The 72,089-nt window shown below is 37.3% G+C and overlaps 1 protein-coding gene and 4 long non-coding RNA genes across 7 annotated transcripts; 4 read left to right on the top strand and 1 right to left on the bottom strand.

Moving 5' to 3' along the window:
• Positions 1-264: 264 nt before the first annotated feature.
• On the bottom strand, positions 265-4,588 carry LOC147522567 (transcription regulator/ zinc ion binding protein). The gene is made up of 4 exons (XM_086594197.1): positions 4,218-4,588; positions 2,217-2,861; positions 1,384-1,482; positions 265-855 (listed from the first exon to the last, which is right to left on the bottom strand). Exons 1-4 carry the CDS (start codon positions 4,371-4,373, stop codon positions 508-510), a joined length of 1,248 nt encoding a protein of 415 aa, XP_086450323.1. The 5' UTR covers positions 4,374-4,588; the 3' UTR covers positions 265-507.
• Positions 4,589-35,085: 30,497 nt separating this feature from the next.
• LOC147522566 (uncharacterized) lies at positions 35,086-36,213 on the top strand. Its single transcript, XR_015195414.1, has 3 exons — positions 35,086-35,463; positions 35,544-35,661; positions 35,833-36,213. It is a non-coding gene; the product is annotated as an uncharacterized LOC147522566 (long non-coding RNA).
• A 56-nt stretch (positions 36,214-36,269) lies between these two features.
• LOC147522565 (uncharacterized) lies at positions 36,270-38,007 on the top strand. Its single transcript, XR_015195402.1, has 3 exons — positions 36,270-36,307; positions 36,615-36,751; positions 37,214-38,007. It is a non-coding gene; the product is annotated as an uncharacterized LOC147522565 (long non-coding RNA).
• Positions 38,008-41,899: 3,892 nt separating this feature from the next.
• On the top strand, positions 41,900-42,947 carry LOC147522564 (uncharacterized). The gene is made up of 2 exons (XR_015195400.1): positions 41,900-42,742; positions 42,817-42,947. It is a non-coding gene; the product is annotated as an uncharacterized LOC147522564 (long non-coding RNA).
• An 8,169-nt stretch (positions 42,948-51,116) lies between these two features.
• Positions 51,117-52,872, top strand: LOC147522563 (uncharacterized). Of its 3 annotated transcripts, none has more exons than XR_015195389.1 (5): positions 51,137-51,196; positions 51,539-51,567; positions 51,648-51,713; positions 51,800-51,838; positions 52,585-52,872. It is a non-coding gene; the product is annotated as an uncharacterized LOC147522563 (long non-coding RNA). The 3 variants fall into 3 exon arrangements; XR_015195390.1 differs by having other exon boundaries at positions 51,150-51,196; positions 51,539-51,551; XR_015195395.1 differs by lacking the exon at positions 51,539-51,567 and having other exon boundaries at positions 51,117-51,196.
• Positions 52,873-72,089: the final 19,217 nt, after the last annotated feature.

The following is a 72,089-nucleotide window of genomic DNA, read 5'->3' as shown; positions in this document are numbered from 1 at the left end:
GCTGTCACACCCTCTAAATTCAAACTTCTTATGGTTTGAATATATAACAAGTCTCTCATGGTTCCAATAAGAATAAGATAGCACTGGTTTGGAAAGCATAATCACGGTTTATCACAACAAAACCCAGTAAATGACGACATTGTATGGCAAATTATGAAGGATTTTTTTTTGCCTAGGGGTCTTAATTCTGTCCTGGAAAAAGGCTCTGGTGCGTAACTTTCTATCATTCAATGTAACTTTCTATCATTCAATTGACTGAAACAGTTTAGCAATCAGTGTTTAAAAAATATGATATTATGCAAAAATCTTTCTAGTATGCTTATTCAACTAATTTTGTGCTTTGCCTGCACTCAGTGATTTTGACACCAAGCCAACCAAATTGCATAAAATTTGAGTTGACACAAGCAGACTAGATACACTTATCTACATTAAATAAGTATATATGCTCGCTCTGACATTTCCAGGCACCAACTATTGTAACTTCCTTTTAGAACTGAGTGGTGTACTTCAATTGTAATCTAGGGAGCATTCATAATCGTCTTTTACATGCAAACCATCTTTTACAGTTGGTCGCTGCCAAGGATGCCCATCAGAATCAGTACTCTGCAAACCTACTGCCATTGACTGTTGTAGTTCACTGCCATCACGCTGCACCCTTCCAGTGATCTCCAAGCACAAACCATTCGTTGGTCTCTTGCTTTGTGATCTCTCCCTACCACGGCCAACATCCACATAAACTGGTTGTACATTGAGTGTTGGATTTGGCTTAATCCGGTTCACTTCTTTTACATCCAGAGGCCTCAGTATTCTACTTTCTGACCCTATTTCAGAAGCTTCATCCTCATTCAGCATCACCTGTAAAAATATCCGCGACCCCCGTGAATTTGTTAACAATTTTACACTGAAGACTTTTAGTAGTTCAATAGAGCAGAAGAGAGGTAATGTTATCATGGCAAGAGAAAATGGGAAATTAAAAACCAAACTGCTATCAAATTTTGTAACTGAATAATTTCTCCATGTCAGTCTTACTGAAAACAAAAGCCACAATATCAGAAATCAAAATTAAGGTGGAACAAACACATGGGGTTCTCTTAACAGTTCATCTTGTTGTAAATGTCTAAAATCCTAGTTTTGTTGCTCTCTTGTATATGATCAACCTACTGGAAAGCAAAATTTCCATTCGACCATCCACCCCACCAAAAAAGAAAAGAGCAAGAGAGATTAACTTTCAGAAGCATCGGGTAACGAAACAAAGAGCGCCTATAAGAACTTTAATGGGGATTACTTGGTTATAGGAATATACATCCTGGATGCATCATGTAATGCATATAGAGAAATAGTACACATTTGCAAATAAAGAAATAAAGGGTTATGTAATACAACCTTACGGCCAAGCAAATCAAACGTCACAACCACTTTACTGCGCCGAGCTTGGTCAGCTTCTTCAATCTCCTTTTGTTTCTTCTTCAAAAGATCTTTTTCCTGAGGAAGAGACAAATATGGCAAATTAAATAAGAGTTGCATCCCTACTAAAAAAAGGGCTCATGTCATGATTTAACATTATCTGCACAAATGGATTTGGTGAAAAAGGTTGAGCTATTCAGCAAATTCATAAATTCTCCATTGATACAATGACATCTTTCATAAAAGGTAATGATGGAGAATGGTTTGGCATTACAGCAAAAGAAATTCCTGCTATCTCCATTATCATTTTGATATTTAACTGTTGAAAGGCAAAAACATGGTGTAAGCATACTAGGTGGCAATGAGACGCTAGCCAACAAAATAACTCCACAACAGAAAGGTGAAGTCTGATGATCCATTGAAAATATCATCAGTACTAAATAATAAATTAAGAGTGACAGCTGAAAATAACTAGCACTTGTAGTCAGGTTTCCCAAGGGCGATAAACCTTCAGAAGATGATTTCAACATATTGTAATGAAAAATGTTAAATAACAAACTATATAAGTGGGGGTTTAAAAATCAGAAGCTCCTCATATATTCTCTTGTTATTAGGTAACCAGCTTCAAGTTTAACATGTTTCATAGTTGCATGATGCGGAGAAAACATGTTTCTAGAAGCTGGCAGCTTGAACACGATACTAATACATCTCATTAGCTTTTAGACTTTTAGTAAAACATGATAGTTCATATTGTTGTAATTACAAGCATAAATTTCTAAAATGCAATTATATGGATGCAATATATGAGATACCCCTGCTGAAAGCCACTTATTCCCGTCCAGTTCATAGTAGTCACTTTGATCATCAATGACTGTAGTACGGGCTGCTGAGTTGCGGTCATACTCCACGAGCCTCTTGGCAAATGCTTCAGCTGCTACCTCAGTTTGAGATAGGGGGAGAGCAGTTTCATCTAGACCAGCATATGTGCTTCCTTCCCTTAGCACTAGGGCCCCACAAAAACTGCATGGTCCCTCACCTTCTTGTTCACAGACTATCTTACCGCAAGATAAACAATTGCTGACCAATCTGTGCCGACGGGCTTGGCATGAACAGGGTTCGCCCTGCTTGTACACAACTGTTCCTTTAGCAGCCTCTGCAAGTGAAACAACTTTCCCACTTTTCTTCTTCTTGGAACTAGCTGTGTTTCCTCTTTGGCTGTTTCTAGACTCTGCAGCCTCTGATGGAATTTTGTTGGCCTGGCTATTGGAACCACTCGGCTCTCTTGGTATTTTAGGCTGTTTTTTCGGAGCAGTAGTGAATCCATAATCCTGGTGTGGCTTAATGTAGGCTTGCATATTGGAAGTTGGCGCATTTGCATTGTTGCTAATAGCTGTGACACCCCTCCTTCGCATATATTCTTCAATTACACTTTGACCTGCTTCCTGGCCAACGATATTCTGCAGAAAAATGGAAAAATTGAAACACTTGATTACCACCAAATAACAGGGGTGCCAACTACAACAAATTGTTTCCAAAAGATTATGGAATGGATGATGGTTCATCACAAAGAAATATACTTTCAAAAGATTTGGGATGATACATTCGACTACAATAAATAACTTATCACGACAGGAGTCTCCAACTTTTTTTTTTTTTTTTTTTTTGTGGGGGGGTGGGGTCCTTATGTATTTCCTATCTATCTAACAAGGATTCTACATTTCAAAATCAGCCCCTGCATGGGAGTTCATTACGGGGTTACAAAGAGTCAATGTGTCTTGAAAAGCGCCCTATTATGACGAGGAAGAGAAATTTCATTGATGTTTCAATCACAAAATAAGCTCCAAATATTGAAAAGGGGGTGGTGGGGGGCAACTGCATATGTTAAGCTTTTCTGTACAGCAGCTTGAACATACAAAACTTTTTCATTCATTTTTCCTTCATGAGCTACAGTAGTTTTAATGTAATCCACATCCAACTTACTCTTGTTTAATCTTAACCATTCACCTGAGGGTTCTCCTTCTTTCTTTCGTATTTCCACCCTACCTTTATGCAATCTAAATTTCTAAGATATCAGTCTATTACAAATCGTAACTTCTACTTATTAGAAGTCTCAAAATCCGCTATCACCACATCTGTCACTTCCTCTCCAAGACACCTCAACTTACATATTCCCTTTAACTAGACTTGTAAATAATCAAAATGCACATCGAAAAACCATCTTAGTTGGCCTTTTATAAATTCGCAAAAATCAAACCACTTTCCATAAATTCTATTATAAGCATCTAACTTTCATCATCCTTTCGCTAATATTACCAAATATACATCTCCATATTTTCATCTTTAAAAGCAGTTGAATGGTGCAATAATTACCAAACACTAGTTTCAACAAATTGCACAGTACATCGTTGCTCTCCTTAATATAATTTGCAAGCAAGTACATCTGAGTGTCACTTAGTTCATCAGTAACTTGCAGACAAAAATATGGAAGAGAATGTAATATGAACCAATAACAGAACCAACAAAATTGAAAACTGCACTGACTCAATCACTTTCTTAGTGTTATGAGACAATGGCATTACAAACTAGGAACACTCTTATGGAGTATAAAGAAACATTCTTTTTTCTTCTTCAATGTTTTTTAAATTATGAAAAAGCCCATCATAGAAATCATGAACAAACACCAATATTCCATAATCTTATCAATAAAGTATTCTTTTTTATACCTTAAACTAGAAACTAAACAACACCCAGTTATCAAAACAGTTAGAAAGCTATATGAACAGATTGAATATGTAAAGAGAGTGATTGATTACATTGAGATATTCTTGGGCATCTTCAGGTGGAGCAAGTTCACAGTAAGAAACGAGACCAGAGATAATATCTGCATCTAATTGAATACCCGTTTGTTTATTTTTGCAGAGATTTAACAATGCTTTTTCTAGCCATTGTCCTGACTTTTCGGGATTCATTCTCTATTTTGCTATGAAAAAATTACAGAAGAAAAAACTCGGGAAGTATTTCAAGGAACTGGCAATAGGTTCTAATAATTTGTATGGCTTTGGTTGGTTGATTTATGGTTCGTCACTTCGCAATCAAGAGTTCTATGTCTAAATTGAGGAGCGATTTTTCTCCTAGTGCTCCAATAAGAAGCAACACATGTAAACCAAGAGGCCCAAAATTCGGTGAATATTTCGGTGTATCCAAAAACCGATATATATCGGATATATCAGAAATATTGGAGATATCTCTTTTTTTAGTTGACCAGTCAAAATTCCATTTTGTATGTCGATATATTAGAAATATCGTCGATTATATCAGAAATATCGTCAATATATTGGTCAAAGTCAACAATAGTTAGTCAAAGTCAACAATTTATATCGTATATATCGGTCGATATATATTATTATATCGGAAATTCCGATATATATCGGGAAAAAAATGGTTAAATATTCGGTGGATATATATCGGATATATCGGTGTCGGTGTACCAAAAAAAGATATATATCGGATATATCGGCGATATTTTGGGCCTTGATGTAAACTATGGGAGATCCAGCTAGCAACATATTTCTTTAGATTTGCACTTCGGATTTTACTCTTAGAATATTGGTCAACAATTTCTTCTCTAGATTCTCTTTTTTATTTAATCAAAAAATTCAATAATTATCATTTTTGAACCCCAATAAAAAAGATATTTTTGGGGATGGGAATCACTCTATTCATGAATCGACATATAAAATGAAAAAAAAGCACATTTTAAAGATCATTTCCTGTTTTTTTTAACAAATATTTAAAAAATTTCTCTTTAAATTTTGACGAGGGCAAATTGGTAAGTCTAATAAAAGGACAGTTATTGGCAGTTGGATTTCAAAATATTATGCACCTGTTAGCTTATTGATTGGGCTTGGGGCCCTTGGAGGAAATATCGCTGGGAGCAAAAAATCACTCTAAATTGAAAGCCTGTTTGTTAAAATTTTAACTAATGGAAAGGAAAGGACAGGAAAAAAATAGAATGGTCCACTACGGAAAAAAAATGGAATGGAAACAGTTTCAAAATTGTGGAAAAGAAAGTCTGTTTGGTAACCTGTGGAAAGGAAACTAAAACTGCGGAAAGGAATAATCCTGTTTGTTATAAAAAAAAAATTGTGGAAAGGAAAAGAAAATTGGAAACAGACATCATATTACCTAACAATTTTCTTTAAACTCATAGTTCCTGGGAATTTTTTTTTGGCATAACCTATCCTATTTTGCCGATATATGACATACATGACACCTGTAAAAAGAAATTCAGCATATAGAATAATAATAAAAAAAAAAACATGAACTACTTTGTTTTATCAACACTCGTAGAGTATAAACAATTGTATACACATGCAAACAACACACATGCATAATATTATCCATAGAAATACCACAAACATGTACCCCATAGTGCATTTACAAAACAACAACAAAAAACTAGGTTTAAATCCTCAAAACACCGCAACACTTAAAATATACATCAAAAAGTGCATCTAAAACCCCAAGAGAAGACTTAAGAACCCATAAAATCAATTTTCAGCAAGCTTCTTCAATAACCAAGTAGCACGCATGTCGGTATCCATCTTGAGAAAAAACATCTCCAGGTTTTCAGCACCATCCGTTGAAAACAACTCCATAGCCGCAATCTTTTGGGGAACATCCAACCCATCAATTTCATAAATGGCAGAACAAATCTGGTCCCAAATGAGGGTTAGAGCATTGTTCTTGCTAACCTCAACTGCAGTCCTCTCATGCAAAGAATCTGCCACATTCTACATAACAAGCTTCATGCCTTCAATAACATCATTCTCCCCATCTTCTGTGCTCTTATGCTTCTTCTTATGATGTAATTTGGCTGGACGGGATGGCTGATTTGATGTTTGGGAAGTAGTAATGTGAGAGCCTCCTCCCTCGTCATTAGTTGTCGGAAAGCTATATATCCACATCGATATGCATGCCTTCATTGAGCAAAGTATCAGTATAAAACTGTGATGACATATCCATTTCATTTGTTGTTGTAGCGTCCTCATCCACTGTAAGACCAGTTTTTTGTATGTTACCGCAAGTAATATTGTCTCCAAGCATTTCGACCCACTCCAACAACCTAGGTACTTACCTTTATAGGTCTTCCTTTTCGAGTTTGCCTGCCGACATAAAAAAAAATATACATAACATATTAGTCATATTCACAAAAGCAAAAGATACTTTGTAATACATTTTGATAACTACAATAACTAATAAAACTTGTTCGTATAAATATATATACCTTGATTATATCTGCCCAAACTGAAGCAACACTTTCTATTATCATTGTATCTGGATTCCAACTGAAACCACTAGCAGAGAATGATCTCAAATATTTGAATGATTTAACTGCAGTCCTCTTTGTCTTGATTTTGTTTACAACGTTATCAATATTGATAATAAAACCTAGTTTATCTTTCATTGCCTCCGTAACAGAGAAGAATGTGATTTCTTTCTTCCAACCACCAGTTCCTCTTAAACCTTTAGCAAGATGTTCCAAGAAAACATCTAACATGACATCATCCATAGCTTGAGTCTAAACTGCTCTCCCTTTCTGATCGCGTACTGGTGCTTGAGGTGTTTCTTGTGTTGCCATCCCTATTACCATTATTATATGATCATAACACATCCATTTCTACAATACAAGTTATTAAAAATATATATATATACTGCATAGAAATTGAATTGAAAAGATTCATAAATCAAACCATAGCAATTCACAGTTGCATAAATGTCAGATACATAAAATACTAAAATAATATAATAGACAAATACATGTCGATCACTCTCTTTGCCTACGAAACATATGACGCTCGGTCCACATCCTCTCTGTAAGGTTGGTCTTGAGCAACTTCCATTCATCAGTTGCCCTTAGTGCACTATAATCATGACCTTGGTTGTCCATATCTCTAGGTTCATCCACATCATCTGGTTTATCCCATCCACCAACATCACCAGGATCAGCCATTCATATGAAATTATGTAGTATACAACAAGCTATGATCAAATCAACTTGTATATCCACATTGTAAAAAGGGGTTATCCTCAAATAAGCAAACCACTGCTTCAAAAGTCCAAAAGTGTGCTCTACTACATTACGCAGTGAAGAATGTCTAAAGTTAAATAACTCTTTCTCGTTCTGTGCCACCATTTCTCCAATTTTAGATAAATGATACCTTGTTGCCTGGTACGAAACTAAGAAACCTGGGGCAAGTGATTAGCTCCCAAATGTGTGTTTTATTACCTTTACATTATTGCATTACAACCTTTCTTACGCATAATGAAAAGACAACTCATAGCTTTTATTGTATTTTTCATGTTACAGAGTAATTCAGACCACTTATCATAAAAACTGCGTCTTAGCACTAAAAGGAGCCTTATTTATGCTTATTATGAAGACTCGAAGCTGCTATGAAAAAGTGCTGAAAAAGTCAAAGTCAAAGGTCAAAGGTCAAGGACTAAGAACCAAAGAACTAAAATTAAGTCACGTCCTTAACTCAGAATACTAAAGATGGGTGTCCTTGATACAAAAGAAGGTTTTATCTAAACCTAGCTTGATCAAGAAGAAATGAAAAAGCAAAAGGAAAAACATAAAGCAACCTTGGTAAGGTGTCTTGATTGTAGAGGGAGAAGACAAATCAGTCTTTTGTAAAAGTAGGGGTATAAGAACTCAAAAGTAGGATGAGAGAATACGCCGTACCTAGACTTATTCTAGTGTCATGTAGGAGTAGTGTAGGATTTATTTTTCAAGTTATTTACATTCAAGTTGTTTTACTTTTTGTTCTTTAATTCAATCATTTTATTTCAAGTTTAATTTATGTTTCAATCAAAGTTATTTATTTCAAGTTTATGTTTCTATCTTTCAAACAACAAGTTCATTTTAGGTTTTCTTTCATCAATCAATTAGTTTCCTTTGAGTTTTCTTTCAATACAAACTTTGTTAACAAAAACAAGTTCTAAAAGCTAAGAAACCTACCTTTCCTCCCTCAAAACTCCCATTCATTCTAGCTCTAAACAATCTATAGTGAACCTCACTCAAATATCTTTTGAAACTCCCACTACTAGAACTTCAAATGGTGCCACCGTCATGGATTGAAGGAGCATGGATGCTTGGTTGAGCACCTAAGGAGGGAAGCATCACTCTCACTATTTCATTTATTGTTTTTATAATTTGTATTGATATATTTTGTTATTTTTCAATACTGATCTGTTTTATTTCAAATCCAAGTTCGGCATTCAACTGCTAGAGAGGAGCTGAAGCTGCTGCCAAAAGATGGAGAAACTTGGCCGAAATTGACCGGGCAACCACTTTACTGGTGGCGCGCGACCGCCCAGCCACCTCAGCACAGTGGTGTCTCATTTGTTTTATAGTTTGTTCAGCTTTGATTTGTGGTTGTAACTAAGGACTCGGATTTTGTAATAGAGTAGTATAAATCAGTGGACTTTGTTGTAATAGATAGAGAGAAAAAGAGAGAGAGAAAAAAAAGAGAAAAACGAAAAACAAAGAAAAAATGAGTTTTTGATTGATTATGTGGATGAATATGAGTTGAGCACTTGGTTGAAGTTGTGAAACTTACCAAGAGTTAGAGTTTTTATTGCCTTGGGAAGTTCAAGTGTGCGAGGCGAGTCATGAATCATACACTCGTGCACTTTGAATCAACTTGGTAATCAACACTTTAATTGCAATTAACTCTAGTTAATCTAGATAATCTATCTAAACTAGTTAATCTATTAGTCTTTGTAGTAGTGTTAGTTTACTTCTATATTTTGGGCCCTTGAAGGAAAAGTTGTTTAATTATTAAAAACCCGGATTGTGGGCTTTTCAAGTGGACCTTTTTTGTAACCTAAAACAGGGAAACACTCGAACGATTGGGCCTGATTCTCAAATCACGCGCCAACCAACGTCGCCTTCTCCTAAAGCAGCGTGTAAGCACAGCTTGAGAGGTAAATTCTAAACCTCCTCGAAGCCCATATAAGAGGATACCTTGTGTGTTCAACCATGCTTACGTGATTGTTTAAATTTTAATTTCCACACTGCAATTTAAATTCATGCATAAGGTTGAACCCGAGCCACATAACAACCATTGGGAAGTCATTCCCTAATGTAGATAAATCGGATGTTACTTGATTCTTGAAGCACTGGACTAAACAAACAAATTAAAATCAATCAACTAGAGCCTAAAGTAGTCACACTCCTCCAGAAAAGAACAAAAATATAGCCATGAGGATTTAGAGTAATTAGTTACCAGATTTCGGTGGACCAACTATCTTCCTCACTCTCTTCCCCCAGATTCATCGTGAGTGAGATTATTGGTAGCAGACCACTTGGTGAAGTGATTGCTTACTCTTCTGAGACATGTAGTAGATCCATCCTAGTTTTGAGCCTGATAACTATAAAATGAGTAGTCTACCTACGAAATGAACTATGAATTCACAACGTAAGTAAACTAGAACTATTCTTTTACTCTCAATTATCAAAGCTTCTACTCTCAATGCGAATTGCACTAAATGGAGTACGAAGTTCGTTCCACTCCTAGTTCCCTAGCATGGATTGTTTTCTAAGTCTAACTAGTCGCTCTTAAGTCAATGAGAGCTTTCTGAAGGGGTGTTATACTACGATGAAACTAAAATGAGTCTACGTTGAATTTAACTACGAATACTATGGAAATATGCTTGTTTTTGAATCTAGATAAAGGATTAGAGGGGAATTGAATCCACCTCGAATCCAACTTAATAACCTAGTATAGATTCTTGTATCTCGATTCTCACGTTCTTACGGCAAGAAATTCGAAGTTCTAATCCCTAGTGTTCATGGCATTTCTACCGAAAGTACTAACTAGCATGTGAAGTCGCCCACCCATTCTCATGGCTAAACACGACCTTCTAGAGTGGAATAGAATCTACAAACAATTCTACACTAACAACTAAGTTTTCATCAAGGCTTCATCAACCCTCTAATGGAGGTTTTAGCCTTGATTCATTAAACTAACATTTCCCATTGAATCTAAACTAAACATAATATAAAGATTCTAACTTTATGAAATTTAACTAATCTAAATTAAACAATAACAAAAATCTAATTAACAACTAAGCATTGAATAACAAGTAGTAAATGAAATTAGATCTAACAATTGTAATTGACAAATCGAAATTGAATCAAGAACAACTATTTTATTATCTAATTCAAGGGAGAACAATCATTCAATACTAAATTTAAAACAAGAATAAAACTAATTACTTTAATATAAAAACTAGATCTGGAACTAAGGTTTAATGGAGGCTAACTAATCTAATTATTTTCTAACTTAACTATCTACCATTAACAAAGAATTAAGCTTTTGTTTTTATACATTCAGATCCAAAAATCGTGCATGGTCTTGGAGCCATGTTTTGGGCCAGAGAATCAGGCCCAAAACCCAATTCTTTCAGTCCAAAAAGGCCTCTTCAGCTGCAGTTGACTTCAGCAGACTTTTCGTCCACTTTTACTCCTCTGATTGGGTCAAGGCTTGGACCATTGCAAAGCTCTTTCCGAGCCGGTCGTTTTGACATAAGGTAGGCCCAATTCCGAGGTCTGAGTCCAAAGATATGGCATTCGAAGTTCTCACGACTTTTGCTCCTTTATCTCGCTAAAAGTGGCACATTTTTCGCACATAATGGACTTTGAAGCCTGAAATGCATAAAAACACGTAATCAGTATTAACTCTTACTTATTATTCACATAATTGGTCTAACAGTATGATTATTAAGGGGTTAAAACTACAGTTTTGGGCTCTTATCAGAGCCCAATTGTTTGTTTGAACAGGGCATAGTAATCTATAGACCAAACAAATATTTTCAAAAATCTAAAAAAATGAATTTCTACTGTTTGTGCATCATTATTAATTGAGCATTCATGTCTTATCAATATGCATAGCAATCGTTATGGAATTACAATGCAAACCCAGAACCTTGTTCTTTTTGCGGTAGTCCTTATCACTTGTTATCTCATTGTCCATCATATACCGAATTCGAGTATATTACGGGAATTCCTTACGATTACGAACCTCAATTTTTAAACTTCCCGAGTACCCAATACACTCAAGAGTTTTCTAGTCATGCCGACAATTCATGGAGTTCCACCACAAATAGTCAACCACCATTCATGTATCCATATGGTCAGTCAGAGTGCGGTTTCACCCAAAGCCCATTACCATTCACATCACCATCCATTTCAAATTCATATTCCACTCCACCATCCATTACAGACCAACTCTACCAGGAAATGGCCAAGCAATTCAAACAATACTAACTCAGCAAATAGCAACTACCTTATGTTTTCTCCAATCCAATTCAAAAGATGCCACATTTGAGACTAATATCCTTCTCACCAGTCCAGAACCCAACCGAAAAGAGAAACAAGGTGTTACTATAACAAAGCCAATTGCTAATGCCCATCCTGATACTTCTGACCAATTAAATCCCCATCAACATATCCCTGACTATCGTGAGAATTCCAAATCTTATGATGATGACTATATGCTCGAAGTCACATTTTCTTTCACATGCCTTAATGCATCATCACCCATAAATGAGAAAACTCCGGCAGAAGAAGCTCAAGAACCTGTATTGGAGATTAACTCGACATACTTGGAAGGTATTGAGAAAATTTATGAAGATCTAGGTAGAGAGGACAAAGAAAATGAAGTGCTTGGAAAAGAGGGAATAAAATCTATGGTGGAAAATGGATTTCAATTTAATTTGGTCGTTAAAGACTTATCGATGGAACAAATTTGTAACATCCTTACTACTGCAGATATGAACCACAATCTTGTGAAAATGTAAAAACTAGATGAAAAATTCTCTGAGTCCTCGAGATCATGTGAAGAACCACCACCCAACCATCACCATCCCAAATTAACACCTCTTGAAATCCAACCTCCATTCATAAAAAATCCAACAATTTTTTAGGATTGCACCACGAAACCATTTCAAAGAAACCTCAAATTCGCACTTAAGCCAATTGCCTTTGAGATCATTCATAATTTTCTAAATCTTCCTAGTAAAGAGACTTTGCCCAATATACAAACTCAAGAGTCCATCAATTCAGTAGTTGAGAACCCTGGTATGTCCTATTCTCCATCATTTGAGCCTCATGAAGGACATCTACCACCAACCTCTCACTCTTTTGGACAATTCAAATATGATGGGTTATTGCATAAGTTCCATGATGAGTTATACAAACATCTTCTTATTATTCTACATCTTACATTCCAAATACATCATTTCATTCTGTTTGGAGGTGTATGCTTTCATATGTTTTTCTATAAAGATCCCCAACTATTTAGACTATTAGTATATAGTTAACAACATATCATCCATATTATGCATAGTCTTGGGGAATCTGACTTAAAATGACCCCATATATAGTCTTGAATATCTTACTATAAAAAATTCATGTTATGTTTTCTTGATGTATTCCATGGGAGTGCATCATTAAGGTAACCGTGCCCTCCATTTGGAGTGTGTGGTTGTAAGTGCCGAAACCTTAGTCCACGTATATCTCGCATATTCTTTATAAAATACTTTTTACTTATCGTTTGAGTAAGTGTAATCATATAGAGTGCATATACAATTTTTTTTTTTTTTTTTTTTTTACATTTCTTTTTCAAAATAGTTGTTTTTCTCCGTTCTCATTATGAAAGATTCTCGATACATCAATAGTTATGCGATTTTTCCAAAAACAAAACGGGCAATAGATTCTACATAGACCAACCCTTTGAAGTACACAATCTCTATTCTTTTAAAGGCGGTTTGAGGATTAGTTATGTGTTACTAAGGGTCGCTCATATCACCATGCACTTTCTATCTCAGCTTAAACCACATAGATACCAATTGTCCCTTACTCATCAATATATCATGACTTAAACCAGAAGAAGTTTGTGCTTTCAATGCACCATGGATCGGAAGCAACACCCAAATTTTACATGGAGTACTAATCCACAAACCCAACCACCTCCAGGGTTCGTTCACCAATCACGTCAAACCACCAAATACATTCAGACAAGGACAATGTATCTACAAAAATCAGAACAAAGCATTAGATCCATCCTATTTTAACTAGAACTACCAAAATCGACCAATCAACAACCAAAGAGACCTAATTCCGATTCCACCACCCACTAGTGTCCAATCATTTAAACTCTTCCATTATGTCTTGCGCAGTAAATCCTCTAATACATATAACTGAAGCCACAATCTGACTGGATTGGGTTCAATAAAGAGCCGACACGAAAGTTGCCTAAGATCACCTGTTATGGTTTGTTTTAAAAAAATTAGCATTTAGAATCACGATTTTTGAGTACAAGTATCTTTATAACATCTCTACATATTTTTCAAAACCTGGGGATAAAAAAATAAAAATTATACACCCCGGAGTAACCAAAATGATACTGGATCAACGTATAATTTTATCTTCTTGTCAAACCATCTATATGGTTAGAGATACATTTTGATTGAGAAAAACAATTACTTTGAAACACACACACACACACACACACACACACACACACACATTTCATATGTGTCCGTTTAGATAGTTATTTACGTACTTTACATTTCGCACTTTTTATTTCTTCACTTGTTAGTGTAATCATAGTCATGTATGCATGTTAGATCTTCTGCATTACATATGTTTTCAAAAATACAAAAACCCAAAAAGTTCATAGTAGAATAATTATCTCTTGTATAATAAACATGTATTTCTCATTCTACATCAAATAACCCACGCCCCAAACTTATTTGGGGGTGGCGTATTTTCATTATGAAGAACATAATAGAGGTGTATCGCCGTTTTAGCTCATATTTATATGGTAATCTCTTTCCTTATATATATCTTCATACTTTAAGGACAAAACATATTTCTATTTAGGGGTGGTATAATAACATTTTGTAAAAACTAGATAATTTTCTATAGTAGTATATTTCTTCCTTTCTCATAATTTTTTTTTGAAAAAAACCAAAAATATTTTTCTATTTAGCATTAAAAGTCTTGTTTTCTTTTTCTATGATGAATAAAAAGTTTAGAAGTATCATTATAGCAATAAAGTAAGGATTCGTTCTTCGAACTTAGACTAATATATATACAATAGTTTCTACATCTTTTCATGAATGACATGTATCAGCATTTGATTGTATATAGCAGTGAGTTTCCGAGACCATAGTTAGAACAATTAATAAGTTCTATATCTTGTGAGAATATAGCCAAAACCTCATCTGAATGATTATTAAGTGTTGACACAAAGTATGTCCGAATAGAAAAACCACACGTCCACTTGCTTGATCACCAAGCCATATCCTAGGAGAGAATTTAGGCCATTTTTAGATCGATATAGCCAAATAAACGTTAAAACCCCAAAAAGATATAATTTTCCTCTAGTTACCCTTTTTGAGCCTTCACCAATTTCTAAAAGCCTTTTTATTCTTCACCATAAATCCCTAACCAGTTACAACACACAATAAAAAGCTTACCCAGCTGACGAGTTGAGAATTTGATGGATATCAGAAAAAAGAGAAGAGAAGACCTTATACAAGAACAGATCAGTTGCTTCAAAAACAAAAGAAAGAAAAGAAAAGAAAGACCCATTAAAAACCAAAACTACAAAAAAATTGAAGGAGTTAAAAATCGAATCTCCAAAAAGTTCAAAATCAAAAGGAGACGATATCAGAAACAAAAGCAAAAAGAAACAAAAACAAAGTTAGAACTCCTAAAATTTCAAAATCATATGGAGTCACAAAGCCAAAGGGCTAAAGAATCATAATTCGGAAGCAAATAACAAAACGAGGTTCTTCTCTAGTTACAAGTATCTTGAAGACCCAATTTCTCAACTTATCAGATTTTTGTTTTTCCTTTTCTTTTTCTTTCTAAACCATCACCCTTGCCCCGTAACTCCTAATAAAAGACATCTAGCTCAAATAGGAATAAGATAGTGTAATATTAAGTGGCAAGTGTGATAAATTGACCCCAATTTCATTTAGACGTCATTCGTGTATGTGAGGAATATAAATGCTTGCTGCATTTGAGATAACGAAACTTGAGTGAATCTATCAGAGAGTTTGTATTTTAACACATCCCTATGAGAACCCACCTTAAGGACGCTCTCCAAAAGTTTTAGAAACGACTCTGCTTTTGCATTTCATTGATCATGTTTGTTCATTTATCTTTAGATGATTAAATTGTTGTATATATGTTATTCTAAGTTCAAAGGAACTTCTCCTTATTCCCCACTAATGAGATGTATAAACTTTTGAGAATAAATAAGGAGACGAGACCCTTTGTACTAGATGGAAGAAGTTTGTGAGTACCTTCTCTGGAAAACTCTCATGAGGTTTAAAGTTCGTCCACTAGGGAATTCCTAGTGGTTTAAGGGATTGTTGCATATGGTCAATGTAATCGCACTCCGCGAAACGAGATTAGTATAATAAATAATAAATCACTCATTTGTGATCTTAGTTTTTCTCTCATATTTGCTTGAGGACAAGCAAAATGCTATTTGGGGGTATTGATAAGTTCCCAAATGTATGTTTTATTACCCTTACATTACTACATTACAACTCTTCTTATGCATAATGAAAAGACAACTCATAGCTTTTATTGCCTTTTTTTAGGTTACAGAGCAATTTAAACCACTTATCATAAAAGTTGCATCATAGCACCAAAAGGAGTCTTATTTACGCTTATTATGAAGACTCGAAGCTACTATGAAAAAATGCTAAAAAAGTCAAAGTCAAAGTCAAATTCAAAGTCAAAGTCAAATGTCAAAGGCTCAGAACTAGAGAACTGAAAGTCACGTCCTTAACTCAGACGACTAAAGATGGTTGTCCTTGATACAAAATAAAGTTTTCTCTAAACCTAGCTTGATCAAGAAGAAATGAAAAAGCAAAATGCAAAATGCAAAAAGCAAAAGCAAAAGCAAAAGTAAAAAGCAACCTTGGTGAGGTGTCTTGATTGTAGAGGGGGAGAGCAAATCAGTCTTTTGTAAAAGTAGGGGTATAAGAACTCAAAAGTAGGATGAGAGAATACACCTAGACTTATTCTAATGTATTGTGTAGGATTTATTTTTCAAGTCATTTACATTCAAGTTGTTTTACTTTTTGTTCTTCAATTCAATCCTTTTATTTCAAGTTTATGTTTCTATCTTTCAAACAACAAGTTCATTTCAAGTTTTCTTTCATCAATCAATTAGTTTCCTTTGAGTTTTCTTTCAAAACAAGTTTTCTCAACAAAAACAAGTTCTAAAAGCTAAGAAACCTACATTTCATCCCTCAAAACTCCCATTCATTCAAGTTCTAAACAATCTATGGTGATCCTCACTCAAATATCTTTTGAAACTCCCACTACTAGAACTTTAACAAGTGGGAAACCTGCATCACCTAAGTAATATTTATCAGGTGGAACAAACAACCTCTCCATTGGATGGTTTAGAGCAGCTATCAATATCCGACTATCATGAGCATAACCCTCCCATCCGGTCAATACATATGATATTTTCATATAAAATGTACAAGCCATTAGAACATTATGCGTTAAATTCCCCTTCCGGTTACGATAGCGTGGTTGGTTTTCTATAGGTACCATTGCAGGGATAAAAGTACCATCAATTGCACCAACACAATCCTATATAATAAAACGAGAGGGGGGAAAACTAATTAAAAACTAACAATGTTGTACAACTCGATGTACCATAAATTATCTCATGGCCCAAGGCTTCAGATGATCACCTCCTGTTGCTGGGGAGTTTGTTTGACATGCCTGTCTTATGAATTCCCTCCCAAGCCTCAATACGACTCGCAAAACTTTATGAAAATGTCTGTGGATTGTTTCTTGTGGTATCAAAGTCCAAGTAAGCAGCAGGCGCCCACGTGTATCGTGGCCTAAAATATAAAAAAACATTGCCACTTGTTCTTTCACAAGAACCCACCTACTAGCAGTCAAACATCTTTCTTGAAGTCGTTCACATAGGCTATTAAATCACGCTATATTCAATCGGAGCATTTTATATATGACAATTATTATCATTCTCTGAATACAACCTCTCAAGGGCTAGGTGTCTCTCGCTCGTAGTCCCAATTTCTACGTGGCGCCCTATCAATAGGCATATTCTCAAGAATGTGTAACACTACAAAATATGTAGCAATTTCACAATCATCCATGTTCCTACAACATAATCAAAGCATACAATTTCATACAATCCATATCAGAAGGTTCATGAATTAGTATCAGAAGAGAAAGAATTATTTCCCAGGAGGCATATTAAATCATAAGTAGATAAATTGCATTTTTCTTATGATGTTCATGCGGAGAAAATAAATAAATAACATCTTTAGATATGAAAACAAAGATAGTGCCTAAAAGAGGACAGCAACAACAAAGAAACAGAGTCTATTTCTTCATAACCAACTAATCACATGCTTAGCAGCACACCTATTCATTCCCACTACCAATGTCATAGTCTACCCATATTCAAAATATTTTATTAAGACACAAAACTGAGCTTCTGTTGTTCACCCAATTCAGAATAAGAAAAACATTATTGATCAACATCTTATAATCTAACTATTTGCATAATTGTCTTAAGAAAATCTCACCATCCTAAAACAAACAAATTAATAACTTTACTAATTACCCACAACTCCATTTCCAAATAAAGAATCAAGGTAATAACTTTTAAAACCAAACAAAACAAGAGATGAAATAGTTTTTGTCTCCATAAAGGTAAGATTACTTGTCTCATTAACATCTAATCTAAAAAGAAACAATATATTGAAATGAAATATCAAAAAAATATCACAAACTCCTTAATCTTCTTGTAATAAGACTCCGGAAATCAACCAACCACTAGTGACACAATCAATTACTTTCAACCAAACACACTAAAAACCAAAAAAATTTTGAAGAAAAAATTTCGATCATAATAATAAAACAAAACAAAAAAGCAACGGAAAATAGACAGAGAGAGAGAGAGACGTCCTTACCTTATAAAAATTGGAGATGAGGATTGGAGAAATGATGAAGACATATGAGGAAGATGAAGAAGGGGGATGCTCCTTTCTCCCTGGTTCTTTCTTTCGGTTATCTGTTTTTGTTTTTTTTTGTTTCCTTTCCCTAAAATTTTTAGGTCTGGAGCACGTATGGACTCAAAATTTTTTTCCATTTCCCCAGTTTTGTTTCTGCACGGACAACAAGCTTTCCTTTCCATGGGTAAACAAACGACTAAAAAACTATGGAAAAGGTGGACCACACTTCTTTTCTTTTCCTTTCCCTAGCATTTCCTTCAGAACAAACAGGCCCTTAATTGAATTTATAAAACTCAATACCATACCGCGACTACTTGGTCAAAATCAATAAGGCAATTTTAACTTTTGCTTAAGGGGGCGTTTGGCAACACAATTTTTTTTTTTTGGTAACTGGCAACACAAATTTTTCTCATAGCAACTTCAAGCAAAAGTATTAACACCTGTATATATGATAGCCGAGTTTCTAGGAACCCATTCCCCAATATCAAGGAGGCTATTTTAGATCTCTATTCTTTTATTATTTAGATATTCATCCTTTATAATTTTGAAATTATAAAACCTCTATACAATATTTGTAGATGATAACTAACTATTACATTATTATATATACCCATATCAAATAATAGGAAAAGTACACAACTACCCTTAACCATTCTCTAACACCTCCACTCAAACTCACGATGGTAAGGGCATCTCCAATGGGAGGTGTAAAGCGTATAATGTTGAAAATTAACACTTTTGTTTTAAAAAACACCCATCCAATGGAGGGTGTAAACCGTAGAGAATAGCTATCAATGTGTATTATTTGGTGGAAATTTCTCTCTCCATATATCAACTAATAAGAAGAACGGACGTCACTTGTAGTGATATTGATGAGCTTAAAACATATGAACATTGCTTGAACAGAAGTGTGAAGTTGTAATTTTGATTTTGCAACGGTTTGTGTTCGTGTCACAATACGGTTTTTTTAGATTTTGAAAATATAGACGTGACTTTAACTAACGTGCGTTGTGTATTAATTATCAATTATAAAATGTGGGATGGTTCATGTCCATCGTTAACTCTTTCTTTTCCATATCTTATACACACCACCAATGGAATAGCCACGATGTGTATCTTTAGAAGCTATAAGAAGATGGTATAAAATCCTAGTGGCACCTACGTGTAGCCTATGTGTAGGTGTAGATTTAGATACCCCATTGGAGATACTCTAAGCATCGAGAGTTTGCTAACAACAAAATACACTATATATTTGCAAATACTAGTACTGCCATTGCGACTACTATTTCCATGTCGCGACATTGTCGTTAACTACCATGTCATTGCCACTACTGTCAATGCAATTACCAATCAATACTACCGGCTGCAATCCAAGTGTCATACACTGGGTATTGACTGCTACTTAAATGTTGTACATAAGTACGACTGTTATCCAAATATTGATCAACATAAGCACTTTCCCCACTCAAATTGAGCATCTAAATACTCAACTTGAAGTACAGACAACCACAAATTAATATCCATCAAGACCACACTTTGTGTACACCATTCGACACTACTGCCACTGCCACTACTATGGGTCACGGTATTTGCACCCCACTTTATGGGATTGGCACCCCTTTGGCAAAAGGGTACATGAATAATGGTTATTCCCTATATATGGTCCTTTTACATGCACCCCACATGCCCGATAGTTTCATAGTAGTGAGTTGCCGCAAGATCTCACATTCCACATCATCGAGTTGCCGCGAGATCCCACAATCCACGACATTGGGTTGTAACGAGATCCCACATTCCACGCCAGTGAGTTGTCGTGGAGAATTTTTTTGTTATTTTTTTTTCACTTCAAACTTTGAACACACACGACATACGAATATCTCATCTTCTTCTTTAGAACTTCTTCATACGCTTCAAGAACAACACCAAACCCATGAAAAAAATATGTACAATTGAGGCATAGTTTAGCTATCTCGCGGCAATTTTTTTCATACGCTCTAAGAAAAACTTGTGATCAAGTTGGTGATCAAGTTGATGAAGAAGAGTTTTGGTAATTAATATAAGCAAATACTCCATTTTGGTGACCACAACCATTTCCTGGCAACTGACTTTTTTTGCGGTGGCTATCAAAAAAAATTTAAAACAAAAAAGGACTCACGGCAACAACCTTCCATATATGGATTTTCCATCTTGTGGCAACTCCTTGTTGTGGGCATTACCTTTTTGCGGTAACTTCTTGTCGTGAGTGATTTTTATATGATTAATGGAGGGGTGTCAATACCTTGGAATTGGCCTGGTCAAAGGGGTGTTAATCCCATAAACTGGAGTGTAAATACTGCGACCCCACTACTATACCCATATTCAATACTTACTACTATAATCAAGCCAACACAATTTCTACTGCAAAAACTACTTGAACAAGCCACCATCCAAACACATTTATGCACAAAGGACTGTCAACCAAACATTTTATCAAACAATTTAAAACTCTAAATATTCACCGCGAGTGACACCTTTGAACCAAATTTGAACTTCAACTAAATTCAAGGCAATGCACAACACAAGTTCAAAACGCCATCACTCCCATGCTGCTAGTGCAAACAATCGACCATTGACAATCTTACTAAACCAAAAACCAACGAAAAGTTTAATACAACACCATGCTCCATAACCTACCACTTCCCTCCAAAGGCCCTAATTCACCATACAACAAATGCAATCCATACCCACAAACCACCGTGCAAACAATCCCCTACAATCATCACCAAACAATAATCCCACGCGCAAGTTCGTAGTTCTTCAAACCCACCCAACCAAGACACAAGACAAACCATCACCCACTTTGAGTTGAATTGCTCCAATTCACACTGCCAACACCCCAAGTTCCACAAACGTAAATAACTGAAATCAAAACCCATGTATTGCAATTACCCAAATCCATCAGTAAAATAATCCAATTACATCACCGAAAATAAAATGTGAAACAATACCCAAAAGTACTTTCTATATCTCGGCGGCAGTGCCAACCGGTGGCTACCACCACAGAAAAAAATTAATTCAATTTTGGGGTAATGAGTATTAACCACCCCCCACTAGATGAGCCAATTAGGATTCCCCCCACTAGATGGGAAATTAGGGTCTCTCCTCTAAATACACACATAAAAAAAGTCAAATTAGGCTGACCGTATTTTTTTTTTGTGTATTGGTGATACAACGCTTTTTAGGCACGTTTATTGGTTTCAGTTACTTATTTTCTTAAGTCCGAGGTCCAAAGTCCAAAGTCCAACGTCCGTATTGTCGTACGTTTTAGTCAAGTTACCTTACTCACGTGGGATTGGTAGGATAGGTCGAGTAAGGGATCGTCCAAACCTTAGGGCACGGATAGGTTCACAACTGGAGTTACAACTTTAGGTGAGTAGGATTTTTAGGTTTCTTTTAGTTGGTTTTAATTAAAATAACGGTAATGCAAATAATATAAATTACTACAGCGATTATATGTAGGTAAATAAAAGTAGAGAAACAGGGAGAGAATTAATCATGCTCATGCAAGAATCATTTTTCAATAGTTTTTATTACTAAATCACTACATCTCTAGTTCGTCTCGTTTCGGAGACGACGTCGAGTATTGATCCCTAGTGCATGCCCACATCTCTAGGTCGCATTTCACTAGCATAAGGAGTTTCGATAATACCTCATCTCTGGTATATTATTTCGCTCTCTCGCACAGTTCACATCAATGGACGAATGGAGAGTCAGTTCGACACCAGAGAGAGTTTGAGATTTGACATTTTCTGTCTGGAGCATCGAGCATCAGACTCAACTTTTGCGGTCACCGGTCATTTTGGGATGGGATGTTAATTCTATGTCTAATTCCTAAGTAGTGATTCTAGAATATTAACGAGTCAATCCGATTTTTACAAGCAAAGATAACCCCTCCCCCGAGGGGATTAGCTCATCATCATAGGAGGAATAATAAAACTTCTTTGTATACATTAAGTAAATAATTGCGGGGACGAAATTAAACAAGGAAAGAAATAACTGTTATTAAGGTAAAATAACTTACTGTATTAAGCTGCTGAAACAAAATAGCAGAAGGTAAGTACTGAAGAAAGAAATTTAACGTAGCTAAAGCATTAATATGCTGAAGACCTTCTAATGAAGGCGAAGCCTTCATATATATAGGCAATACAAAAGTGACCCGTGAATATTTAAGATTTTGTTCTTTTGCTAATTGAATGGTTCGAAACCAAACTTTGTTTTCAACGGTTTTAAGTTTTTGTCCTTTTGCCATTTTAATGTTTTGTTTTTAGCTTATGTTAATTCAAACCACCAGGTTTGAATTGATACGTGTCTTCTTTCTTGACAGATGGTATCAATTTGAAACCATCAATTGCCACCTGCCTATGCTGACTCATCATGCCTTCTGGGCCCGCAGAGTGTGTCCACTTAGTGTGTCCAGTGGCGGCGCCGAAATTGGCGTTTTTACTACTTTTGTCCTTGCGCAGAGTACGTCGCCCGGGTCGCCATAGCAGCTTCACTAGCCAACGTCGGCACCTAGATTTACCCGATTTGAGCTTCGGAAATTTCCTGCCTCTTTATATGTGGGCCCTTCCTGCACTGGTTCTGTTCTTTTGGAAACTTCGGCTCTAGTCAGGCTTTTGTTGGGCTTTACGGAGATTGAGCGGGAATTCCAAATATTCCCGTATTCTTGTACTTGGCAGCTTCACTAGCCGACGTCGGCACCTAGATTTATCCGATTTGAGCTTCGGAAGTTCCGTGCTTCTTCATATGTGGGCCCGCCCCAAGACCGGGTTCTATTCTTTTGGAAACTTCTTGACTTCACGGGGTCGAGTGGGAAACTCCAAATATTCCAAGATTCCTCGTACTTTGATGCACGTTTTGTCACTATATTCATTTAAATTGCGGAAACCTGCAAAAGTACGAAAATATAATTATTACATGATTATTAAATACATAATCGACCAAAATGCTATGTCTCTCGGGGTTTAATATTACAGTTTTGGGTGCTTATCAGGGGGGGAGGGAAGACCCTAATTTCCCATCTAGTGGGGGTAATACTCGTTAACCCTTCAATTTTACTCAACAGCAGGATCGATCGAAATGCTCTTGATACCTTGTCAATAAACCCATGGGTAGAACTCACTTGGAAAATCGGTTTACCAAGTGAGGGTGCCTAAGTGCTTATATCCTAGCTCGTGCCCAAGTATCCACACAATGAGGGACTATTATTCCTAACACCTCCTCTCAAACTTTCTATGTCTCTCGACTCACATGGAGAGCCAATGCCAATAATGCTAATGCCAATTTTTGGTACTCCCCCTCCACGCCGGGCTAGAGCTATGAATTCAATTTTATTTATTTATTTATTTTATCCCAACTCATTGCTTGAATTGATCCATACCATATCAACTATATCGGCATTCAATGATAAAAACCCTAGCTATCTACTATCTATATACTAAAGTAGAGACCTCTAAAAGAGATTTTTCTCTCTCCTAGGTGGCACTCTAATATGAGAGATATCATTTTCTTTAAGCCTACAATACCACGTGGAACCTCTTTGGAGAGTTTGAGTGTTTGGTAGTTTTAGTACAAGTGCAATTTTGAGAACGGAAGTTTAAGTTGTTTCCAATTAGTAGTAGAACTCTCTCTTGTATATACTATTTTATTGCAAGTGCAATAATTTTGAGAACTGAAGTTTAAGCTGTTTTCTATTAGTGGTAGAACTAGCTCTCTCATAAACAAACGTAGTGAAAATCTTTATGTAAGTTCAAAATATGTATGCAAATATTGGTATTGCTTGATCCAAGATCTAGATTTTGACCGCTTTCGTTTGAAGAAGAAAATCGGGAACAAGTTTATTAAGATATTTGATTGTGATTACGAATGTTATCGTTACTATTCAATTGATAGAGCAGGTTTAGCTATTGCAATTTACACAATATATAGCTGAATATGGTCGTGCATACCATGTTAGATTATCTTGCAACGGTTTGATGTGTTATCTTAGTTACGATCCATTGGTTTTGTATGACCCTATTATTCAGCAAACCAAAACCTTACTCAAACTCGATTGCTTTCAGAATAACGTTGGAAAGTGCTTAGTAGAAGGGACATGCTTTGGGTTGGATACATGTACCATGAAATATAAAGTTGTATGTTGGACTATTGAGCTCTATCGTACACCCTCTCGTGGGGAAGAGTTCATTGAGGTACTAACTTTGGGTACCATGTGCGAATCATGGAGAAAAGTAACATTTTACAAGAGCCATGAATGCAACCCAGCCCCTTCTTGGTGGAACCCTATTCCAGTTCATGTCAATGGAGTCTTACATTGGAGATCTGATGATTATACCATAATCATCTCATTTGAATTTGGCTAAGAAAAAATGGTATTCAACCCGGCTCCTAAGCTATATTAAAACCGTTATATACTGAGTTCTTGATTTCACTACAACAAATATGACATATGACATCGCTAATTTTATATCACTTTCAGCGAAGTGGTATCATAAGAAAACTATGACATCACTTTTCTCAGCATGTGATGTAATAATTATCACAATTTTTTTTTAACATCATTTATTTCATAAGCTGATGTAGTAGAGTTGTATAACATCATTTTAATTAGTGATGTCGTGATAGTGATGTAGTAACAATTGTTTACGTCACTTATTATGTCAAAACTATGGCATCACTTCGCTGAAAGTGATGTAATAATTATCACAATTTTTTTTTAACATCACTTATTTCATAAGCTGATGTAGTAGAGTTGTACAACATCATTTTAATTAGTGATGTCGTGATAGTGATGTAGTAACAGTTTTTTACGTCACTCATTGTGTCACTTATAAAGTGGTGTAATATCTATGTATTCAACATCACTTTAAAGGTATTGCCACTCACCGTGTCATTAATAAAGTTATGTAATATCTATGTATTCAACATCACTTTAAAAGTGACTTTGTCAAGTTTTCGAAATCACTTATAATGTGACTTCTAGAAATGTTATTATTAATATACCTCATAATTAAGTTAATTAGTTAGAAAAGGCTAGACTATCTAAAAATTTAGGTTAAATAGAAATGAAACAAGGTGCGCACTGGTTTGCTAGACTAGCCACCCTTAAACGAAAAATAGAAAATAAAAAACAGCGACCAATACCCAAAAGGCTTAAACCCCATAAGCAAGGTCCGACCCATAAATTTATAAGACCTAATACATACGAATACGAAGAAAAAAAATTAAGAATGGAACTCGCCCTCACTTCTAAATTTTGGGGATTTTAGGGATGATCTTCAGTATTTTATTTTCCAAAACCCTAACAGTCTTTCATTGAACTGAAATCGGAGATTGATTGCTGCGTGCAAACGAGTTTGATATTAATCGATTACAACATTGAAAGGTTTTTGAGTGGTCGGAGTTATCATTTATGTCGATCTCTTATGATGTACTACTTGTAACTGTTGTAATTCAGTTCCTCCGGGCCAACCTTGCTAATCTCCGCAATAGGTAGAGTTGTTTCGATCTCTCTGTCTTTCATTTTCATTTTCAACAAACACAAGCCCAACTCTCCATTTGACTCAGTGAGTGAGTGAGTTAAGGGTGATGGGGAATTCGTTTGGATGCTCAGAATCAGGAAAGAGATTGGTATCAGTGGCTAGAGATGGAGATTTGGTGGAAGCGAAGATGCTACTGGAATTTAATCCATGTCTTGCCAAGTACTCTACATTTGGTGGTCTTAATTCCCCTCTTCATTTCGCCGCTACAAGAGGGCACACTGAGGTATTATTTATTTATTATCATTGCCTTGGTAGTTAGATTGTAGTTTTTGAACTCCCATTGATTTGTTATTTTTTTTTGTGATTAGATTGTAGCATTGTTACTTGAGAATGGGGCAGATGTGAATTCGAGGAATTACTGTGGGCAGGTAGGATTTAGGCTATTTTTAATTGTAGTATTCTTGAGTTAAATTAGACGCATTGTTATTGAAATAGTGTATTTGTTTTTCATAGACTGCGTTGATGCATGCGTGCTGGCATGGACACTGGGAAGTTGTGCAGACTCTTCTACTGTTCAAAAGCAATGTAAATGCAGTCTTTAGTTTATGTAGAACTTTGATATTTGTGATATCCTATGCATTGAGGCATTTCCATTTTTGGTAAATCTAATGATTTTTAATATATGTCAAGTTACTCGAGCAGATTATCTCAGTGGAAGAACTGCTCTTCATTTTGCAGCTGTAAATGGCCACGTTAGATGCATAAGACTTGTCGTGGTAGACTTCGTGCCAAGTGAACATTATGAGGTTACGAGTGCTCATACCAACAATGGTGATAGAGGCAATGGGTCTGTTTTAAAGAACAAATTTGGTTAATGGTATTGTACTTTGCTTTTCATTTTGTGGCCTTATTTTCTGATAGATGATTCATATACTACAATGAATTTGAGTGGGCTTTTCATTTTATAGATATAGATATATATTATGATTGTTGTTTAGCACTGGTTGTAGGATTTCTTTTCAGTGGTATTAGTTTATTTTCTTGTAGTAGTTTTCCTTACCCCTAAAAAATTTTGTTTAATATATTTGTTGCAGTGCACTGTTTAAGTTTGTAAATAAAGCACCGGATGGTGGTATCACCACCAACTCTTCACATGGCCACATTGAATGGTTACTTCGACTGTGTACAATTACTACTCGACATTCAGGCAAACGTCTCGGCAGTGACATTTCACTATGGCACGTCTACCGATTTGATAGGTAGAGTTCTGTTCAGGATATGTTGCTGTCCTTTTACTTATGACGTTTTTTTAATATATATATCTGAGAAGACAACTTAAACTATTACCGGAATTGGAACTTTCCGAGGAAATGGTAAACAGTGCTGCAGCCTCATTTCGTGTTAAAATCAATTACATGCTCCGTATGGCACATGATATCACCATTGGAAAAGACTTCAGGCTATTCTTTAAGGTATGTGATTAAACTTACTTTAGAGCATGTACTGTTAAACTCTGATGGTGTTAAAAAAGCATCACTTGCTGATATTGGATATTTGGATCAAATGATATATATATATCCAATTATATTCTCTGATTTTTGGTGGTTCAAAATGGCACGATAGATTTATTAAAGCAGACCATGTAATATTTTTTCAATTTCACTTGAAAAAAAATGTATATGTATATTACTCTTAACCAACTTCATGCGGCTAAAAGGTCACATTTTTCTGTCATAGGAAAGAGGTGCAGCTAAAGTATGAGCTTGTGCAAAGGAGAGCACTTATGTTAAACGGAACTCTTTTGGGAGGGAGAAACATTAGACTTTCCTGTGGGTGTAGCCCTCCAAACAAACAGGTTCACTATTGCTTTGCTTGTTTATAATCATTCTTCCCGTTTATCAATGTATGTGAATGTATATTAATCTGACCAATTTACATGATACGTCAGATGGGTGGACACAACCACAACCATACCCAAACCAGTGGAATGGTGCTGGGTATTATGGATACAACCAAGCTAGGTTACAAATCCTATGGATATACCCCTCCCGCTCAAGATCCTAACATGTATGCTTATGGTGGAGCCTATCCTGGATATGGAAATTATCCACAACAACAGGTGTATTTTCATGTGTCTCTCTTGTAGAGTAGTTTCATTAATAATTGAACTTAGAAAGATACTTCTATAGATCCCAAGTAAATTGTTAATTAAAGCGTATTATAACTTGAGATATACATTACTGAGCATATTCTATATTGATTTGGTATCAGGGATACATGAGATGACATTCAACATTCAAGTTTGATACCAAGTGTGGCTATTGGGATTCTTTGAAGAGGTTTCTTTTGTAATAATTATGATGTTGGGATGGATTATTTGAAGTGGATTCTTTTGTAATAATTGTTATGTTGGGATGGATTATTTGAAGAGGCTTCTTTTGTAATAATCGTCTGTCAGGTAAAGTCGTTCCTTTTGTAGTGGGTTAATGCTGCCATTGGAAAAGAGTTTGGTTCACCTGAAGCACTAGTGCAATTTACATGCTATTGGAGTTTGGTGCATCTGAAGCACTGGTGCAGTTTACATGCTATTGGTGTTACTACCCAAATCATTAACAACTATTTAAATGTTTTTTTTTGGGCAGACACAAGTTTTAGATTACTCTGCTAGTGATGCAGGGAAATGGACGACAACGTTTTTATTTTAACTCAACCTCCAACCAGCTTTTGGCACAGGGCTGGACCTGATCTTGAACATAAGTAATTGTCTTCTGTAGACCTTCCTTTGTCATCAAGGCACTATATTATGTGGATGTTCCGTCTGTTTATTTTCCTTTTATAAAATTTGCATTGATTTTCTAGTACAATGTTTCATACTGCATAAAAAAGAAAACAGAGTGATTTGTTAGGTTGTGATATGTTCTTGGATTAAATTGATTGCATCAAGCCAGGCTGTGATAAGTCCTTGGATGGGTGATTGTGGTTCTCTTTGGCTCATTTCGATACTGCAGATTAGATTTTGTTGGTATATGTTGGCTCGTTACAATTTTTTGTATATAGTGTAATATTTGTAATTGGAGATGATATTTGTGTGATGAATGTGATTTTAAGATACATTTCATCTTTATTTGATGATAAATTACCAGGAAAATGGTATTATATTGGGATGATATTGGCAATTTTTTTTTTATTATTATTTATTTATTTTTGATAAATGGGACATCACTTTTAAAGTGATTTATAGAGTTATTTCACATCACTTTACAAGTAAATTGGAATCTGAATGAAACGTCACTTTCTAAGTGATGTTAAACGTTATAACATCACTTGTGGACATCGATTAAAAAGTGATGCAAAGTTATAACATCACTTGTGGACATCAATTAAAAAGTGATGTGGAAAACCCTGACTTTTCACGTCGCCACCATTCACATCATTCTCAAAAGTGATGTCTTATACTTTTGACATCACTTTTTAAGTGATGGGAAATGCCATTTATGTTGTAGTGTTTGCTCATCTCATCAGCCGCTACATTACTGATTCCTTGATTTAATTTTCTCATCTTATCAGCAAATACAAGCTTTTGATATGTTGTATACCAATACGTTATTTTGTATAACCTCTCGAGAATTTCTCGAATCAATATATAAAACTCTCGGGAGAACTTCATACAAAACTACCTATCGAACTTTGTGAACCAACTTTTCTTTCTAGCTTTAATCGGGTTGTGTGTCGTATCCTCTTCACAGGTAAATAATCTTATTCTCTTCTCTGTTGTACATGCACTATTCTCTTCTATTCTCTGTTGTAGATCATGTTCGAGTAAGTTATTGGTAACAGCTCAAGCTGTAACACCCTTTCCGTTCGTATATGTAATTCCTTAGTTTTTCCTGGATGTAGAGGATGGCTATAGTTTCATAGTTATACAAATTCACTCTTCCATGTCCCTACTCTATACATGTCATCACAAGGTTATACTTTTATATATAGTTGCCACTAGGGATCTACTGCAAGACTGCTAACTTTTAAGAGGTAATGTTCTTGAAATCAATTTGATAGAAGAAATGGTTTGTTGTGAAGATCCAAGATTTTGAGAAAAGTGACTTGGGACAACGGTGCTCAAGAGGTTAAGATGATGAAACTGATTGACCGCCCAAACATTGTGAACAATCATGATTTGTGGGTAGTCATGCAATATATGGAAGCAGGTTCAGTTCATCATATATTTAAGACTGCTTATCCAGACGGGTTTTGAGATGAGGCGGTTATTTCTGAGATTTTGTATGAAGCACTAAAGGGTTTTGTAAGTACCCTCCGTTCTACATTCATATCACTACAACACACGTGTCCACACACCAGGTCGTAGTTTACCAGCTCGTACCAAGCCATCAGGATGTAACAACGACCCAGACTCAGGTCGTCCTAAATATCAGATACAACAATATATGGAAGCAAATGATCTACCGCGTTCTTGAAGCTCAGTCAACGCACCAATCAAGGAGACATTTACTTTGTAACATCAGGAGTAATGACGAATCATCAAGATAGCACAAAATATGGATCTACACTTAACAATGGCCTGGAGGAAATAAGGAAGGTCAACTCAAACATCTATAAGTAGAGAGAGATGAACTATGTAAGGCTTGATTCAAGTTTGACCCAAGGAACTTGATACATAGGCAACTCTTATCCCAAGAAAGAGTGCAACCATTCCCTATCAACTACAACATCAGGTCGTAGACCCAAAATATAACACCTCTACATTGGCGCCGTCTGCTGGTTCATTTTCTTGAGAAAAACACACACACTATTTTCTCAAGCCCACGAAGCTGGTCAAAAAACCACCATGGAAGCATAGCTTCAAGCTCTAGTAGATCAAGTCAAGTTCCTCCACGAGTCATTCACCACGTTCCAGCAAGAGAACCAAGCTATACGCGAGCAAACCACTTCCAACACCAACAACGTGACTCCATATGCCATCGACAACAATGCGGTCACAGCCCTCACAACAACCACTAATCAACGCCTCGATGACCTTACCCAACGACTGGACAAAATAGGCGAAAAAGCAAGTGCAGCCCAGATCGTTCAGAAGATGCTCCAGTCATATAAGGCGTCACCATTCACCACAGAAGTCAGGGACAAGCAGCCTCCCACTGACTTCATCCAACCAAAATTCCCATTGTATGACGGTAGCTAATGTCCAAGCCAGCACATAGCTCGCTTCAGCCAGATCCTTGCTCTTTACAGCGCTCCAGGCTATGACTACCTAAAGTGCAAACTTTTTCCAGCCAGCTTGAAGGACAGAGCATTAGACTGGTTCTACATGCTCACTCCTGATTCAATCAACAATTTTGACAAGCTAGTTGAGACGTTTGCAGCAGAGTTCATCCACAACAGCCTGAAACAAGCCGACCTAGACTCGCTGTTCCAACTGGATCAAGCACACGGCGAGACTATCTGTGCTTTCCTAGGACGTTTCAAGAAGGAACTCCTATCAATGGAGCCAGGCCTCAAGGACAGCTTCGCAACTTCTGCATTCACCAACGCACTCCTAGACGACTCCGATCTAGCAGGGTCTCTCATGCGCAACAAGCCAGAATGTCTAGACGACCTGTACCACAAAGTCGACAAGTACATGAAGTACGAAGAGTGGATAGCCCAGCGCAAAGGCAAAGAAGTCCTCGCAGTAAACGACAAGCAGGGACCCAAAGAAAGCAATCAGTACTCAGGCAACAACAACAAGGGCAACAACTCCCACAAGCCTTCATACACTAAAAGAGAATTCTCCAACTTTTCCAGGACGCCAAGCAATATCTTGAGGAAGATATATACATCACCTTACTTCAAGCCAAACATCAACAAGGTGATAGCAATACCAGGACGTCCATACTGCCATTTCCACAAACTTCACCACCATGACACCGATGAATGTTGGAGTCTCAAACACTACTAAGACTTAGTCGAAGAGGAAAAGCTGAAAGAGTTCCTGCCAGAAAGCAACCTCAGGCATAAGCTGAATGCCAACCGCAATAGAAGCAAAAGCCGGAGCCATGAACGACCTGCTCGTAGAAGAAGTAGAAACAGAACAGCCCGACGATCTAAATCTCCAGGTCGGTCGAGGCACAATAGGAGACAGCACTCTTCCGATCACAATAAGGAAAAGGTAATCCACATGATTACAGACACCTACAACAACAAAACCTCATGTCACGAAAAGTGCAGGCGTGTAGGAACGCTGCAAGAAATCTACCACCTCTCCCACAAAGCTGAAGTAATCACTCCTACCAGCTCCCAATAAACGACCTCCATATTATTTACTGAGGAAGATCTTGACAAGGTGTGCCTACCCCACAATGATGCCCTGGTAGTGCACGTCAAGATCAATGAATGGATAGTTAAACGGGTCCTAATCGATCCAGGCAACTCCTACAATACACTCTTCTACCACACTTACAAGGATATGCACCTACCAGACTTGGTGATGATAGAATAAAATGCACCACTCCACGGGTTCAATGGAGACCGCACAGATTTCATTGGAGACGTCATCCACCAGTGTGATTGATGTCAAGTCATCCTACACTGCCATCTTAGGATGCAGGTGGATTTACAAGATCCAAGCAGTTCCATCAACCTTACACCAAGTCCTGTGGTTCCCCAAACCTCGAGGCATCATGGAGCTTAGAAGCAACTAACTAGAAGCTCACCAATGCAATCAAGTCAACACAACAACCACAGCCAAAACTCAGGTCGTCCAAACAAAAGAAATCCCAAAGCCGCAAGATCCTCAAGCTTCCAGCCCTCCAACATCAGCAACAGACAAGCTCAAGGAGAAACAAGCACAAATCGAACCATGAGAAAAAGTCAATTTGGGCACAAATGAAGACCTAAAATTTGTTCATGTAGGGGCTAATTTAGACCCCAAGCTTAAGGAGCAACTTGTCAAATTTCTATCTCTCAATAAAGATGTTTTTGCTTGGTCGTATATCGATATGCCAGGAATTGGCCATCAGGTCGCTTGCCACAAATTAAATGTAGATCTAACTGTAAAGCCTATCAAACAACGACCTAGGAAACTAGCACCCAAATTTCAAAAAGCCATCAACGAAGAGATAGAAAAGCTCAAAAATGTTGGATTCATCAGAGAAGTCAAGTACCCGACCTGGCTAGCTAACCCTGTAGCCATTCCTAAGAAAAATGGCCAGGTACGACTCTGCATAGACTTCACCAACGTCAACAAGCATTGCCCAAAGGACAGCTTCCCCCTACCAAGGATTGAGATACTGGTACGATATATCAAACTTGTCGACATGAACTTCTATCATTTATGGACGCATATAGTGGATACAATCAAATACCACTTGCAAAAGAAGACCAAGAGAAGACGTCCTTCATAACCGAACAAGGAACGTTCTGCTACAACGTCCTACCATTCGGCTTAAAGAACGCCGGTGCGACCTACTAAAGACTTGTCACGAAGATGTTCAAAGACTTACTAGGCGACACCATGGAAGTCTACATAAACGACATGGTAGTCAAAAGTGAAAAGGCTGGCGATCACATTTCTCACCATCAAGAAGCCTTTGAAATATTAAGCCAAAATAGGATGAAGCTCAACCCAGCAAAGTGTGTATTTGGGGTAGCCTCAGGAAAATTCCTAGGATACCTCGTCTCACAAAGACGCATTGAAGCAAACCCAGAGCAAATATGAGCTCTCCTTGAAATGCCAGAACCAATTTCCAAGCAACAAATTCACAAGCTATCTGGCATGGTTTTAGCCCTCAACAGATTCATCTCATATGCATCTAACAAATGCAGACTGTTCCTGCAAATACTCAAGAAAGACGCAACATTCACATAGATAGACGAATCCCACAAAGCTTTCAACAACCTGAAGGCTTACCTATCAACTCCGCCCGTCCTGTCCAAACCAAATGAAGGAGAAACACTGGGGCTTTACCTTGCAACCACCAACTTTGCCATCAGGTCGGTCCTCTTTCGTGAAAGCGAGGGAATCGAAAAACCAGTCTATTTCACCAGCAAGACATTGGCAGATTCAGAAAAGCATTACTCTCCAATTGAGAAAACAATGCTATCTTTGTTATACTCTGCTCGCAAGTTTCGACCTTACTTCCAGGCTCATAGCATCAATGTCATAACAGACGTACCCATCAAGCAGGTTTTGAGTTCTAACAACAAAACAGCCCGCATAACCAAATGGGCTGAAGAACTCGGAGAGCATCACATCGACTTTGTTCTCAGAACATCTCACAAATGTCAGGTCCTTCCTGACTTCCCCATAGAAGATGTCAACTGGGAACCCGAGCCCATTACTTCACTCCATCAACCAACCACCCCAGACACATGGCACCTCTACGTAGATGGAGTGTGCAACAACAGTAGTAGTGGACTGGGGCATGTGTTAACTTCACCAGAAGGAACCTGATTTACACAAATTCTTGTCGTTTAGAACCTGCAAATCAATAAATATAATTTTCAAACATGCAACAATGAAAAAGAATATTGGCAAGTTAGAGTCGAACCACACCTTGAAATGGAGAAATTAGAGCGAAAAGAGTTAATAAACCAATTACTAACTAGGTACGTGAAATTTAAAACAATTTTTGAATTTTGATTTTATCAACCTAATTTAATCTAAGAATGAAAATTTGCTTCTATTTTATCAACTAATTAAACTAAATTTGTCCGGTTTTCAAGAATTCAATTAATGAGAAATCCTAATGGTGAATGACTTCACCCCTATTTTTAAAGAATGGAGTATTTCATATATTTCCAAACATTTATTCTCCTTTCTACTTTATAAATTTCATCAAATAAACTCCAACGCTAATTGCTAGTTTAATGGATGATTTTTAATAAATGCATTTTATGGACGCTAGTCACATTTTTTTAAAAGAATAAATCCTCAAATTCTTCAAGCATTATAAGAAGCTATCTAAGCATGACAAATCAACTCAAACAAATTAAAGTAGTATAAGTCATCAAGGATAGGCAACTAAAACATTATTGAACAAGCTTTAATCTTATATATAAAGCGGATACCAGATTTTCCAATTAGTTCCCGTATTCCCGGTTTTATGCCAAAGTTTTAAATAGAAAGGGTACCGGAAAGTTAGACAGCCACTTTTTTTTTTCTCTTCACACAAAGGGTAAATTGGTCATTAGATATTCTCATACTCGAAAAAAAAGAAAAAACTCATCGCAAACAACGCACCGTTTCGAACTCTCTCTGCTTTCGCAATTAAAAGGTAAAAAAAATGAGAAAAATATATGTTATTCTTCTCTATTCCTGCGATTCTCCTCAACCATCTCTAAATTTCCTTGCCATTTACTGATTATTTTTGTTTATCTTCTACTCTCTCACAGTCTCCAATTTCATATTCCTCTTGCAGTTTGGACGCATTGCCTAGCCATGGAAGAGGTTAGATTACTTTTGTATATGATTGTTTTCCCGTGTGATATTATCATGATTCAAAAAAATATAAACTTCATTGTGCACAGGCTTAATCCAAAAACGTGGTGGGCAACCAATGGTGTATTGAATATCATAAATCATAATCACTTCTTCCAAGTAACAAATTATCATGTTACTCTCTGCTTCTCCTTTACCTTTATCTTGGTAAACACTTATGTCTGTATATCTCTTCTTTCTTAATTTTCTTTCTTTCGCTCATTTGACTGAATCATTACGTATTCACAAATTAAAAAAAAAAGTTACTTTTCTGTAATAAACGAAAACCTGCGTTCTATTTCGTCTCTCATCCTCCAAAACTCGATTGTCATTTCGCAGGCAATGGCAGAAAAAGTTTTCTTCTTCTGTTTTTTTTCCCAAACATCTTCTTGCATCTGAACCGGAAGCGGCGAGTTTTTTTTTTCCGGTAGGTAGTGGCAATGTCCAGTTGTTTATTACCACAAGCGTGATCGTGATTCCGTTCCGGATGTCCCAGATGCAGTGCCTGTTCATAGGGATTCAGTTTCGGAGTTCAAGTGTTGATGTGTAGCGAAATCGGAATAGACTCAAATTCGGGATTCTTGGGGTGGGATGGCAATATATCCGATCGATAGGTGGGATAAGAATAGGATGGATAGATTCGTCCCTTTTCACTTCCATTCTGTATTTCACTGCTCTGATTTTTTTTCTTTCTTTTCGGTTTTATTTTTTACTTCTTTTCCCACCTTAAGTATTCGCTAATATCGCTACTCAGTATATGTTACTGAGGCTTACTTTGTGGTTGCACGCTTCATTTTCAGTATCATACTCAAAGGTTAGTTTAGTTTTTAAGGGATTGTTTCAATTTAAATAATGCTACAATTTCTTTGAAAGACATTCAATGAGCACAATGTCCATACGATATCTTTGCAATTTGTTGGGACTAGATTATGAAGCTAAGAAGAATTAAATCAAGTCTTATATATAAAACCGATACTTGCTTCTTAACTTGATTGCAATCAAGTGTTATATATCAAGTCTTACTGTTCTATTCTAATATATTGGTTGCAATTAGTTTTTTGGTATTAGTTTTGTCGTGCTTGGAATTCGTTCTCATAAAGGTTTGGCTTTCTTATTAACAGAGTACCAGAGAACGAGAAATAAGCAAAAATAGACGTCGATAATGAATGATGCATGATGCTCAACAAGAACAGAATCGTAGGGGATAATCACTATTAAAGAAGAACCTATCAATACATTGCCGATGATCAAGTACAAAGTACAAATTTTCTCACCTTATCAATACTTAGTTTAACTTATTGGTTTTTTTCATTTCCTAAACAAATTCAAGGGTATACTGCCCATGCGAAGACTGAATCAGTAGATGATTAAGAAAGAAAAATGAGTAAAGTAGTGACTACTTAAATTCAATTCAATATTGAATTTGATCGATTCCACCTACCATATGCTGATATGCTAATGTATAGGTGTAATAGGTACTAAAACTTTTGTGTAGCAGTTTTGGTCAGCTTTAGAGAATATGCTTAAAAGTTAAGAGCGTTGTGGTACATATTCTTCAGCATGCCTTTCCTTTTTTCCTATATTTCCACACGCCCTCTTGACAAAGTTTGGGGCAATGTATTCGATGCATATTGGGCATGTATGTTTTTCTTCTTTTGGTTGTCTAAACGAAGCTAACATTGGTCCTTGAGCATTGCCTTATACTGACTTTTTTCAAAAGGTTTGCAGACAGTGAAAGAAAAGTTCATTAGTTGTCTGAAGCGATCAATCATTGGCGACTACTTCAGCTTCAGTTTTCAATCCAGCATTAACTTCAAATAACCACCCGAAAGAAGCATCGCATGTCGCAAGCTTGGATCTCATGCCCTCATTGGTCTTCCCTTTACTTATGAAACTCGATTCATTGAAACAGGTGAAGTCAAATCTAAACCAGAGATAATTTTGGTTGTGGGTCATCGAGCAAACATGCCCCTGTTGCGCTTGGTGCTGCAGGGGTCAAGGCGGTTGTGGAGGAGTCTTATGCAAGGATATTCTTTAGGAATTCAGTTGCGATGAGTGTTCTACTACTGGAATCAGAGGGGAGGTTGTGTGATGAGTGTTCTATTGGTGATGTTGTTACTGTTGAGCTTGCGGAGAACCTTCTGATTAATCATACTACTGGAAAGGAATATAAGTTGAAGCCCATCGGAGATCACGTGGTCTATTATTGATGCTGGTGGGATTTTCGCTTATGCTAGGAAGACTGGGATGATTTCTTCTGCAGCACCTTCTTAAGGTTTTACTAAAGCCTACTGTCTTTGGTTTCTATGGATGTTTACTAATGAGCATGAAAAATATTGGGTTCTATTAGTTGCTCATTTTGGTGATGTTCTTTGTTGCTCTTTTTAAGCTTTTGTTTATAGACTCCAAGGGTCATGCTTTTTGTAATACTAAGTGTCTTTCATTTTAAAATACAATTTGTTTGTGTTTTTGTATTTTTGGAGTAGATGCATAATAAATGCATTGGTTTGTATTTGTTCTGCCTATGCATTTTTTGGATTATAATTTCTTTATCTATGTATGTTCTGCATGTGCATGTATTGTTTCTTCACATTCTTGCCTCTTCTTCTAGATACTTAGGCTACATATATAAATTATTTCAAGTTTGGGGGATGCACTTCTTAGTCTGTTACTGTTCTGTTGAATATATCAAATATATTGCCTTAAGTTTATCAACATTCTTTAATGGTGGAGCAACAAATATACAGATTTTCATTCGATAATATAGAGTAGTTGGAGGTAAAAATAACTCAACTAAGGAGTTCACGTTGGAAATGGAAAACTCAGTTAGGTGAAGTAGTGAATATGTCAATCATTAGGTGAAGTGTCATCCTGTTTCTTTTGTGATTCTCTTTGTAATCTTTAACCTGAGTGAAGTTGCTTAACTATGCTTTTTGGAATAGAAGTCAAAGGGAGCTTAGGATCTCTCCCCATGATGAGTGCAATTCCCTTTCCCTACCGGCCTACTGCCTTACCATACAAAAATCAGATTATGTCCGAGTTGGTGGAGTTTTGGAAGCCTTTGTCAAAGAACTCGTCAAATTGATCCCCGCAAGAATCAGATGTCTGCTTTAGACAATATTATTTATGAAAAAACCATGCATAATCTTTAGAAAACAAAAACATTCTTATTTGTGCTCAACTTCTGCACTTCTTTGCTGAATGCAACTTTGTTCGTGCTCTATGGTTTGGGCTAAACATGTTACTCAGGTTTATCCGTGTCTTGCATTCTCTAAGGACAAAGTACTGATACCCCATTTCTAGATATTTTATTTGCTTCTACATGTGGTATATATGGCTATAACGAAATAAATATAGGTTCCAGGAAACCTCCTAATTCTATATCTTATCAACTTGAGTCAGAAAGTTACACATTAGTTAATTCATCGTAAAACTACATCGCTTCCAAACTTTATACTCTTGTTGTATCCTCGGATTTCACCACCGCTAGCCGCTTAATTCAACTGGATTGCTCTTCTATTGGCAATTCGGGACTTGTGGCGTGGAGCTCTCGGATATGCTTTTGGACGATTATAGCGGGTTTTAATTAACTTTGGCATAGAGGATCGATCTTGATTCTTTGCTTTGGTTCTTCGTGACAAGATCTCAACAAATTAAATCGCAGGATGTTACTCTTGAACAAGAGTCACAAAGATATGATTCATCGTGTTAGTAGTCGTTGTTCATGGGAGACCCAATCGATATATTTTAAGATAAAAGAGCTTATTCAAATCCAACTTCTCGCATGCACTGGATATAGCTTGATAGTAAATTGTGTCATTTACGTATTAGCAAAACTTCCGTAATCCAACAGGCAAATGATTCAAAATGGTGGAGGAATCCAAGTTTAGATCGTATAAGTTCACATGAATCTGTTCTTAATGGAAATGGCCCATGCTTCCTCGTTTAAGCTTTGTATGAAAGTGCTTAATGTACATTAACGACAAACTTCGTCATTCTGCAACATAATATTACAATGCAAGCACGTCCACACTTTTATTACACCCGTTTAGTTGCTATCAATGGGAACTATAACTCCAAGAACTTTGCCTGCACGCCCATCACTTTGGGTGAGCTTATCCAAGAAATAGAAACTGTAATACTTTACCATGGCTAGGTAAAGGCCATCAATTCAGCCAATTTAAGGCCCAATTAAGAGGGAAGTTTCTTGGAAACTAACGAATGAACCATCTAAAGCGATATCATTTTCAGTTGAGAATAGATTGTCTCACTGGCTCACTGCTATCAAAAATATTTGCTTTGTAAACTGGTCTAATCCATCAATTCCCATTAACTTGACTGAAAAATAAGTCTACAAGTAGCCGAAAAAAGAAGAAACAAAGAAGACATCATAGAAATCGGGTATAACTGTTTTCGGCTTCTTCGACTAATCAAACATCCGCGAAAAGAGGTCCGACCGCCATGAATGCATCCACAACCTAGAAGGAAGAACAAAAATAAGATAATAAGATGCATGACAAACGTTGTTTCACATGATTAAGGAAATTAGTACTACAACAAATAATTAGACGGCTACAACACTAAACTTCCTTCCTACTTTAACTACCCATCTCTACTTGCACGAAATGAGGGCCTAATCATTTTGATAATCCAATAGAATGTAACGGTGGTCGTCTATGTCTATATGAAAGAATTCGTAATTCCGCGGGTTACATAACCTAACGAAAAAAACAAAACAAAACATACTCATTGTGCATTTATCTATAGGAACCGAGTTATCGATCGTATTACTACACGTTGATTGACCGAAGTTATGGACTTTTGAATGAATACCGTAAACGGGTCCGTGCGTTGCACATTCAATTCCAGGTTTTAGGCCAAAGTTTTAAATCCAAAGGGTACCGGAAAATCGGACAGCCATTTTTTTTTCTCTTCGCGGAAAGGGTAAATCGGTAATTTATAGCATTTTAGGGCTATAAAACTCAATAACGTCTTCAGAAAACAAACAGAGACACAATTTCGCGGTTCGTTCGTCTTCTCCGTTCATGATATTCCCAATTAAAACCCGTTCCGCGAAGAGCGACCAACGAATCATGCTATTGAGAGTGGCTACTTTTTCCCTCTCCATTTTTCTTTTTCTCTCCATTTTTCTTTTTCTGTAGATCTATTCTTCTGCACAGGAGACTTCCAACCGGTAAGATCACGATTCTGAATGTTTTCAGGCCTTTTTGTAGAAAACACGTTCAATTCTCTGATTTTCATTTGCAGGTAATCACATAACAACTTTTGCTTCTTCTTCAAAACATTATTAGCGATCAGAAAAATTCTGAAACCAGTCGATTATTCAGGTGGCATTCTTTGCTTCGTTATAAATGCAAGTAAGTAAATAAAACTCTTTGATACAATTCTCTGTTTCCAATTTGTAGGAAACAACACAAAATTCTTTGCACCGTTTCAACACCGTTTCCAGATTTTACAAAGAAAAGTAAATCATCCTCTAATCCCTAACTACTTCTCCCTCTAATTAGTCTCAGCCCCTGATACTCTCCATTACCTCTACAACCGCGAATGGAAGAGGTAAGGTTCCTATTTCCTAATTTCACTTTTACTTTCGGTTTGAATTTAATCTTAATTAAACAGGTTTATTGTGCGTTGCCTTCCTCTATTTTATTTTCATGCGTGATTTGAACCATTAATGCCGAAAGAACTTCATCTGTATCCATTGCAAAAAATGAGTTACAATTTCATGTGTTCTAATTCTTCATGCATCCTGTTTCGGCAATAAACTGCTTCAACACAACGAGAGCAATGGTGACGAACGCACTAAGAAACAGAGGATTTTGATGTTGGGGGAGATGAAACTGAACCAAATAATGGCTGCCTACGTACCCAAGATATGTTCTCTAGGGATCAAGTTTCCACGTAGTTCCTTATGAAAAATAATGTGGTATTTATATAGGTAGAGTAGAGAGTCCTTGTAGCTCAAGTAATCTTGTGTCTTGAGTAATTGTGATAGAGTATATCTGTCAGCTGATAACTATCTCTTTGATAAGGAATGAATCTGGACATAAATCAACGTATATTAGTGGCAAGCCATGTGGCTAAGGTTGACTTTAGACACATGAGTTAACGGGCCTGTACATTGACCCATGATAACGCGAATTGGGCTTTAGCCCTGTTGATTAAACGAATAAAGTAGAGACCCCTACTAATGGACGTTTGCCACGTAGGTGGGGGTCGAAACACCGCCCCCTCTTTGTCAAGCGAACAAAGTTCACATGGCAAAGAAGAGAAGATAAAACACGGAAAATGCGAAATAATAAAAATGTCGTGTGAACGTAAACGATAAGAAAATGGACAATCGGAAAAAATTCGGGAATTAGCGGAAACGAAATAATGTCAAATAAATGTAGACGGGACGCAATGACGTAGTTAAAGAAAAGATGGCCGAAAATGTACAGAAAAAATAAAAGATGCACATAAATAAAATAGCAAAAGAAATTGAGTGGCGAAAATGTACCGAACGCGTTACGTGATAACGCGAAATTTGAATTCGATGAAGCGTGCTAACGGAATAGCGATACTCGGATTATACCGTTGAAAATTAAACTCAGGGGCAGTTTAGTAAGAATATGAAGAAAAAAGAAAAAATACGAGTTGGAATCGAAAGTGAATACTTGGGCGACTAAAACTGTATTTCACCCCGAACTAGATAAGAATCCATGTGAGATAAGAATCGACCCCGTAAAACTTATCGACGAAATATTATAAAAAATGTATCCGTAGATCAAACTAGATCTAATAGTAAAAACGTACTAGCAGCCGAGACAAAGCTTGCTGTTTTCACAAGAGCAAATCAGTAAAGAAACAAGGTTGGGTTACGAAGTCTTGAGAGGGCTTCAAGTTCGCAAGTAAAAAAGTCAGGTGCGTTATCTTTCCGGAATATATGCTGTATCTTCTTCTTTCATGATGTCTGCTGTCTTGAGTACCCAGTTGTCGAAACAGAAACGATTCGGCACCAAAGCGTAATACATAACCCTCAGAAACCGGTAAAACGATTTCGCCATAGCCAAACAAACATACAACAGTAATCTTCATTACGGCATGTAGTGATTCAACACGTCCATCGTCCATCCCTTTTTCGGTGGAAGACCATGTCATCTTTGCCCATGGAAGACCTATGCTGGGCTTGTAAGGCGCCCGCAGAATAGTCATCCGTCAGCGCAGCTTGGATTCCGAGGAGATCGTGGTAAGCACCCTTTGCGCGTTATGCTTTTTTTTTTTTTTTTGCATGGGCGCTGAACTGTGTAACTCCTTCCTTAGGATGTCTGCTATATGGAACATGTGGTGGCGACACAAAAAGGAAGATGGTTTGGTGTTGTGCGCGAGTGCGCGACTTTGGCATGAGCTGCTGAAGAAGAGAGACGATGATGGCGCTGTAAACAAACTAATATGAAAAAACATGCTATGGTGCAACGCCTCCTAAGGACGTGCATGGTACCCGCACTTAATAACCTGGTCCGGTGTATTATGAAAAAACATGCTATGGTGCAACGCCTCCTAAGGACGGGCATGGTACCCGCACTTAATAACCTGGTCCGGTGTATTATGAGGAGTGAATACCAAACAAGATACGGTGAAACGCCCTCCAAGGAAGGGCACCGTACCTGTGTCCCAATGAGCTGGCCTAGATCGTCCTCGTGGACTCAGTGAACCCGGTTTTTGAGCTTTCTGACCCGTTTTTTGACCTATCTGACACGGTTTTATCTGCTTTTTTCCAGGTAGAAACTACCGCACTATACGGGCGAAAAAAAACACTCGAGGTAAAAAAAACGGCGGTATTATGAGTAAATTATATTCATAAAGAGTCGATGGAGAAAAGTTTAGCACAGAAAGACGTCAATTAATGTCGTAGAAGAATTAAAGAAGCTGACAGAAGTTTCGTTGAGAAAGAGCGGCACAATGCCTTAGAAAAAGAATGACTGCGGAAAATAGTTAACCGAAAGCGCTAAGCGAAGCGAATGTATATTTCGATAGCGGAAAATAGTTAACCGAAAACGGAAAATAAAAGAACTGGATTGTAAAGGAAAGAATGATAGAGAATGTCGGGTGACTATTCAAAACCAATGGCTAAAGAAAAAGTGTCGATTCACCGTGGATGAACTCGAAAAATACTTTAAGCGGTGCCAATGATTATTGACAGCATGAAACAGGTATGTTAGTATTTTTTTATAAGTTGTCGTAAAATTTTGGTTAAGTCTGAAAGACTGACGAAAAAATTTGTATTTTTGTCGCAGGTTGAAATGGCGGAATTACGAGCAAAATATAGTTACAAAGAGTCGATGGAGAAAAGTTTCGCGTAGAAAGATGTCAAGTAATGTCGTAGAAGAAATTAAATAATGAAGCTGTCGGAAAGTTTAACTCGGAAAGGTGTACTCAGAAAGATCGGCACAAGGCCTTAGAAAAAATAAGGAAGATGAAGAAAGGTTTTGCTCAGGGTGATCGCGCCGCAATGCCGTAGAAGAAATAAAGAAGTCGGAGAAAATTTTCGCTCATAAAAATTGATGAAAAATGTCTCTCAGAAATATCGGCCCAATGCCTTAGAAGCCGACGGAAAGTTTCGTTGAGAAAAAGCGGCGCAATGCCTTAGAAAAAATAATGAATGCGGAAGATAATTAACCAAAAGTGCTAAGCGAAGCGAATGCAGATTTCGAAGAAGAAAATAAAGATTTAATTGAGCGACCGTAAGATAATTGACAGAGACAATTGATTAGGTAATTGTGTGAATGTAATACTATAGAGCTAAAACTTCTTTTGATGAAAAATAAATAAAAATAAAGTATGCATTTGATATTTGAATGTTGTTGTTGTTGTGATAGATAACATACCTGTGGAAAACTGACAATGTTGTTGATTTATATAGTTGAAATGAAATAGAACGAGATGCCCCCACGTAGAGAAAAACGCCCCCAATGCATACTTAACTTTGCAAAATTAGGCTAAGCGAGCATAAAAGCGTTCAAACTTAGGCTGACAAAGCTAAACGTGGTAACCTCGTCAGATTTTGTCGGAACAATAGTAACGAACTAAGCGAGCGTAAAAGCGTTCAAACTTAGACTGGGGAAGTTAAAAGTAGTAACTTCGTCAGATTTTGTCGTAGCGATAGTAATGATTAAGCGAGCGTAAAAAACGTTCAAACGTAAATTGACGAAGCTAAATGTGGTAACTTCGTCAGATTTTTTCGTAATGATAGTAATGAACTAAGCGAGCGTAAAAAACGTTCAAACGTAAACTGACGAAGCTAAATGTGGTAACTTCGTCAGATTTTTTCGTAATGATAGTAATGAACTAAGCGAGCGTAAAAAACGTTCAAACGTAAACTGACGAAGCTAAATGTGGTAACTTCGTCAGATTTTTTCGTAATGATAGTAATGAACTAAGCGAGCGTAAAACGTTTAAACTTCAACTGACGAAAAGATGAGTGTAAAAGTGATGTGTCTTGACCCTTCGCTTCTAACGGCGGCGGAGAGATAAGCTAATGAATCTGCATGACGTAAGTCATTTCGGGGTCTTAGAGTAATAGAGATGCTATCAAATTGTCGAGCAAGACTACATATCAAACTAAGATAAGCCGCCATACGCTCATCTCTTGCTTCAAAAGACCCACCAAACTGATTGGCAACAAGGCGAGAAGAACTGTATAACCTGGAGCTTTTCGCCCCAAGTGTCAAAGCCGTTCTCAAGGCACAAATGGCGACCTCATACTTCGGCCGTTATTTGAAGGGCGGCCAAGTCGCCTGATTTTCCAATCTTTTCTCCGCCGGGTTTAACAAAAACACATCCAATTCTGGACCAGATTTACTATGCGAGCCATCCGAGTAAACAATCCATATGTCAATGAGATTAGAAATGCGTTTTCATGTCGGTCTTCGTCGCCCCCAATTAGCGGCGGCAGAATGTCTTCCATAGATTTTTCCATCAATGTAGCTGCCAGCTATATGCCACTAGGTTGACCCGTTGACGGACTTGTTAATATAGGAGGACTAACCAAGTATTTCTTCGGTTGTTACAATGCCATCTCACAATCAATGTTCCAAGTTGCCGCCCCCTTTAAAGTCTGGAAGAAGGGATGACAACGATCGGAATATTTAGAAATAAATCTATGAAGAATGCCACCGACCAAGATTAAGCCGTTGAATTTCCTTCTTATTTTTTGGTGATGGCATATCAATAACGGCACGTATCTGATCAGGATTAGCCTCGATACCTCTACGAGTCATGAGGTATCCCAAAAAATTTCCAGAAGAGAGGCCAAAAGAACATTTGGTGGGATTGAGTCTCATGTTATACTTGTTAAGCCTATCAAAAACAAGTTGAAGATCGGAAAGATGATCACCAGTAAGCTTTGATTTCACGACTATATCATCGATATAAGCCTCCATTATTATTCCCAACAGATCGGAAAAAATTGTATTGATAAGCTTTTGGTAGGTTGCACCGGCATTTTTCAAACCAAAAGGCATAACAGTGTAGCAGAAAATGCCTTGGTCGGTAATGAAAGCGGTGAACTCTTGGTCATCAACATTCAAAGAGATCTGGTAGTACCCTAAAGAAGCATCCATGAAAGATAAGCGTTGGAATCCCGAAGTGGCATCTACTAGTTCGGAAATTCATGGCAATGGATACGGATGAATCGGACAAGCTGCGTTAAGGTTTGTAAAGTCAATACAAATTTTGATTTGTCCATTCTTTTTTGGCACTGCGACGACATTAGCAAGCCATTTTGGGTAAGTAACTCGCCGGATAAAGTTAACCGCAAGTAGCTTATCAATCTCCTCTTTAACTTTGAGCTTCCGATCAGGTGCCATTCTCCTAGGTTTTTGGCGAACTGGCCTGAAACTTGGATCAATGTCAAGTTTATGACAGGCAACAGAAGGGTCGATTCCCGGCATTTCCTCAATTTTCCAAGCGAAGATACGCTTATTTTGCTGTAAAAGGGAAACCAACTCTTGTTGTTCTATGCTCGAAAGTTCAGCGGAAATAAAAGTGGTTTCTTCTGCTGAATCTCCTACTTGTACTTCCAAAAGTCGATCCACTGTCGGCGGCCCTTGCACATGAGTCTCAATATTATAGATGGAGGGCACGCCGCTTGGTAAATCAGAACTCAAGGGGCACTTGCAAGGATCGTATTACCTCGAACTTCAGATTTTTATAGTCATCCATTGCTTTGTCATGACAGAATGGGCGATACCGTCACTACTTAACCTTGCAAATATGCCCAGAGAATGGGAACTTGACACACTGATGAAATGTGGAGACTACAGCCCCCATGGAATGTATCCAATCTCTGCCCAAAATTGCGTTATAGTGGGATCGACAGTCCATCAATAAGAAATCGAGCTCAACTTCTTTGTTCATTAATTTGATTGGTAAGGTAATTCTTCCAACCGCTGAAGATGTTGTCCCATCAAAACCGATGATAGGATTGTCTTCGGCGATGATCATACCTTCGCGAAGTTGCATCTGAGAATAACATCCACTGAAAATGACGCTAGAAGTGGCCCCTGTGTCGATCATTACCCGTTGAACACGAGAAGCACCTATAGACACAGAAATTATAACTGCGTCATAGTGAGGGTGATATACACCACGGAGATCATCATCGAAGAAATTGGAGGGGCTCTTCTTGAAGTCTCTTGGCCCGATTCCTTTGACAAAATCGACTTTGTTGATACGGTTAAATTCACCAACATAACTAACTTTCAAACGCTTTTGATTCTTTACTCTGACTTTTGGAAAGAGACTCAACATGAGAATGGGAGACATTAATGACATGCTCATAAGTTGCAGCAACTGCCTGTTGAGAGTTTTTCGTAAGATATTCGTTCAAAAGTCCTTTCTCCACTAATTTCTGAATCCGACCCCGGAGAGAGCGACAAAGTTCTGTCTCATGGCCATAGTCATTATGAAATTTACACCACAAGGCTTTGTCCCTTGTCGCTTTGGTATCTTCTGGAAGTGGATACGGCGGGGAAAGAAGATTCCCACTTTTCAACTTCTCATATATAACAGAGTACTTGGCATTGAGCGGGGTCAGTTTTAGCTCAGGTAGAGTTTTTCCATCACGATTGAAATTGACTTGCTTCTGATTGTCATTCTTTCCATCGTTATGTTGTTGATCTGACTGTCCTTGTTTCCGGCTTTAAAATTTTTGCTTTCGGAAAAATCTTTACTCGAATATCTTTGTCCCTTTGTCGCTTTCGCCGATAGGTTCTCCTCGATCTGAATGTGTTGTTCAGCCCTAACATACGATCGATCGAAGTTTTTAGGACATCTTTAATCGAGAGTGGTAAAGATCCCTTACAATGAAGTTCGAACTTCGTCTCTTTCATAATATAATGCTTCTTTAAAGGCTTAAAAGAAGCATCCCATCGTAAACTTCGAACATCTGCGGCCGCCGCCTTTCCGGAACCTAGTAACAAAAGTACGTAACTTCGCCACGTTGTTGCTTGATGTTCGAAGTGAGTCGACATCCTTTGGCGCCTTGCAATTGTGGCGAAACGATTAACAAACTGATTTTCTAGTTCATTGAATTGGTGAATCGATCTTGAAGGCAACTCACTAAACCAAGCAGAATCGTCTCCCTTTAGAGTCGATGGAAAGAGCTTACATATGAGCGGATCATCCCCACCCCACAACACCAACTTATTTTTGAACGATAGAACATGCAAGCCGGGATCTCCTTCCGACTCATCATAAAGTTCAAAATCGGGTTGTTTTGAAGCGGGATGGTGGTAAGCTTCTTGAATGTCGGTTTAAAACTTGTCAAGTACTCCATCATTGACCGTCAAGTTTTTCATTCTTACATCCCTTGACTCTCTATCGTTAAGTTCTTTTTGCAATCAACTCTTTCATTTGTTGTTCGTTAGAGTTAAAGTATTGGCTCGAACAACTGGGCGCCCCGTGCCGCCCATGTGGAGAAGGATACCTTCCATTATCTCTTATTGGAGTTAGAGATCTTTGGCGGTATTCCACGATCGGGCTCCGACCGGTGATTGTCTTTGTCTATCCTCAGAAACCAGCCGTTTCTAGGCGGTAGTCACCCTTGGCCGGGTGGTCGGAATAATTATACCACTCCATGTTTTGTTGCTCTTGTCTGGGATGCTCGCCTTCCCAGTCATGTTGGACATGTCTCGGATGGCGGTCTTCCCTGAAATTGCTTCTCAGAGGTAAATCTTCCCTTTGAGATCGGACATGTCTAGGGTAGTAGTTATCCCTGCCAATCCGATTCTCCCCATAAGTACGGGTAATAGGGTCATTACTCCTAGAGCGTGCACTGGTTGATTGTGCTTGAGAAATAGCACGTCGCTGAGGACGACGAAGTGGATCGTCAAGACGGTCCCATACACTGGAATGGCCTGCGTCCCTTCGTGGTCGCCCTTGATGTTGTTGAATTTGCAACGCCGCCCACCGCCTTGCCTCTTTGCCGGCTTCCTTCTCAAATTCTGTTTAAATTTTTGACTCGTCGTAACTCCCGCCAACCGTATTAGGGGTGAATTGGGCTGTTACTATCACCTTTTCCGCTTAGTTGGCGCGGAGAGTAATGTCCACGTCCATATCCATGTCAACTGAAGGATCGACATGGACAGACGGCGGACCGCATGGAGGACTACTGACTTGTCGATTTTCTTGTTGCAAGGCCGTTAAGGGTGGTGGCACTTGTACTGCCTTTTACGGAGGCGGAGGCGGTGGCGGATGCGCTGCTACAGTCGGATGTTGAGAATTGATCCTACTACTAGGAGCAACTTGATTGTTTAACGGTTCATGCATCGGCCGATTTGAATTTCGAGGGTTGCGATTCTTGTTAGTAGGAGGAATATGTTGACTATTTGGTCTGCTTCTTGTGCTTACCATCTTGATTGTTTCACGTGATAATGGATTCAAAATCCCCACAGACGGCGCCAATTATGTTTCGGCAATAAACTGCTTCAACACAACGAGAGCAATGGTGACGAACGCACTAAGAAACAGAGGATTTTGATGTTGGGGGAGATGAAACTGAACCAAATAATGGCTGCCTACGTACCCAAGATCTGTTCTCTAGGGATCAAGTTTCCACGTAGTTCCTTATGAAAAATAATGTGGTATTTATATAGGTAGAGTAGAGAGTCCTTGTAGCTCAAGTAATCTTGTGTCTTGAGTAATTGTGATAGAGTATATCTGTCAACTGATAACTATCTCTTTGATAAGGAATGAATCTGGACATAAATCAACGTATATTAGTGGCAAGCCATGTGGCTAAGGTTCAGCCTTAGACACATGAGTTAACGGGCCTGTACATTGACCCATGATAACGCGAATTGGGCTTTAGCCCTGTTGATTAAACGAATAAAGTAGAGACCCCTACTAATGGACGTTTGCCACGTAGGTGGGGGTCGAAACACATCCCTATTGCTCCATCTTAATGTTTGATTTCCATAGGATGTGATGAATGACAGTATATGACTGCGTTTCTCATAATGCTTATGTGGTTTAGATATAACATTTCATTTTAATTTACCTGTGTCTAAGTATCCCTATTTTTCTTTCTTTCTTTCTAGATAACAATGGAACTTGGATTTTGAAAGTTAAATCACCGGTGTGAAGTTACTTGCTTATACTTTTCTCAACTCAAAGAGATGACCAAAGACTATACAGTTTACACACACTCTTTTCCATTATGCCCTTCAATCTATTTAAATGTGTTTTCAATGTTTTATGGGTTTTCCGCAATTGTAGTTTTGGGGATTTCAGAATTCCAGCCTTATTGTAATAGACGTATGTATCTAAACAAGATTTATTGCTATTTAAATGTTATTTTTCTATTACAATCTACAGTTCGAATATTTGATTTGCTCTTTGTACCCCATTTTCTTAATTCAGTTTTCTATTTTTTCAACTTAATTTTGTGTCTTCCAAGTATACTTTTGAGTATTTCACAGTGATAACAAATATACTTATTTTTATTTCTCTTTGTTTTCTTTTCTTCATATTTTGAGAATAATCGGTCTTATGGTTCCTTATCAACCAAATTATAAGAGTGTTTACTATCATAAAAAAAATTGCTTTTGTTAGCTAGCTACAATTTCTTTCTTTGTCCAACCTACCTACTTATTTAAACCGACCAAAATATTTAAACGCAAAAAAAAAAAAAAAAACTGATGAATTCGCTAGATCATTTTGAAGACAATGATAAAAAAAAGGTTATTCGTATTGCATTTTTTTTAGATATTTTATTCTCCAGTGTAGAATAATAATTATGTTTTGTTTTGTTTTTTCGTTAGGTTATGTAACCACGGATACCAGATTTCCCAAATAGTTCCCGTATTCCCGGTTTTATGCCAAAGTTTTAAATGGAAAGGGTACCGAGAAAGTTAGCTGACCACTTTTTTTTTTTTTGCTTTTTAACACAAAGGATAAATTGGTAATTAGATACTCAAGTTGATAAGATATAGAATTAGGAGGTTTCCTGGAACCTATATTTATTTCGTTATAGCCATATATACCACATGTAGAAGCAAATAAAATATCTAGAAATGGGGTATCATTACTTTGTCCTTAGAGAATGCAAGACACGGATCAACCTGAGTAACATGTTTAGCCCAAACCATAACATGCTTACTGGAGCTATACCTGCATGGGTCTTGGGAAGAAACAGAAATGTGTTAGTATATGTCCTTAATATTCATGTCTTTATTTTATTTGTTATTTTGCATGCCACTTGAAATGATTTCAGGATTATTTGGATTAATTGTTGAATGGTACAGAGGTCGGTCGACTTAGGCAAACTAATTATCACTCTTTAAGAGCTACTCTAAATTGTAGACTTGGTTAGGTTCCCCAGCTTAGTTTACCTCTGTAGTTATTTGACTTAAAGTGCCTATCTGAGTTTCTATACTCAGGGTACTTTTGGTTTCCATCAGCTCTTCCAACCACTTGAGCAATCCCCTTTAATCTATTATTATTTTTTTTTGCATTTTCTATCCTTGGATGTTATGGTGTCCAGCAAAAGGTAGAAGGTGCATGCCTGAACAAGTACACTTTCTTCTTATGTTTTTAGGAGCTTCTTATGTTGATTTAGAACAAAATGACCTTACATGGTGACTGTCTTACAGGAATGTTTCTTATAACAATTTCACATGGGAAGGCACTGATCCAAGAGAATGTTCTAATGGGAATGTGTAAGTCTTATGTGTTTTCTTTCTTCATTTTTATGGATTTAAAGCAATTATTTGCTCTCTAACTTTGATCTTTCCCGTTCCATCAGTAACTTGCTGGAGAGCTATTTCACAACAAAAAATAAGTTGTAAGATACTATTTCCCTTACTGTGATTTTGTGTTGCTGTTAGATAAAATGCATAACTGTGGATTGGTTTACTGGTCTCTTGCATCAAGCTTTTCTGTAATATACTGACGATGCTTAAACTCTAATTTTTCCTGTTATAGATTTAAAGTTGGTTTTCCTTTAGACTACATATATATTCACTTTCATAATTTGTTTTAACATGAAAATTGGGTGTATTTGTTTTGACCTAGGGTGTATTTGTTATGATTATGAATGCTGGTTAGTGTCTCTTCACTTGAATAAGGAAAAAACACTACATTTTTGGCAAAACTTACTCGCTTAGTTAACCAGTGGTAGCATCCAACTCAACTTGCAGGGGTGCACTGATTGGATTGCTTATTGCCCCCTAAATAGATTATAAATGCTCTCCTTCTCCAGTACCCACATGCTCCTAGAACTTCACCGACCTAATTTATAGAGAGACTCTAATCAATATACACAAATATGCTCTGACCTACGACCAAACAGTTCACACACTTAAGCAGGTGAAATGGAAGTCCTTAGAATGCGTTGTTTTGACCAACACTAGAAGGCTCTAGCGATGATCACTAACACTAGAGGGATTCCTATTTCGAAGTATAACAACAAAAGTTCCCTTTTTCTTGAAGCAGTACTTATTCTGGTAAATGAATCTGGTTAAGGTGGAGTTCCATCCAGTATGCTCATGTTGAGGCTCACAGTACTGCAACTTACCCTACTTTTTCCAGGTACCAGATTTTCATATTCATCATTCATATCTCTGGCATCGACATCACTGCTGCCTACATTCGGACCATTTCTCTCATGATAACTGCCCGACAAGTTCACACTTAAATTATTTTTTTCCAAAATTACTTCCTATGCGCCAGCTACACACATTGGAGGATTCATGCTGCAGAGAGGCACCTGACACATATTTAAATGAGGAATCATCTTGGTATGGAGGTGGAAGATGTTGTTGCATATGCTGGACAAGGTGTTGGTGGGGTTGGACTAGCTTGCTTCCCTCTTGGGAGTTTTTTCCCATATTGGCAACAGTTACATCAATAGTATTGCTAAGTAAGACTTGCTGAGGTGGACAAGTCTGGTCATTCTTCACAGATTGGAAAAGGAAGGACGCCGGACTACCGGTCCGGGTTAAAACCTTTTGTGCTGTGGAGCTCATGCTAATGTTGTTGCAATGAGTAGACTGTTTATTGGGAGCGCAATAGGAATCATAATCAAAATTGTAAACGGGCTTTTTTTTTCACAGCTTCAGTTCTATTATCAAGTGGTAAACATCTTACTAAATTCTCTCTGATCCTGATTAGCGGTAGAGGCAGTAGTACACTTGGTTGGTAATTATACAGCACAAGTTTACAAAGTACCAAAATTGTCTCCAAATATTTTTCAGTAAAAAATACACACTGGAGGTCAACTTTAGAAATACCTTGAGAACTGAAGTGTTTTTTTTCTTATTTAACTTTTTAATTTACTATTCTAATTTACATGCGTTCATTCTTTTCCCCAATTTTTATTACCTAGCACGTGCAACACACGTGCCCGTTTACTAGTAAAAAATAATAATGGTAAAAGAAACTAACAATGAGAAATACCCCAATTATTATGGTGATAGAACTCGTGCACATTTCGTTTCAATATTATTAAATCATATGAAGAAAATCATTGGATACGTTAAAGATTATACTGGAGAATCAAAATTGGAAATACAAGAAAATAAGCCTACATCTTCATGATAGGGGATTCATCTTCCACCATTAGGGTAGAGATTTTACCCCATCATGAGTTTAGAGCAAATAAAAAGATAAGAAGTAGATACCACCATTTCACTTGAAACTTGAATTATTGTATTGATTGTTGATTGAGAACAAGAGAAACTAATACACGCTCAAAACTCTCTCCCTTAAAACAAAAATGAACTAACTAAAGAACTAGCTTGCTGTATTTTCTCTCAAGTCTAGATCTCTTCAATGCCAATTCTCTTCTCTATTTATAGCTTCTACAAAGAATATCTTAATGCATAATATCTTCACATGAAATGGAAAGAGAATATAAGTTAAAGAAAATTTGGAAATGGAATATAGAAGAGATATTCTCAAGGCATGATGAGGGAAGGAAATATAAATTGGTAATCAAATAAAGGATAAAATGGTATTATATTGTTTTGAATTAGGAATGGAGTGATTGGCAAGAATATGGGGGATATGGGGGAATATATATGGTGCCAAAAATATAAGGTATTAAGGAATGATTTGATATGATAAAATCAAGGGAATAAATGATTAATAGAAATGAGGATATTTGATGGGGTGAAAATGGTAAGGATATATAGTGGTAGTTGTGATTATCCTTTCTTGATTTTCATCCATAATTAATTGGGTGAAAATGGTAAGGATATATAGTGGTAGTTGTGATTATTCTTTATTGATTTCCATCCATAATTATCAATTCTCTAACATTTCCTTCCATTCTTGATAGAAGAATTTATTCCATGAGCTCTCACTCATTGATTCTTTAAATGATCTTTTTTGGCTCATGGGCTCGGGCTTTGATTGGGCTTTGACCAACATCTTTATTTCCTAAAAAAATATTAAACCAAATTAATATAAATATTTTTTGCATGGGACTTTTCCAAAGACATACACATATATGCAAATAAACCTTTATGACAAAAAAAATGTGCATAATGCCATGGAATAAAGCAAATGTATGGTTTTATGTTAAAAATACGCCATTAAGCATAAATGATATTATAAAGTGCCTATAAAACTATATATAAAATATACAATTTTAGGCACTTATCAAACACCCCCAAACCTACATTTTGCTAGTCCTCGAGCAAAATAAAACAAAAGAAAATCCTAACTCACTTTCGCAGGAATCGCGGCTACACTTAGCTTGTGCAACAAGTCGTTAAACCTCAAGGTTACCCCTAGAGGACGAGTGTTATCTCGTGAGGGTTTGCAGAGAATATACCCACAAAATTCTGGTGTTCGGAATTAGACTATAAAGACTCGATTATCAAGGTTATCACCCTAAGTTATCTCAGCAAAGTCCTTTCATCTCTTTTGGCAACAAACTTCAATTCTCGTGACACCAGAGTTAATAAAAATGCAATAAACACAAGCATTAAGAAATATAAGCACTCTGCTATGAAAAGATGCAATGCTATGCACGAGTAACTTCACTTCTGGTATCTTTAGAAAGAATCATTAACCTGGGTTCTCACCGGCTATGTCATAGACACATATCACTCATATTATTACACTCCAAGTCAAGGTCTTTCTAGTGTGCGCGGGCACACTCAATCCTTACACTCTCAATGACTAACCAAAGAAGCTGAGGTCGATCATCACATCATCTTCTTACTTTCACACCACACTTAGCCTAGGAAGCTAGAGGTCTTAAATTGGTTGTAATAGGGTTTGGGTAGGGGTTCACAAGAAAAGGAATGGGTATTTCAAATAACTATTACTTGAGAGAATAGGATCTTCACAACTACTTTGAGAAACTTCAAACTTTAGTACTTCTTCAAATTGTAACTTTCAAGGAGGCCCAAGATTTTGATTTTTTTTTTTTTTTGTTTAGATTTTTTTTGGAGGTGGCCGGGCACATCTTCTTGCCATTTTGATTTTTAATTGACTTGCGGCAAGGTCTTGAAACTCTGACTTTTCTGTTAAGGAAGCAACTAACTTTGAGTACACTTTCTTTATTTTCTTCACAGTCATCCTAACTCTCAAGTAACAACTTAGGTAGGCTATATTATGGGTTAAAAGATATGGGTTAAAGAGTTTGGTTCACAAGAAAAAGGCTTAAAGAGCAAGGATTCAAAAGGGCTTCAAAGGAAATGATATATATAGGTGGGATATATCAAGCTCAAACGGTCAAAGAAGGCCTAAATTCTACCTAGGTGTCCGTGTGGTGATCTAGCAAGAAGACGTGTGCATCTCTCTACTTGGAAAAGCTTCATCCATGGTGTCATCACTCAAGAAAATTCACACATAATGCAGGCTTTTGGCTCAAACTCATAGGTTTTGTCTAGTTAATTCATCTGACTCTTAGATTCCAGAAGTTCATTACTCATAAAATGCAATGCAAGATTCATGCAAAGATACTCAAGAACTAATGCAAGGTCTATTACACTCTAATTAACTCAGATTTCTAAGACTCAAGTCAAAGTATGTAGCCAAATTAAGACTTCTAGACCTATTTCATCATTGAAAGGGTATCAAACCTTTATTATCATAAGAATCCCATAGTTGACCATAGTTGAAATCTAGAACACCACTTTTTAAAAAAAAACAAAAATCATAAACATCAAAGAGAAAATTGTAAATTTCAACACCCCCAAACCTAAATGAAACATTGTCCCCAATGTTGAAAACTAAGCCACCAAAATGACAATAATAATGTTAAGTACAAAATGAACGTAAGCTTGGAAAGAGAGAAATTAAAACATTTTACCTTGTTTGATACTTATTTACTAATCACATTTCCTGCCAATAAAATAAGAATGAAAGCACAAGGAAATGCAACTATACTACAACGACTATATATACAAGTGCACCCCCAAACCTAGAGTTTGGAATAGGTACAATACTTTGGGTTGCCTCCCAAAAAGCGCTAAGGTTTACGTCGTCAGCCCGATGCAGCAGTGATCGAAAAGATGATCAATCCTGATAGACAGGATCTTCCAGAAGTACTTCCTCTACTTATGGGGAACGTAACTCCAAAAATGGCTTCAAACGTTGACCATTGACTAAAAGTACCACCATCTTTTGGGTTCTCAACTGTGATTGCTCCATAAGGAGTGACATGCGTGACTATAAAAGGACCAGACCAACGAGTTTTTAATTTCCCAGGGAACAAATGAAGACGGGAATTATACAGTAAAACTTTTTGACCAACGAAAAATTCCTTTCTCATGATTTGGTTATCGTGCACCCTCTTCATATTGGCTTTGTACTTTTTAGAGAGGTCATATGCATCATTCCTAAGCTCATTCAATTGCAACTTCCTATGATCACTAGCCTTGACAAGGTCAAAATTAAGGCTTTTTACGGCCCAATAGGCTTTATACTCTAACTCTATAGGCAAATGACAAGGCTTACCAAAGACTAGACGATAAGGTGACATACCAATAGGTGTTTTGAAAGTAGTTCTGTAGGCCTAAAGTGAATCAGGGAGTCTTAAACTCCAATCTTTCCTATCTGGTCAGACCGTATTTTCAAGGATTTGCTTAATTTCCCTATTGGAGACCTCGGCTTGGCCATTGGTCTGGGGGTGGTAAGGTAAGGCAACCTTGTAAGTAACCCCATATTTCTTCATTAAACTTTCAAAAGCATTGTTGCAAAAGTGTTTTCCCTCGTCACTAATGATAGCACGGGGAGTACCAAATCTAGCAAAAATGTGTTCCGTTAGAAAATTGACAAGAACTCTATGGTCATTGGTCCTACATGCAATAGCCTTAATCCACTTTGAGACGTAGTCAACCGCTACTAAAATGTACTCAAAGCCATGGGAGTTAGAAAAAAGTCCCATAAAGTCAATACCCCACGCATCAAAAACTTCCACAATCAGAATAGGGGTAAGAGGCATCATGTGTCTACGAGACATACGCCTTAGGTGTTGACATTTACTACAAGCTTGACAGTAAGTATGGGCATCATGAAACAATGTAGGCCAATAAAATCCGCATTGTAACACTTTGCAGCGGTCTTTTTGGAGCCAAAATGGCCACCACATGCATGATCATGACAAAATGAGAGAATAGCTCTATGTTCCCACTCAGGAATGCACCTACGCACTATCTGGTCTGGACAACACTTAAAGAGGTAGGGGTCATCCCAAACAAAACATTTAGCAGTGGCCAAAAACTTAGATCTATCGTGCTTATTCCAATGATTGGGTAATTGAGTGGTGACAAGGAAGTTCACTATGTCAGCATACCATGGGGTCTGAGCAACAGCCATCAAGTGCTCATCAGGAAAACTCTCAGAAATAGGCCAGTTTTCAATGGCCTCAGTCACTAGCCTAAACAGATGATCGGCAACTACATTTTCAGTTCCTTTTTTATCACGAATCTCAATATCAAACTCCTGCAGCAATAAGATCCATCGGATCAATCGTGGTTTGGCATCCTTCTTAGAAAGAAGATGCCTTAAAGCCGCATGATCAGAGTAAACAATCACTTTGGAACCAATCAAATAGTGTCGAAACTTATCAAAAGCAAAAACAATTGCCAACAACTCTTTCTCGGTAGTTCAGTAGTTAAGTTGGGCATCATTGAGAGTTCTATTAGCATAATAGATGACGTGAGGGAGTTTATCAACCTTTTGACCTAAGACAGCACCAACCGCGTAATCAGAAGCGTCACACATCAACTCAAAAGGGAGTGACCAGTTAGGTGGTCGGATAATGGGTGCAGTGGTCAAAGCATTTTTCAGATAGTCAAAAGCTTTAATACAGGCCTCAGTGAAATAAAAAGGAGCATCCTTAGCAAGTAAGTTACTTAGAGGCCTAGCGATTTGACTAAAGTCCTTTATGAACCGACGATAAAAACCTGCATGCCCTAAAAAAGATCTAACATCTTTCATAGACTTGGGAATTGGTAGAGTAGAAATCACATCAATTTTAGACTTGTCAATTTGGATACCCTCACTAGAAACAACATGACCCAAGATGATGCCTTTCTTCACCATGAAGTGGCATTTCTCCCAATTTAGGACTAAGTTTTTCTCCTCACATCTTTCTAAGACAAGACTCAGATGGTTCAAGAAATCATTAAAAGAAGAACCAAAGATAGAGAAGTCATCCATGAAAACTTCTAAAAACCTCTCTACCATGTCAGAAAAGATACTAACCATACACCTTTGAAAAGTCGTAGGTGCATTACGAAGCCCGAAAGGCATGCGTTGATAAGCAAATGTACCAAAAGGACAGGTAAAGGTAGTCTTTTCTTGGTCTTCTGGGGCTATAACAATCTGAAAGTAACCAAAGAAACCATCTAAGAAACAATAGAAAGCATGGCCTGCTAATCTATCCAACATCTGATCAATAAACGGGAGAGGGAAATGATCTTTTCTTGTTTGTGCATTAAGCTTCCTAAAATCTATGCACATTCTCCATCCGGTTTGAACTTTGGTTGGGACTAACTTATTTTCATCATTTGGGACAACAGTTATCCCGGATTTCTTGGGTACAACTTGTACAGGGATAACCCACTGGCTATCTGAGATAGGGTAGATGATACCTACATCTAGGAGCTTCAAAACTTCAGCTCGGACCATTTCTTTCATGTGTGGGTTCAATCTCCTCTGGGGTTCTCTAGAAGTTTTAGCATTATCTTCCAAGTGAATTTTATGTTGAACCAATAAAGGATTAATACCTTTGATATCACTAAGGGACCAACCAATGGCAGACTTATGCTTTTTCAAAACTTCAACTAATAAGATCTCTTGTTCATCTGATAGATCAAAGGCAACAATAACAGGGTATGTCTCATTGGGTCCTAAGAAAACATATTTTAGTTCAGCTGGCAAAGGTTTAAGTTCTGGGCTTGCTGGTGAAGGAGTAGAATCAAACTTGGGCTCACTACTAGGCTCAAACTTAGAATCAACACTGGAAATTGTTTCGGGAATAGGAAGGTGGAGTGGTTCTACCTTAGCTTTCCAGTTTTTGGTCTCTAGGATAGGTACAAAATCTAATAACTCATTCACAATACTAATGGATCCATCTATGTCAAAGTCACAAGCAAAATGGGTTAAACAGGCTTCTAATGGGTCTTCCACTTGTGGAGTAGGGATCAAACTATTGAGGAGAAAAACTTCACCAGTATCCTCATCATCACTATGTTTCTTCATAAGGTGGAAAACATTCACATCTGCGGACATATTCCCAAAGGACATCTTCATCTCACCATTTCTACAGTTTATCAAGGCATTGGCTGTGGCTAGAAATGGTTGGCCTAAAATGATTGGAATTCTATTATGTACTGATTCATGAGTGTCGAAAACTATGAAGTCTATAGGGTAGTAGAAGTTAGCTACTTTGACTAAGACGTCCTTAACTATACCATGCGGAATCTTAACAGATCGGTCTGCTAATTGCAAGGTGACTCTTGTGAGCTTTGAATCTTGTAGGCCCAACTCCTGATAAACAGAATAAGGTAACAAGTTAACACTAGCACCAAGATCTAATAGAGCATTGCCCTTGAACTTGTCTCCAATGTAGCAAGAAATTGTAGGGCTCCCAGGATCCTTAAGCTTAACTGTGGTTTTCTGGTGGATTAAGGATGTGGCTTGAGCAGCAAGAAAAGCTTGCTTAGGGACATGGGTGTTCCTCTTAATAGTGCACAAGTCTTTCACAAATTTTGTGTAGGATGGGATCTGCTGAATTACGCTGAGAAAGGGAATATTAATGCTCACATTTTTAAAACCTCCATAATCTCAGAAAACTGTTTATCCTTCTTATTTTGAGCGAGACACTCTGGGAAAGGGGCTTTTGGCATGAGAGTTATAATCTGGGAATCTGGATTAGTCTGGGAGTCATCTGGCTTTTGTTGTGGAGTCTTGGAACTCGGGGTTACAGTTGACTCAGTTTCTTGACTAGGTGGGGCTGGAGTAGTAGACTCCTTGGCATCCTAACCTGATTGTCAATTTGTCTTCCTAATCTTAGTGTAGTGACTACTTTCATCTCCCTAGGAATAGTATTGTCTTGGGAACTTGAAACTTCAAAGACATTTTCCTTGGTGTTCCCTTTTGGGTTAGCCAATGGTTGAGTTGGGAACGTTCCTTTCTCTCTAGCGGCTACAAGGTTAATGAGTTGACTAATCTGGTTAGACTGTTGGCTCACTTGTTGTTCAAGCTTATGGAAGGGTTCTTCCCATGGTTGTCTTTGTGGTTGTTGGGATGGAACATACTGGGAACTAGAAGATGGGTTGTACTGGTTGACTGGGTTGGATTCATCTGCTGGTTCATGGGGAGCTGGTTCTGTTGCCTACCCTGGTTATTACTAGAAAAGCATGGTGGACCTAACTGTTGGTTTTAAGGCAAATTCTGTCTCCAAGAGAAGTTAGGGTAGTTTCTCCAATCCTTGTTGTATGTTGGACTAAAAGCTCCTAGGGGTGTTCTCCTAAAATCATTAAAGGCACACACTTGTTCCATGGTGGACTCAGGTTGTTGAACAAAGATGGGACATAAATGGGCAGTATGGTTTGGACCTGAACAAATTGTGCACGGAAAAGTGTTTGGTTCATTGTGCACACTCATCACGGAACTAAAAGCAGACGACACTTGTTGACTTTAGGCCTTATTAGATGTTAAGGCAAAAGCAGCAAACTGCTTAGTCAAATTGTTCAGACTATCCAACACAGTTTTGAGTTCGTCGGGATCTCTCTTCACTTCGTACATACCTCCTTTCCTAGGTTTACTAGTCTGTCTCTCATAGATTGGGGTGGTACTAGTACTAATACCCCACTATTGTGAATCCTCAGCTAAGTCTTGGAGGAATGTGAATGCCTCTGATCCGGTCAAGTAAATGAACTTGCCTTTGTGCATGGATTGGATCATTTGGCGTTGATCTTGCAAAATTCCTTTAGTGAAAAATTGGACTAATTGCCACTTTTCATAACCATGGTGGAGACACTTCAAAAGAAGAGTGTAAAAATGGTCCCAACACTCATAGTAATGCTCGTTTTCAGCTTGCTTAAAATCCATTACCGCCGCTCTCATCGCATTAGTTTTCGAAATGGGATAAAATTGTCCCATGAACTTTTTCAACAATTCATCCCAGGTGCTAATGGGCTTGTCCGGGAAAGAATTTAGCCACAAAAGGGCTTTGTCCGAAAGGGAGAATGGAAAAAGTCTCAACTTCACATTGTTCTCATCCAAATTTTGTTTTGAAAGTGCCACAAATGTTGAGAAAGTTGATTATATTGGCATATGGATCTTCATTACCCAAGCCATGAAACTGGCGCTGAGCAAGCATATTAATGATGGGCGGTCTAATCTCAAATTGAGCCGCCTCCACGGGTGGGTAATTGATGCTTGAGGGTGGGTTTGAAGCAATAGGGGCAAAGTAGTCCCTTAGTTGCTTTTTAGCTGGTTGATTATTTAATTTGCAGACATGGTGAATGGTCTTAGGCTGACTGGTGGAGAGAAACTTATGATTGTGGGAGAAAAAGGTGGATTTCGCTCAGACTTACAATATGGAGTCCAAGATCGAGTTAGCCGTTTGTTAACTCGTTTCCAACGGGGCATAAACGAATGCAAATTCTAACCTAGATGCACACACACTTCCTAAACATTCATCTAGCAAACATTTTTTTTTTTTTTTTTTTTTTTTTTAAGATGCACAATACAAATGCCAAGCAAAATGCAATAAATCGTAAAGTCTAACTTAAAGGGTCTACACTTGAATCTCCGTCAAGGGAGTTTGTGTTCCTACCAAGAGCAGGGGTGTCACCTAGGCTTTATCACTGTGAATAACCGCTCACATCCACAAGGTGATCAATGGTAACTCCAGTGGGGCTATGCATACACTAAGTTCATTGAACTTTCCGCATTCCACTGAAATTCTCTAGCGGTTGCACCAGTAGTCACCGAAGTGAAACCATGTGTTCCAAGAACTTGAAAAATGTTTCTGGTCAGTGGACTTTGGACAAAGACTCTACCCTTTAGTTGGGGTCCTATGAACACCAATCTAATTAATTGGCTCTAATATTGGTCAAATTTTAAGTCCAGGTCCAAAACTCAAACAAATCAGAATTAGGTGATCACTTATAGGCTGCGTCTGCCTTTAGTCAAATTGGAAATTTAAATTAACTCACGAAATTTAAAACACCCAAAATACAATATGCATTTGAACACACAAAGAACTCCTCTGACAGGGGATTCGAGGAGGGCTTAAAAATTGTATCTCCTTTGCTTACTTCCTTAAGCTTTCCTTCCTTGTTTGTTTTTTTTTGTTTTTATTTATTTATTTATTTATTTATTTATTTATTTATTTATTATTATTATTATTAAATACCTAATTTGCAACTGGAAAATCAACTCTTTCACCTCTTTTTCTTCACACTTCAAGACGGCAGCAGCGCCATTTGAATTCCACAAATTTTTGTCGTTTAGAACCTGCAACTCAATGAATATAATTTTCAAACCAGCAACAATTAAAAAAAGTAGTGGCAAGTTAGAGTCAAACCACACCGTGAAATGGAGAAATTAGAGCGAAGAGATTTAATAAACCAATAACTAACTAGGTACGTGAGATTTAAAACAATTTTTAGATTTTGATTTTATCAACCTAATTTAATCTAAGAATGAAAATTTGCTTCTATTTTATCAACTAATTAAACTAAATTTTTCTGGTTTTCAAGAATTCAATTAATGAGAAATCCTAATGATGAATGACTCCACCCCTATTTTTAAAGAATAGATTATTTCATATATTTCCAAACATTTATTCTCCTTTATATTTTATAAGTGCCTAAAATTGTATATTTTATATATAGTTTTATAGGCAATTTATAATATCATTTATGCTTAATGGCGTATTTTTAACATAAAACCATACATTTGCTTTATTCCATTGCATTATGCACATTTTTTGGTCATAAATGTTTATTTGCATATATGTGCATGTCTTTGGAAAAGTCCCATGCAAAATATGTTTTATTAATTTGGTTTAATATTTTTTTTAGGAAATAAAGATGTTGGTCAAAGCATACTCAAAGCCCGAACCCATGAGCCAAAAAAGATCATATCATTTAAAGAATCAATAAGTGAGAGCTTATGGAATAAATTATTCTATCAAGAATAGAAGGAAATGTTAGAGAATTGATAATTATGGAAAGAAATCAAGAAAAGATAATCATAACTGCCACTATATATCCTTACCATTTTCACCCCATTAAATATCCTCATTTCCATTAATCATTTATTCCCTTGATTTTATCATATCAAATCATTCCTTAATACCTTATATCTTTGCCACCATATATATTCCCCCATATCCTCCATATTCTTGCCAATCACTCCATTCCTAATTCAAAACAATATAATACCATTTTATCCTTTATTTGATTACTAATTTATATTTCCTTCCCTCATCATGCCTTGAGAATATCTCTTCTATATTCCATTTCCAAAATTTCTTTACCTTATATTCTCTTTCCATGTCACAAAGATTGTTTCCATTTCATGTGAAGATATTATGTGTCAAGATATTCTTTATAGAAGCTATAAATAGAGAAGAGAATTGGCATTGAAGACATCTAGACTTGAGAGAAAAATATAGCAAGCTAGTTCTTTAGTTAGTTCAGTTTTGTTTTAAGGGAGAGAGTTTTGAGCGTGTATTAGTTTCTCTTGTTCTCGATCAACAATCAATACAATAATTCAAGTTTCAAGTGAAATGGTGGTATCTACTTCTTATCTTTTTATGTGTTCTAAACTCATGATGGGGTAAAATCTCTACCCTAATGGTGGAAGATGAATCCACTATCATGAAGATGTAAGCTTATTTTCTTGTATTTTCAATTTTTATTCTCCAGTATAATCTTTAACGTATCCAATGATTTTCTTCATATGATTTAATAATATTGAAACGAAATATGCACGAGTTCTATCACCATAATAATTGGGGTATTTCTCATTGTTAGTTTCTTTCACCATTATTATTTTTTATTAAAGCTTGTTCAATAACGTTTTAGTTGCATATCCTTGATGACTTATACTACTTTAATTTGTTTGAGTTGATTTGTCATGCTTAGCTAGCTTCCTATAATTCTTGAAGAATTTGAGGATTTATTCTTTTTAAAAAGGTTTAAATACATAAATATGCAACGTACTTAGGTCCTATTAACACTTGTATCAACATAGAATTTTTTTCCACAAACGTATCAATGTACTATGCCCGATTTCACAAAAATAGCAATCTGTTAGTATCCATCAGTTAAGTGATGATGTGTCCATTTTTTTTCAATTTTGTTTTATTTGTATTTTCCACTCGGCATACCACCTCAGCATTTCTACCACCTCAGCCGAAACTGACCCATATAACCCGTTTTCATCATCTCTTTCACCCATTTTCGAACCCGTTTTAACTGAATTACAAGATCGAAAAGGGGGAAATAAGTGAGAAATGGATACAGATAATAACTATTGAAAATGAAGAGTTGATGGGGAAAAAAATGAAGTAGGCATACATACATGATAACATCTTTTGAATAGTACTACGAGCCTCATTCCATGCAGGTCGTCCCATTCCAACAAACTTGTTGAGAGAAGTCTACAACAAAATATAATATATAAGCTTACTTTCTTACATAAACTTCACCAACGTGCTGACAAGCCAAAGTTAAAACATATCCTACATAAAAATAGAATTCGTAAACAGACTCAAATTTACATAACCAAACTTACAATATAACTAGAACTAATATGAAACATTTGATTGCTTCCTATTAAAAATTTCATTAATTAATTCAACAACATACACTCAAATAAATAACTACAAAGAACACTAAACCTGGTGAAAGCAATCGGAGTTTTTAAGTAAAGGTCCATTAAACAAACCAGCTGAAGAAACAGCGGAAAGATTGAAAACAAAATCACCAATTGCGATACAAGGACGAGGAGGGTCAGCTTCATTTCCTGATTAAAAGATTCCTTAAGGAAGATTCTCTAGTGGGAAATAAGATTCTAGATTGACTTCCACAAATGATTTTAGAACCATCTTGTGTTTTTTTTTAGAGAGAAAGAAGAAGATCGAGTGGAAAAAAAAACACAGAGTGAGTTTATAATAAAGTTTGACTTTACGTAAAACAAGATAAGTTGGTAGTGTTGGGGAGGTAGTTGGAATCAACGGTTTTTAAAGAGAGATAGATGAGAATAATTTGTTGTCATCATCAAAATCTTGTTGCTACAAAATTGAAGGTAAAATGGGTTGGAAAATGGGTGAAAGAGATGATCAAAACGGGTTATATGGGTCAGTTTCGGCTGAGGTGGTAGAAATGCTGAGGTTGTATGCTGAGTGGAAAATACAAATAAAACAAAATTGAAAAAAAATGGACACATCATCAGTTAACTGACAGATGCTAACAGATTGCTATTTTTGTGAAATCGGGCATAATACAATTATACGTTTGTGAAAAAAAATTCTATGTTGATACAAGTGTTAATAGGACCTAAGTATGTTGCATATTTCTGTATTTAAACCTTTAAAAAAATGTGACTAGCGTCTATAAAATGCATTTATTGAAAATCATCCATTAAACTAGTAATTAGCATTGGAGTTTATTTGATGAAATTTATAAAATAGAAAGGAGAATAAATGTTTGGAAATATATGAAATTAAGCCTACATCTTTATGATAGGGGATTCATCTTCCGCCATTAGGGTAGAGATTTACCCTATCATGAGTTTAGAACACATAAAAAGATAAGAAGTAGATACCACAATTTCACTTGAAACTTGAATTATTGTATTGATTGTTGATCGAGAACAAGAGAAACTAATACACGCTCAAAACTCTCTCTCTTAAAACAAAAATGAACTAACTAAAGAACTAGCTTGCTGTATTTTTCTCTCAAGTCTGGATGTCTTCAATGCCAATTCTCTTCTCTATTTATAGCTTCTACAAAGAATATCTTGGCGCATAATATCTTCACATGAAATGGAAACAATCTTTGTGACATGGAAAGAGAATATAAGATAAAGAAATTTTGGAAATGGAATATAGAAGAGATAATCTCAAGGCATGATGAGGGAAGGAAATATAAATTGGTAATCAAATAAAGGATAAAATGGAATTATATGGTTTTGAATTAGGAATTGCGTGATTGGCAAAAATATGGAGGATATGGGGGAATATATATGGTGCCAAAAATATAAGGTATTAAGGAATGATTTGATATGATAAAATCAAGGGAATAAATGATTAATGGAAATGGGGATATTTAATGGGGTGAAAATGGTAAGGATATATAGTGGTAGTTGTGATTATCTTTTCTTGATTTCCTTCCATAATTATCAATTCTCTAACATTTCTTTCCATTCTTGATAGAAGAATTCATTTCATGAGCTCTCACTTATTGATTCTTTAAATAATCTTTTTTGGCTCATGGGCTTGAGCTTTGATTGGGCTTTGACCAACATCTTTATTTCATAAAAAAAATATTAAACCAAATTAATAAAACATATTTTGCATGGGACTTTTCCAAAGACATGCACATATATGCAAATAAACCTTTATGACAAAAAAATGTGCATAATGCCATGGAATAAAACAAATGTATGGTTTTATGTTAAAAATACGCCATTAAGCATAAATGATATTATAAAGTGCCTATAAAACTATATATAAAATATACAATTTTAGGCACTTATCAGAACCCAGTTACAAAAGTCAATCAAGATCGATTTCGCAACATCCAACAACGAAACGGAATATGAAGCATTAATCACAGGCCTCTGAATGGCGTAACAAATGCAAGTCCGAAAGCTCAAAGCTTATAGTGACTTACAACTAATCGTCAAACAGATCACCAAAGAATATGTGACAAACGAAGCAAACTTAGCCAAGTACGCCCAGGTTGTCAATGATATCATCAGCTCGTTCACAATATTCTCCTTGGAACACATTTCCCGAGAGGATAACAGGCATGTAGACAGCCTGGCTTTCTTAGCCTCGAAAACCCAAGATGCATGTCCCAACACAGTCTACATTGACATCCTAGAGAGGCCTGCCTACTAATAAGAAAACATCAACAGCCTCACGGACTTCCAGCCCTCAAATCACTCAATCTTGGATAGGCCCATTCCTGAAATTTATCTTACATGGAGAGCTCCCAGCAGAGACACGGAATGCTCGTGCCATACAATTTCGTGCCCCCCCCCGATATACCGTGATCAACGGACGATTGTTCTGTAAATCTGCAGGAGGATTCCACTTAAGGTGCATAACTCTATGTGAGGGCCAACTTATCTTTGACAAAATTCACAAAGGCGAATGTGGCAACCATGCAAGAGCAAGATCTCTGGCTCATAAAGCAATCGCCCAAAGGTATTATTGGCCAGGCATGCACATCGAGGAAAAGAAGTATGTTCTCAGATGCCACACATGTCAAACATTTGGCCACAACCATCTAAGTCCAGCACGGAAGTTGATCAACATAGCCAGCCCCTGGGCTTTCCATATGTGGGGACTAGACATCATGGGACCATTTATCCCACAAAAGAAAACAGGACTCAAATACGTCCTTGCAGCCACAGATTACTTCACCAAATGGGTTGAAGCAATACCACTCGTTCAAATCAAGAAAGTCCACGACATCAACTTTATATGGACCAATATCATCACAAGATTTGGTCTACCACACACCATCGTCAAGGACAACGGAACCCAATTTGCTGGTACACAAGTCAAGGCTTTCCTACAAAAATGGCGCATCACTCAAGCATTTTCTACACCTAGATATGCACAAAGCAATGGCCAAGCAAAGGCCACAAACAAATCCATCAAAGAAAATCTCCAAAAGAAGTTGGAGAGCAAGAAAAGCCAATGGCCAGAACAACTCGAGAACATCTTATGGGCATACAGAACAACAGCCTGAGCCAGTACCAAAGAGTCCCCTTTCACACTTTACTTCAAAACATAAGTAGTCATACCATTAGAACTTACAAACATAACCACATGTTCTGACATCGTCGAATCAGGAGAAAACGACAACGTCTTAGCCAAAGAAGTCGACCTCCTAGAGGAGCGAAGGGAAACAGTTGTAATATCCCTAGCTAGGTACCACCAAACAATCCAACGATCTTACAACAAGAAGGTCGTCCCAAGATCTTTCCAAGCTGGCGACCTAGTCCTAAAAAAGACCTTAGCACCAGCCAAGCTTGACCCAACTTGGGAAGGCCCATACATAGTTCACAAAGTCGTTGGAAATGGAGTGTACTGGATCAAAACTCAGCTCGGTAATGTGCTTCCCCGACCTTGGAATACAACTCTACTCAAGCGTTTTTTCCAATAATCTATATCCAGATGCGTCAATCAATTGAATAAATTTTCATCAGCAATTCGTATATATATGTTATCCTTACATTACATGAGTACCACGCATCTTGCACTCGCTGCCCGATCTGGGGTATCAAAATAGGCGACCTACCACCAGCGCTAGGGTTGAGCACAACTCAACTATAATTACCACACAGTGGTTAATTATCAGTTAAATTTAATTCACAATCCCCCAAAAGGACCGCAAATCAACTTAACACCAACGCCAGAGTTAAAAATGATTCAACTGTAATTACCACGCAAAGCCTAAATATCAGTCAAATACAATCCAAGGTACCCCCAAAAGGACCACAAGTCAACTTAAGGCCTTTGAGAGGGTTAAGTTTGACTCAACTATAATTACCACTCAAAGGCTAATTATAAGTCCAGAATCAATAGGAAGTTCTCCCAAAAGGAACCACTCAATCAATGCACACACCTAAGGACACAAGGAAACCGAGGTGCCAACCTACGTGCATCTATCAGGTTGTACACAGACACTTACGACCTACGCGCATCTATCAGGTCGACAAGCCTACTACTATGCAGCACAGGTTGTCAAATAACAAATCACATACATGCAAAATTCATAGACAATCCCAATTCAAAACAAGTAAGTAATTTAAATATTTTCTACTCCTTACAAATTTGGTTAGATGCTAGAGGCCCCCAGGTTATCCTGAGAAAACGGCCTCAGCATCCCCGTCAAAAATAAAAATATCAGTATCAACAGCAAAAAGAAAATATTGTTCAAACACTTCATCCATCATCACAATTACAAGAGGAGCACAATCAGTTGACGCAAGGAAGATTCTCTACATTTAAGGTGTCTAATTGACAGCCTTCTTCACCAACAAAGCTACCAGTAGGATCACCACTTGCATTCAGTACTTCCGTGGCAAAGATCTTCAATGGGTCGAGCGGCACCTGTGTAAATTTGGTAGATTAGATCGTCTACTAGCATCTCGCAAAAGATTTCTCCACGATTCTTTATTTGCAACCACACTTTCAGCCGATCTCTTAAGGGTTTTGTACTTACATTCTAGCTCCATGTAATCATCCACCAGAACGTAGACATCACCACTCTCTACAAAGTCAACCAGGTCATTGTATTCATTCTGAGCTCGCTCAGCAACGGCGTGCGCATTTTTGCACTCGGCAACCCAATGCCCTACCTCCACCCTTGAAGCGTCAAGAGACAGTTGCAACAAGGCCACCCTCCTAGCCAACTCCCTGACCTGAGCTCTCAGCCCCCCCCCTCACTTCATCCTGTTCCACCTCTTGTATAGCCAGCAGCTTGTCATAGGCCTCCTTGGCAACTTCCAGCTCCTTCTTATATAGGTTAGAGATAGTTGGCATCTCCCTCAGCTTCCTGTACATGGCCAAGACCTGACAACCAACACAATAAATCAAAAAGCAATAAGTTATAGCACAAAATAAAAGCTCAAATTGGAAGGACACTTACAAAGCAGATGAAGTGATCCATATTTTTCAGGTTTGCCTCCAAATCCTTCCCAGTCTCCAGCTGGTGCCTATCACCATCTAGGGCAATACTCTCTAGCAACCCATTTGCAACTAGTGAAAACTTGAAACTGCAGTCCCTATTCTTCACTAGCTTCGTCAACCCACTCAAGGGGTCGTAGTAGGTGACCGTTTTGTCCAGAATGTCAGAATCACCACTCTTGTCACCTAGGGTTGTACTCCCCGATGACCCTTGCACTTCTGGGCAGCTTGCTCAGTCTCACTAGCCTTCTTCTTGCCCCGGGCATCAGCCACCCCAACATCCATAGCCAACTCCTTCAAGTTCATCCTCTTCAAAGGAGCCTGACCTGATGAGGAACGACCTTCCACCGAAACAGGTCGTTCCTCAGACTCAGTGCGAGTCCTCTTCGCCCCCTCAGACTCAACCACCTCAGAACGCATCTTCAACTGAGGCATACGAAAAGGAGTGGGAGCATCACCAACTCCCCTAGCACTCCCATGACCTCCCCTGTCACTTTCACCACCCTCAGGTCGTCGGGACACAGGACGGCTACCAGAGCCTCCTCCAACCGTTCTCACTCCAAAAATAGGTTATCTCCTTTTGCTCTCTCTCTCTATCTCAGTGTCCGAGCTAGAATTAGATATATCAAACACTAGCTTTCGGGCCCTCTTCTTTTGCTCAACCTTCTTCCGGTTGATTTTCTCTCCTCAAGCTTCTTGAAGTAATACACAACCTCCCCCAAGACAGCTTGTTTCTCCTCCCAACTCAAACAAGCAAAACCTTCGATAACCCCGGTCTTTGTCCGCCCACGAATAGCAACCTATGTAAAAACAAAATAAACATTTATCAGAACGTTCAAATTATCAACTACTCTACATACACTACGACCTATAAAATAACGACCTACCATCCCACTTTATAGTATGATTATCCAACTCCCAGTCAGAAGGACTATAATTACCCATAACCAATAACGGCCTACGCCCCCAATCCTCCTTACTCACCCCCACAATCACAGAAGATTTCCCCTTCACCACCTGCAAACTAAAGTTCATTGCAGACGACCTCTTCATAGATAAATGCTATAGCACATCTGATAAATAGATGTTATAACCCCTCTCATTCAACAAGGGGCTTTCCATAAAAATTCAAAACCTCCACAGTAAGCCGGGAGAACGACAACCTCAGCCCAGCCTTCAACTGACCATAACAAACCACAACACCCCCATCCCGAAGAACGTAATCCAAGCCAAACACATTCCTCACTCTACCCAGGTCGTATACAGTCAAGTCGGAGTCCTCCCAGCCAAACTCCTCCCTCAAAGTAGCAGTACAATCTACCGACCTAGGCATTGTCTCCTCAACCATCGTCTCCAACGAGGAAGACGATGATGCTTCACCTCTACTACAATCCCTGCCACCATTATCTCCATCACTTACAGTTCTATCTCTCCACTGATCCAACTAAACTTCTCCACTCAAACTATCACTGGTAATAGACATTACGAAAGCAAAAAGGTAACAAAAGATCAAATTTTTTAGATTGAAAGAACGCACCTGAAGACGAGAAGTTTTTGGTTTTATTTTTCTTTACTTTTTTCACTTGTGTTGATAGAATGAGAAATGAGAAGACTTCACACGCCAAAACTTTTCAGTTGCACAGATTTCCAAAACAGACAAGACGTTTCTCCTTCCAACAAA

The sequence above is a fragment of the Coptis chinensis genome, chromosome 1, assembly GCF_015680905.1.
Source record: "Coptis chinensis isolate HL-2020 chromosome 1, ASM1568090v1, whole genome shotgun sequence".
NCBI lineage: Eukaryota > Viridiplantae > Streptophyta > Magnoliopsida > Ranunculales > Ranunculaceae > Coptis > Coptis chinensis.
This window is presented reverse-complemented; position numbering and strand designations above follow the sequence as displayed.

Bases quoted from the DNA above. Each gene is read 5' to 3' on its own strand.
- LOC147522567 (XM_086594197.1), bottom strand. From the start codon at position 4,373: ATGAATCCCGAAAAGTCAGGACAATGGCTAGAAAAAGCATTGTTAAAT. The intron at 1,483-2,216 runs GTATCTCATATA...TCTCTTCCTCAG, and splicing joins ATAAGTGGCTTTCAGCAGGG to GAAAAAGATCTTTTGAAGAA. The intron at 856-1,383 runs GTTGTATTACAT...ATATTTTTACAG, and splicing joins TTGATTTGCTTGGCCGTAAG to GTGATGCTGAATGAGGATGA.